The sequence below is a fragment of the Hibiscus syriacus genome, unplaced genomic scaffold (genome assembly GCF_006381635.1).
Source record: "Hibiscus syriacus cultivar Baekdansim isolate YM2019G1 unplaced genomic scaffold, ASM638163v2 tig00001674_pilon, whole genome shotgun sequence".
Lineage (NCBI taxonomy): Eukaryota > Viridiplantae > Streptophyta > Magnoliopsida > Malvales > Malvaceae > Hibiscus > Hibiscus syriacus.
Genome location: NW_024061880.1, coordinates 376,520 through 433,257, shown reverse-complemented (window position 1 = coordinate 433,257; position 56,738 = coordinate 376,520). Strand labels below are relative to the sequence as shown.

The window sequence follows — 56,738 nt, the reverse complement described above, 5'->3', positions numbered from 1 at the left end:
ATGGAAGAAATAATGTTCCCGGGTTCAGGTTTCATCCAACGGATGAACAACTTGTAGGGTTTTATCTGAAAAGAAAGGTTCAAGTTCAACGGCATCCTCTCTCAATGAAGCTCATTAAGCAACTCGACATGTAAAAGTATGATCCACGCGAGAAAGAGTGGTATTTCTACTGCAGGACCTTGGAGATCATGTCAAATGGACACCTCATTAGCGTTATTACATCTATTGACCATGCTTCATCTACTTTCATGTCTTCCATGCTCCAGATCATTACTGTAAGGCCTTGGATAGCTTACATTCTGGTGGCAGATTATCGGGGATGATGTTGCCGCCCAAAATGCAAGGGAGCATCATGATGAGTAATGTGAGCCATGGTGATCAGTGGGATCATGCTGTTCCATCCATTGGGTTTCCGTTTAGTTTGCCTTTGCCTATGATTCTATGAATATTATGGGAGATGCTTGGAACCCTAGCCTGACTTGGGAGAATTACTTTAATTGATGCTTTTGTTAACGGTAAAGATTTAATTAGACTAAAAAAATTAATTGATTTCTTTTTTACACTTTTTCTTTAGCTTTCTTGCAATTATGGGATTTACTATTAATAAATTCGATCGGAGCCTACAATTAATAACCTAATAAATTCTATCGAAATTAGTCCTCCTAACAAATCAAGTTCCCTATTTGTTAAACCGCCATTGTTTCTTCTTATAAATAGCCATAGAGGATTAGGAGAGTTGGAAAATCCAAAAATCGAGTCAGACTTAGTTACTTGCCTCTCAAGTTTGGCTTCCGAGTTTAGTATCTTTTACCGCAGTGTCTTGGGATCATCCCAGAATCTCAACTTGTTTCAATGGCGTATGATTTGGTGGAACTAACCATCGAGCTCCGTCTGTCGTACTCGTACCATGATTGTCCCACAAACATTTATTACCGTACCAACCGTTGCCTGGATCCAGTAACTTTTACTTTTGATTTCAACACTCTGAGAAACGAGAGTCAACTCGGCCGAGCTCTCCATCCCTTCTTTTACCGTCTCCGATTCAACACAGACACTGATGCTTATCGTTGGCTGATCCGTGATATCAGTGAAGGCGGATTAAGAATGTCGCAAAGGGCGTTTGACCTAGGATATAATTCCCAAGTCTTGCCTCTGATATCAAAGGTACAAGCACTCGTTGTTGAACACAGTTTTGATTTGCTGTATTGGAATGACAATGAGTACATGATTCCAGCTGCAGAATCATCAATTAACGAGATGTTAAACAAGGTTAGGATAGAAGCCGCAGAAAAAGATTGCGTTATATGTTTGGAGCAACTCAAGGTTGGATCCGACGCTTCTTCGATGCCTTGTGAGCATGTTTTTCATGGTGATTGCATCCAAGAGTGGCTGCGTACCAGCCATTATTGTCCTATCTGCCGCTTCGAGATGCCGACATCTTAGATACAGATATCAACTCCGAGTATTTTTTTCCCCGTTTGATTTGTTTCTTGTTGAAGCTAAACCCTATTGAAGTAACTGGATTGCTTTAATGAATGGATTTAAAAGAGTTTAGTTATATTATCTAGAGAGATTGGTGGTAACATTAATTGGTGATGCAAAGATCATGAATCAGTTGTCTGAATGTGGATCGTGAATTACAGGGTTGATGCATATGATGTTAAACATATTGTAAACTATGAACAGAGTTCTTGGTTAGCATATAACACCGTGAGTACTTGGGATAATCTTCATGAACCAAAAAGAAATTTATAGATAGTTGAGCAATCCCTTACTTTTAAGGTATGTGTGCCCTTGTACTGTATTTGCATAGTACGAGTGTCCTTATCAAAATAAAAATAAAAATAAAAACAGTCCGAGTGTCTTAATTTAATGATAGAGATTTTTAGAAGTGAAAAATTAAGTTATTTTGAATTAAAATTAAATTGATAAATATATAAATGTAAAGGCTAAAACTTATATCATGTGATAAATAAATTGTTGTTATTCTTTGAGATTTCAGTTTAAACATAAAAAATGTCAGGAGTACAAGAGTTTAATGCGAAATGGTTGAGAATATTCTTTAAATAAATTTCTTAGATTAATAAAAAAATATAGAGAGAGACTTGTTTGTACTTTTTTTTTTTGGGAAAAAAAGTGATGTTTATATCAAACTTATAATTGACTTTGGTGTAGTTCACCCAATTTGTTTAAAGCCAAAATTTTGATTCAGTGCGCCTGTTGTGCGTTTGTTCATCATCTTTTCCCAAGTTCTCTACGCCGCTTCTTCTCTCCTTCGCTTCAGATTAGAATGGTTTTACAAGTGCATGTTTCCTTTAACAGACACTAGAAAACGTCTCTCCTCCGTGTTAGCGTTAGTTCTTCTCTTGCTCCCTCCCTCTCTCTCTCTCTCTCTGTGTATTTTCTTTCAAAGATAAGGGGATTCAAAGTTTCAGTTTTGGTCCCAGCCGGTACCTCAAATAACCGGCGAAACAAGCGGAATTCTCCGGAGCAAGACGGTACAACGGGTTTGCACTTTCTATAACATGAAAGCTCACAAACTTCTGGCTCCTCAAATCCTCAAACAACAGAAACTGAAACCACTTATTATTTCCCCCCATCGACACCCTGTGCCGTCTGCTCTTTTCTCTTCACCAATCACAATCTCCATCACCAGAAATAACCCCTGAGCTACTTGTCGAGGCATCCCGCTCTTCTCAGTGGCATTTCATCAAACACTACTCACCTAACCTCGACCCATCTATTATATCATCCGTCATCTTTAATCTCCACAAAACCCCTGAATTAGCTCTCCAATTTACTTCCCATGTTGAACTCCACCGACTCGATATCAAAGGCCGTTGCCTTGCCATTGCCGTTGTCTCAGGGCTCCCATCTCCCAATCCCCCACTCTACGACTCTTAAAACAAACTATTTCTAGTGACATTGCCTGTGTTTCCGCTATCTTCAATGAGCTGGAACTTGCTCGTGAAAAGTTAGGCATTTCAACAACTATTCTTTTTGATTTGTTAATATAAGCTTGTCGTGAAAATTTATACATACAAATAGAGGTGCACAAAAAATCCGAATATCCGATTTTATCTAAAAAATATCCGAAACCGGATTTTGAAAAAACCGGTTTTTTTTAAACCGAATCGGATATTTAAAAACCGGATAGTATAACCGATTTGGGAAAAAATTGAACGACCGGTTTTTTTACAGGATTAAAAACCGATTTTTTTCAAACCGGATAAAAAACCGGTTTTTTCAAACCGGATAAAAAACTGGTTTTTTATCCGGAAAAAAATCCGGTTTTTAAAAAAACTGGATTTTTATCCGAAAAAATCCGGTTTTTTTAAAAAAACCGGTTTTTTTGCAAAACGAAACCGGTTACACCAGTTACACCATCCAACCCTCCAAACCGGTTAAAATCCGATCCGGTTTTTTTAAAATCCGGTTTTTGGATTGGGAGAAAAAACCGGATCGGTTTTTATCCGATCCGGATTGGATTGAAATCCGGCTTCTGTGCATCTCTACATACAAACACAAAAGGACCAAAATAAACCAAATAACCAACAATATCATAAAAAAATATTTACCCATCTACACTCCTGGAAGTGCCGAGGACATTGAAACATACACCAAGCACACTATATCCCCAATACAAAGTTCAAATTGAATATGAGAACTTCAACAAAACAACTCTTTCCGCAAAAACAATTACTATCTAGTTGCATCTATGCCTGAACTCCATGAGAACTTCAGCAAAACAACTCTTTGCGCAAAAATTACCTCTTCCACTCAGCTCTGACCACCTTATCTGAAATTTCCATGTCAACAATTACGGATAGTCATCGTGCAGAAGCAGCATACAGGGAGAGAACCTTACTTTAATTGAATATGAGAAAAGAATATTGATAAAGATTCATAAAGCAAAGACAATTACTATCTGGTTCGGATGCCATCCTCAAACTGAAACTTGCATGCTAATTAACTACATAGAACAACCACAAGAGCATGTTTAACTACACATGTAGACATGAATTTGTGTACAATTGTGAGAATCAATTTCCATATACTACTTAAAGAATGGATAACAACTAAGCAGCATATTCATACGTTAAACTGATATAGCAAAACAAATGCACAACATAAGGCCATAAAGCATCCAATGTTAAGTTGTGTTTAGCGCTTACCATTAGCATCTTTAGAGGATGATTGAGATTTTTCACTGGAGATAGCACCTTTTCCAGCTACTCGAACCCGTGTTTGAGCACTTGAGGACAGTGAACTTGCATTACTATTGGTTGAAGATGGCAGAGAATATCGCCTGTTTAACTCATTTTTCTCAACAACCTCATGGGTAAACTTTGGGGAACCTTGATCCTTAAGTCTAGCTTTCACAGATTCAGTTGCTGCCATATAACTGGGCACTTTTGGATTGTTATTAAACCCATTTGTATGATTACTAACTTTTGCAGGGAAAGAAGCTCTTCTTTGGTTTGCTTTTGAGCCCTCATCAGTGACCTGTTCATCCTTAGAGTTTGACTCCCCTGTCACTGACATGTGCTCAATTTTACCATTGTTTTCTGCAGGTGCCAAATCAACTGCACGACAGACGTTAGGTTCATTAAGAGAAGCATCTTCTGAAGACAATTTCAGATCTGCTTCAAGATTTGATGGTTTTGATAGTGTTGCAGTCACATTGCTCATCTTCTTAGCAGATTCCTGTTCTGAAACATCAGGGTTATTAGAACTGAAAGCTTTTTTTAGAGGCTTCTTTGTTTTCTCATTAATAACCTCAAACTTATTAGCAACCTCCTTTGAAGGGTCAGAAAGCTTTCTTAAATTGCACTTAACCCTCCCAAGCTCATTTTGTGGATGCTGCCGAACTGAATCAGCAGCTGAGTTGCCAGAAACTCTCCTCAGTCCTCGTTTGTTTTTCTCGTGCTCCAAGGTAGAATGACTAGATCCATTGGCAACTTTGGCACTGGACACTTTCCGAACACTACGCTTTGTCTTTCCACTCCTAATTGGTTTTGATGTGGATTCCCAGAAAAGTGACTTTGTCCATCGTTGAAGCCACCGCCAGGACGAGTTAGGTTCCTCTCGACCATACCGAAGTCGTAGAGGTAATACAGCAGGTGACGACGCAAGAAGCTTAAAGTGATGGAAATGCATAGTCACATACAGTTTGGAGAAGAAGAAAAATCATCACTAAGTTTTGCCCACCTCAAAGAAAAAGGAACCAAGAGAAGACCTAAATCTTCCATGCAAAAATGTTTGACTAATGATGCTAGAGTTCTAAAGTTTAAGCACTTGGAATAACAGGATACTTTTTTTTTATCATTTCATGATGTTCAACCGAAAGTCCCACATGTGAAGACCCAAAATAATTGAAGGCATTTTCTAAGATTTAAGTCCTCTGAGAAGAATAAATCAAGCATTATCAAGAACTAAGAGTAGGAAAAAGGCAGATGGATAAACAAGCCAGAAAAGAAGAAGAAGATGTACAGTGGGGCACCCAAAATAATAGGCATGATTCTCAAAAGGTGAGATACAAGACTCATGCATGGAGGCTCTCAAGATAAAGATGGGGCATAGAGATATTTAGATATGACTTGTAGTGGTAAGTTTAAAAAGGAAAGATGCCTCTATTGTACTGACATCATATACATTAAGCACCACAGAGGAAAATAAAAGAAAAACACTAAAGACAACAAAGAATAAGAATGTTTGCAATACAACTGCAATGATATGTTCTCAATATATGCATCAAACAACTACTGTGGTAACAAAAGCAGGAATTTTAGGAGCATGAAATGTCCTCTAAAGGCGAAACATCATGGACTTTCTATCAGCAAAGTTCTCGTTTATATGGTAAGCAGAATCCAATAGTAGTATGAGAAATTAAACCATACCTTTTGAACAAACACATTATTTGATAAGTTCTTCACCTTAGAAAAAGTGCTCACTCTGACAGAGTCCAGGCTTTTAAAGCCCTGCTTAAATAAAAAAAAATAGCTAGCTTAGAAGCATGCTGTGTAATTAGCTACTCAAAATGCCACATAATGGAACAAGAGGGAGGTCTAGTTTGATTTTCAGATGAGAATCCTTAAACAAAATAACCCTTTATTATTATTGCATTGTTACCATATCAGTTCCCATGTTAATACATATATAATCAAACATAAAAAATACCTTTATTCTCATAGACCCTTTACAGAAACAAAAATATAACTAGGGCGTACAGCTGGTGTTTTCAGTTTTGTCAGGGTAGCTAAAAGGGACAAGCCATTATCCATTGGTCAGTTAGAAAAGTCACCTGAAGCAGTCTTTGATGTTTTTCCTGTACTTCAATGGCAATATCTGAACATCTGACCTTTTGACCACGAGCTAGTGCTTGCAACTTAACAATTCCCCATGTACAGCATAAAGTAGCAACAGCTTGTCTTCTAACAAAGTGACCACGAATAAGTGCCTGCAGCCTTATGATGCCCTTGAGAGTTCGAAATGCCCGACGAGCCTTCCAACATAATATTGTCATCAACAAAGCTATACAAATTTAGGGAGGATAATAACCCTAATAGGACATGCTTACCTGACTGCAAATTCTATACTTCTATCACATTTTATAAAAAGCTATACTTTTCAAATTTTGCATTTAAAAGTCATAAAAAACTATAAATCGGTAGGTGGTCAATTATTTACAGATTGAAAAATCTCTAAACTTTAATATACATCCTAAATTGTACATAAAACATAGAAGAAGAAGCCAATTGTACAGTTAGGAATCAATAACATCTCACTCAATCCTCGCATAGCCTTAACTTTAAATAAAAACAATATCATCCACAACGTAAGGCTTGATGCATGGTGATAAGGTTCCAGTATTACCACCCAAATGCCAACTCAAGCAAAATAAGCAGAACAATGACAATGCATAATGCAATCAAGTTAAGTTGCTGCCAAAAGTAATTAGCTTTCACACAGCTAAATACTATAGTAGTGAAAGGCTTACAAATTTCATTACCCTGCAAGACCTTTAAGTATAACAGTAACTCTTAAAGGGAGAGTAGGTACCAGATAACCTCTGAAAGCAGCCTGTGCTGTCGCAGCAGCTTGGTTAAGCCTAATCCTATCAGGATCTTCTGGGTTACCAGAATCACCAATCGTGGCATCATTTCCATCCGTTACTGGAGATGGAATATTTACCCCATTATTTGGAAATCGGGCAGGTATACCCTTCTCAGAGTCCACCGCATTCCAAGAGCTGCTCACTGGAATAGGTGCTGAAACTGATGGAGGATCCGCTGATATGTCAGATACAGTTACCTTGGAAGAAACCAAAACCTCGCCTTTATTTGCAGAACTCTGCACATAACGACAATTAGAATACACAACATTTCTGATCTTAAAGAGCTAATTACTTTTTGAAGATAGTCAGTTCTATCTTACCAGCTTCTTTCTTCCTTTTGAGAAATTGGACTTTGAAGATTTCTTCCCTAGAAGCAAGGTCTTGATCCATTTTGCAGGAGATTTTCCCATCTCAGTTAAGCCCAGAAATAAATAAAAATCCCAAGTTTCAAAATCCGGAAGTCTGAAAAAGTCAAGCCCAACTAAAACCTCAGAATTTAGCATGTTAGTATATGAAAGTTCTCTAAAAAAAATAGAGCATTTTAAAACAACCAAATGTTCTCAATGTCTTGACCAGTTTGCAATTAATGGCGGTCAAAATGTTACTACACTACATAATCAATAGCTCGTAAGTTACCATAAAAGACGAAAAAAATAATTCAATCATAGCAACAGAAACCTGTAGAATCTACATAAGCAAAATAAAACAAAGAAAGTTGGAAACTTTGCAGTAATTTTCAGATTTTCTTCGCAATCTTAACAGTACAAAGAAAAAGACTAATGACAGAAGTCCACATCTACTAAGGTGAAGGAAAATAATATAGCTAAAGCCAGTAAATAAAATTAAGAGAGTGAGAGAGAGCGTGTCGGTGGAACTGCAAATCAAAAGCTTTTACCTGAAAAATGCAGCAAACTTTAAGCTTTAGTTGGCTAGTAAGCTGCCATTCCTGGGGGAGAGATGTAAACCGTAATCATTCAGAGATCTGAAGAACGAATCTCATGTTCATATTTAAAACTATTTTTGCAAGCTTTAAAAAAGGAAAGAAAGTGTAATAGCGAGAACAAAAGGAAAAAAAATAATTGAAGCATTGAAGATCGTACCGCGATGGATTCCTCGAACAACAAGGTTCTCCAGCTAAATCTTTTAGTTTTTTCGGCGACGGGGGACTGAATTTCAAATTAAATTGATGCCAAGCCTAAAAAGGGATGAAATGGCCTGCAAAAACCAAAAAGTTAATTGCACTTGACATCCCAAATTTATCTCTAAATTTTAAATTAGTTCATAAAATTTAAAAACATATTCTAATAGGAATCTCAAATTATTAATGTTGCTTTAATTAATTTTTTATCGGTCTAATAATCTGGTCGAACATTAAATACAAGTACAAACCTGACATAAAATATATTTATTTTTTAGGAAACTTAAAATATATTGATTAAAGTCAGATACTTATGGATAACTTAAATCTAATACCTAAAAAGACTATAAAAAAGAATGAACTAATATTTAAATCAATTATTATAATGACCCGATTGAATAATATTAATCATTTCAAAATTGAATTAAAACATTTAAGAATGTAAATGCTAATTTATAATATGAATGTACAGCTGGCGAAATTAACTAAAAAATAAATGGGTAAAATAAACCACGAGAAGGTGGTGTAAACTATAAATATTTGGGCAATGTGGTCCGTGGAATGCCGCCGTTTTCGGGTTTAAATGGGTTAAAAGGTGGGCCCCTTTTAAATAATATTAATTCTACAAGAATCTTCTAGTTGAGGATTATTCATTCTTCTTTGTATTTTTTTAAATAATTATAATGATATTAAATATATATTATTGTGTATATATAAGGTAAGTTTACTTTTGAAAAATATAGAGCACAAGTCTCTTAATTTTGTGGTCGTGAGATCGAGTTCTACGGGGGTAATTTATAATTTGGAGGTCTCACACGGAAGCTGATCTCAACCTGGTGTTGGGACAACTTACTATCCTACATCCCCTTACCCCATTACATATGGGAATAAGGGTCAGCTAATTTTTTTACTTTTGAAAAATGTATTAAACTTATATAGAATCAAATATTTTATAATGATGATATTATTTAGGGTAAAGTATAGTAATGGTCACTGAATTTTTCTAAAGCTTTCATTTAGGTCCCCTAACTTTTAAAACTTGCAATACAGCCCCCCAACATTTAGTCTGTTTGCAATATGGTCCCCGACCGTTTGACGTCGTTACACTACCGTTAGTATGTTTGCAATATGGTCACTGAACTTTTCAGGCACTTGCATTTAGGTCCCCCAACTTTAAAAACTTACAACACAATCCTAAATCATTCTAAATTCCTTTTCGATCTCGAATTTCCTTTTTCGCTTCTCTCTTCTCATTTCTAACGTAACTTTTCAGTTGGGGATGCATGGGAAATTATAATCTAACTTTGAATTATGTGGAGGTGTTGACTTGAATAAGGGTCCATTGAAAAAAGACCCGACCAAGGGACTATCGGGACCAGCAACAATTCAAGGTGTAATGTTAGATACAGGTCATCTTAGGTGAAGCATAGATGTTCGATGAAATGTTTGTGAGAAAAAATGGGGTTAGAAATCCAAAGTTGACAAATACTACTAAGATGAAGTAAGTATCATTGTTGAAAGTCACCAACAAAGCTGGAATTATTTTGTATAAATGGCATATAATAATTTATTCGTTTAATCCTTGTGCTTAAAGATTTTCCAACAGATGATCAAATATAATGAAATCCCAAACAGAACATTCACCTTTCAGTCTCTTCCGCAACTCGAAAGGCATCATGACAGGATCAAGTAGCTGCTCCAAATATACTAAGATGTCATGATGGCTTTCGAGTTGCATACATGCAGAATTGTATTCTAAAGCTATAATTCAATACAATTCAACTGTAAAATTTCCAAAACATGTAAAAAAATTAATTCGTTCACGATATATCAATCCCATAATCATCATGAACATATTAAAAAGAATACGAGCTCACAGGACGCCGAAAACCACAGGTTGGATCAATACAATTCCCAGTAAACTAGTACCATCAGTCTCTCAGATTGAGCTTGGCGATTTCACTATGTCGATACTCACAACCAATTCCTTGATTTAAAGAAAAACCAAACAAGAAGATCAAAAAAATTTAGCCTAGGATCCTATTTCACTTCTATTCTGATGGACTGAATATCTTTCATAAGGAGTACTAAAGTTTTGATTAAGAAGAAATAAAGAAAATTAGATGGTTTTGGTTCAAAACTAACACTGAATATCAGATCATTAACATGCAGTTCTAGAAACATAAAAATTTCAACAAAAATCACACAATACGAGCTGGAAATGGGAAAGTGCGAAAGAGTAAAAGCTTACTTCCGGATAGCCCAAAAGAGAAAATAAATACCTTCTTGTAAGTGAGGGGAGAGGCTAAGAAATAAACGCAATCGGTGTTGCGTTCAAGCAATTCTTCCTCCATTTTTTCTTTGTAAATAAAAAGCTGAAAGACAGAGCACTACTTGGGTTTACAATTTTACATGGCAGAAAATTGAAGAACAAAAACCAAACGAGAGGTGAATGTGATGTTTGGGATTTCATTATATTTGATCATATGTTGGAAAATCTTTAAGTACAAGGATTAAACGAATAAATTATTATATGCCATTTATACAAAATAATTCCAGCTTTGTTGGTGACTTTCAACAATGATACTTAGTTCATCTTAGTAGTATTTGTCAACTATGCATTCTAACCCCATTTTTTCTCACAAGCATTTCATCGAACATCCATGCTTCACCTGAGATGACATGTATCTAACATTACACTTTGAATCATTGATGGTCCCGATAGTCCCTTGGTCGGGTCTTCTCTCAATGGACCCTTATTCAAGTCAACACCTCCACATAATTCAAAGTTAGATTAGAATTTCTCATGCATTCTCGACTGAAACGTTACGCTGGAAATGAGAGAGAGAAGCGAAAAAAGAAATTTAAGATCGAAAAGGAATTTGGGGTTTATAATTAAATGTAGGACTGTGTTGCAAGTTTTAAAAGTTGGGGGACCTAAATGCAAGCACCTAAAAAGTTCAGTGACCATATTGCAAATGTACTAACGATAATGTAACGTCGTCAAATGGTCGGGGACCATATTGCAAACATAATAAATGTTGGGGGACCATTTTGCAAATGGACTAAATGTTGGGGGATTTTATTACAAATTTTAAAAGCTAGGGACCTAAATGAAAGATTTAAAAAATTTCAATGACCATTACTATACTTTACCCTATTATTTATTCATATGTCAAGTAGAAATCAGAATTTTTTTTAATTTATTCTACGATTTTCGAGATACCTTAAATTGATCTCGTTGTTTTCTACCATTTTATCATTCAAAATCTATTTAAAAAGCACAAAACTTAACCCAAAACCTATAAAAAAAATGACTATAATATATATAATTTTCATCGTTCAATTAACGTGAAATCAAGATGTATAGTTTATTTTCTCCTCCTGTATCTTCCTATCTTTGGAATTTAAAAGAATATTTTTCTGATATTAGAAAATCACGGAGAGTTCATAAAATTAAGTTTTAAGAAAACTTTAGGGGTTTAAAAAAATGAAGAATGTTTTTGATCTTTTATATATATATATTTAAAATAGATGCCCCATCACAAGTTTCTTAACGATGAAGTGATTAAAATGTGAATACTTCAAGAATTGAGTGATCAAATTAAAGTTTATAAAAGCTAAATGATCAAAATAAAATAAGGATACAAATAAAGGTGAATGATGGAAAAACGCAATTTCACCCTTGTTGTGAATAATACTTTAGCCAATCCTTTCAACAATTGCTTAAGATTTTATTTTCTAGTAATAATATTAGAAAGAATATAAAGACTGAATTGATCGATGCTAAATAAGGGTGGTTACTACCCGATGGGAATTACTTTGTTCATGGGACTAAAATAATTACCTCCACTAACGGTGGTTATTAAACTTTGATTTGATTGATTGATGATTGGTATCGAAATAGCAACAACTTAGCAAATTGATTACACATCTGGGGAGATGTGAACAATTTTGGCCTCCCAATGCGCCTTAGTATACAAACATTGGATTCTCCGAGCTGTTGCTGATTCGTCCACAAGCTGCACCACCTTTAGACCATAAGCTTCTATCTGTAGGATCTTAAACATGATTATGACATGTAAAAAGTATACAAACATGGTAGAAATACACAGCTTGCTAGGTTTTCCTTGATTGGGACAGTTAATCCGCTTTGCCAATGCCATTAATTTGTATGTGTAATAGAGATAGATTATGGCTTGATTATAGCTCCTGGTCATGGTTGCTTCATGTGGTAGCATCTTCTGATTAACCTCAATTGTGTTTAGTTTCATCTAACCACGAAGAAGAAATGGATAGTCAGTTGTCGTATGGAGTTCCCTTGATCACTTCACTGGGGATTATGGGGTCTGGTCTTGTTGGACCTTGATAAAAACGGAGGTCCCTGAGACCTGCTGAAGTGTTTGGGGGAACTCTGGGTGGCACCTCCCACTCATAATTACAAAGATGAACATTAAGCCTTAAGCTATAAAGGCAAGTTTGGTGGATATAATTTATACATTGGATTCCAAGTTTTCAACTTTGAGCCCACCCAATATGCAAATATATGTGTTTTTGCTTCAATAAACCATGGCATTTCTCAAACAGTACAAGGCCTTGAGATCCATCATTTAACACATTACATTATAGCTGAAGACCAACTTGTAAGAGATCTGTTTTTTCTCTCGTTTCAGAATGCCAATATCTATGTACTGCGTCATCTGCCATAAATACAGACACATATATATTTACTACGGTGTGGCAGTGATAGCCGTTGTTAACATGGGAACAGTGTAAATGAGGGCTCTATCTCTATCTTCCTGCCTCTAATGAAGTTAATCCTTCGTAATTTCTCATGGCACCAAACTAACTGATCCGGGTTTATTTTCAACATGTTTATTACTCTCGAAACCATTTTCAGTTCAACGTGAGCGATGAACAATGCATGATCTAATGGATTCGCTTGATGTTGTTGCCTTTGGAACTTCTTTATTATACAGTTGGTGCCTCTCTGAATTTCCTTAAGCCTTTTCTCTTTCTCCTATATGGGAATGAAAATTTAAAACACAAAAAGGAAATGTATTCAAAGAGGTTAGAGAAGCAATTAACCAGACCTTCTCAAGATCTGTTCTAACATCCATCAAGAGATCGAAATCGATAGGCTCATGCTGAGCAACCTGCGATTGAAACCGAGCCTTGGAGGTCAATTACGGTTCGTCTTTATCGGCTCTGAGGAATTCCCAGAAAACATGCATTGATTTCTCAATGATGTCTTTTAGCATCTCACCTGAGACTGCATCTCCCTTATACTTTGAGCAATCATCTGCAAGAGCATTTCCAATATTTGTTTTAGAGGTTAAACTTAAAACACATGTTGGAGATTAGATAGATTACCTTTGATGGCCGGAACCTGAAGAAGATGTGGGACCAAATATCGGTAGTTGACGTAATTTTCAACTCTGAATCCGGCTCGAAATGGATCGTCCTCTAAGAATCTTTGCAAAAGGACTTGAAAACGTTGGAATTCACCAGCAACTTGGTTATACCGATGAACACCGAGGGTGTTGCATTCCAACTTCTTCACTTGTCCAAATTCCCGATGGAGTATTGCCCATGAAAGACATATTTGTCCAAAATAGACCGTCTCAAAGTCCTTGTGCAATCCTCTAATCACCTTCATTGTTGGGTCAGCTCCAGCCTTCCTTAGTCTGAATGACAATGCTTTATGAAGTGACTTAATTGCTAGTGCTGAAGATTTTGCAGGTGTGCTTAGTTGAATTGGTACATCTTTTAGTTGAAGTAAACCTAAGTAATCACATCCAACAAGAGGGATTTAGAATCTTAAAGACATGTTTTTGTGGGGTACTTTAGAATCTTAATACATGGGTTGATAGATATCATCAGATGTCATTAAAAGAGCACAATCTGATAATGGATATGCACCTATAATGGCATCATGGATTTGTGGAAAGAAATTGGATGCACGTTTGTTGGTGAAATAATATGTGGGGTAAAGAGGGGATAGAGACCCACCAAGCAATTGAGTTCTTTCAAAATCTCTCTTTCTGAAAAGGAGAAAGAAGACAATATCCCCCATAGGTAATAAATATGGGAAGTTAGGTGGCATCTTCTGCTATTTGAAGTCCTTAGATTATATGAGACAACATGGACCCAAAATTAGTTGATTAATGGTCTAGAACGATTGCAATTGTTAAAAGGTTAACCTTTAATTTTGGTCCCTCTGTTATACACAAATTTGAATTTAGTCTTTCTATTTTAATTTGATACAATTCTAGATAGAAGACTATTGCAAGTGTTTTTTCCCTTAAACACCTATTCTATCTTGTTATGTTTATACGCATTTTTCAAGGTAAAGCACATTAGAGGTCACTGTGCTATTCTCAAATAATAGTTTTGACCACTGAACTTTTAAAAGTTACAAAATGATCATTAAATTTTATCTATTTGCTATAAAATAATCATTAAATTATATCAAACTTTTATAAAATGGTCACTAAAATTGTCAAATTTTTACACTCATTATAATATTACAGTGACCATTTTATAATAAATCGATAAATTTAATGATCATTTTGTAAGTTTTGAAAGTTAAATGATCAAAATGATTGTTCGAGTATAGTTTAATGACCTTATATGTAGTTTACCTTTTTTCAAGATGGAAGCAATTTTGAAAAATATGTGATCATTTTAAACCAAAAGTGTTAATGATGTTGTATGCTTGAATTATATTATTAAAAATAGCACATCAAATTATGTTAGATTGAATATTATGATTAAATATCAATTTTAAGCATATTAGAAGGACCAAACCATAATTTGACCTTAAAAGTTTTGCTCTATCCGATAACCGTCTTCCGCAACAATTGGTATTTGAACCAGATTGGAGTGTGTAATATCTACTTATTGTCTTTGTGGTTGCCACCAAAAGGTGGATCCTCCAACATAAGAAAGTAAGAAGGTATTACCCATTCATTGAAGGTTCAAGAGAACTATTCACGATAGTGAAATAGTGGGAGTTATCCGTAATAGAAACTATGGCAACGAAATTTGATATTGAAAAATTCAATGGGAGAAATTTCTCTTTGTGTAAATTGAAGATGAAGACCATCCTGAGGAAAGACGGTTGTCTAGCAGTTATCAGTGAAATGCCGATAGATTTCACAGATGACAACAAATAGATCGAAATGGACGGGAATGCTATGGCAAACTTTCATCTAGCATTAGCATATGAAGTATTGTCAAGCATCGAGGAGAATAAGACAGCTAAGGAGATATGGGATCAACTCACAAAATTGTACGATGCCACATCGTTGCATAATAAAATTTTTCTTAAGAGGAAATTGTACACTCTCCGTATGCCAGAATCTACTTCAGTGACGGAGCACTTAAACACGCTGAACACTTTATTTTCTCAGCTTACATCCTTAAGATGTACAATAGGAGAACAAGAACGTGCTGAACTTCTACTTCAAAGTCTACCTGATTCGTATGATCAACTTATCATAAACTTGACAAACAGTAATGTCATCAGTCTAGTCTTCGATGACGTTGCAGCTGCTGTTCTACGAGAAGAAAATTGGCGCAATAACAAGGAACACAAACAAGTAAATATGCAACAAGCAGAAGCGTTGACAACGATGAGAAAGAGATCAAAAGAACGTAGCCAAAGTAGCGGTCACAAACATGGTAGATCGAAGTTGAGAAGCAAAAAGAATTTAAAGTGCTACAGCTGTGGAAAGAAGGGTCACTTGAAGAAGGATTGTTGAAGTTTAAATAAAAACTCAAATCCACAAGGCAATACCGTAAACACTTCAGATGATGGAGATGATCTATGTTGTGAAGCGTCAACCACAGTGGAATGCAGAAAACGTTTTACAGATATATGGCTCATTGATTCAGGAGCAACATATCACATGACCTTAAGAAGAGAATGGTTCCATCATTATGAACCTGTCTCAGGAGGATCTGTGTATAGTTGCAATGATCATGCTGTAACACCCCCAACCCGTATCCAACCCGGATACAAGTCAGAGATATTACATTGACTTTTAAAACACAACTCTTACAAATAATAGCAAAATACTTGAACTTATATTAAGAAAATACGATAATATACATATGGTAATATAAATTTACCAAAATATTCAGAGCATACACAACTTAACTCTTTAGTTACATCCCAACATCCATTTTCATAACAAAATGACCTACTGATTAAGTTGCTTCTGATCTGATAGTTGCAGGAGTAATGTTGTCCAGCTGCTTAACCTCGATCGTCTACTTTATCAGATCCTACGTGTGAAACACTCACACGCTAAGTCATCGACTTAGTGAGGCAATATAATAATAATATTGATAAATATAAAGTAATTGCCAAAATAAGATGGGTTGTAATGATAAGATGTATGTAAACAATGCAATAACCAGAACCATGTTTCTTACACATATACTTATCAAATTCACATTCATAAGTTCGCCTTAGTAAGTTCATTAGCCCATGGTACCATACAGAGAACCTAAGGTATGTGAGTATTGTGAGGTTGTGCACTATATTGTCACCACAGCTCATATAATTGCACCTAAGTGCCATGTAGAATTGCACCGGAGTGCCGCGTAGAATTGCACCGTAGTGCCATATAATAATGTCCATAAGGACCACATATCATTCCTTAAGAATCATATACATATGCCAAGGATCAAGTATGTGTCTCACCAGACCTCACACATGTTCCAAAGAATACATATATGTCCTGAAGGACCACATATCATTCCTTAAGAATCATATACATATGCCAAGGATCAAGTATATGTCTCACCAGACCTCACACATGTTCCAAAGAATACATATATGTCCTGAAGGACCACATAGACCCTCTACCCTTGGCATGCCAACTATACCTATAGTTCTCATTTACATAACATGGGCTTTCACAATTTATCTTATTTGTATCACGTAGACATATTATTTTCATACCTTTATCACATAACTCATATAACTTTTTCTTGCATATTCATGTCCCATAATGCATATGGTATGAATTCATATCATATATCACAATATGAAATACTATCATGTATTAAAATATTGAATCTAGACTTATCACAAGTCTAGAACTGAATAAAATACATATTCATGCTATGCATATGCACACACCTAGATTTCTTTGTCTTTCCCTCGATTGATCCTACTTGTTGATGGTTCCGGAACTCGTTTAGGCTCGATATCTACATAGTAATTCATTGATACTTATCAATATACTAATTAATATATTCTAAACTATCATTTCTTAGGCTAAAAGAAAAGCCATTTTCATCTTTTAATGGAGGTATGCATCGATGCACTACACCATGTATCGATGTATAAATCCTATTCGATGTTTGTATTTAATGGGGATGCATCGATGCACTCCTTATGCATCGATGCATTAATCCTATTCGATGTTTTCTTTTTAAATTAATGCATCGATGCACTGCATGTGCATCGATGCACCTTAAACAATTTCTGGGATTTATCATCGATGCATCGGTGCACAATGAATGTGCATCGATGCACATTGCCCAGAATTGTCATTTTAGCATGAAAATCTCTTCTTAGTATACTTAACACTTTATATTTCCCCTCTTTATATATCCTTAACTTGCATACTCTTACTTAAACTAATTATTATCCATTCCATACTTTTGAAACTTAAAAATCCAATTCTCCATGTAGAATTTAAGAATCTAACCCAAATTCCAACATGTTCTAATTTGAATTCTAACACCTCATACTTCTTAGTTAGCTTTATGACAAGTCAAATTCCACTTCTAATTCTTATTAGGAACTCTAATCCAAGATTTCACTTTTCTACTTCCTTTCTTTGATTCTTCATATTCTCCTCATCTTATGGTTTTAAGATAATCTAAGTTTTCCTTAAGCTTAGTTATCAACTAAGGATCAATAAGAAACCTTAAATTTATCAAGAATTTAATCAACAAGAAAACTCACCTTTAGCTTGGTCTCTCGATGGAGAAGAAGAAGTGAAGAAGAAGATAAATCTGGAAACTTTTGTTCTCTTCATTTGCCTTCCACGTGGATTTAAATATCCTCATCTAATATTTAATTATTTCCCCTATTAAAAGACTCATTTACCCCTTTAGTTCATCATTCTTTGTTAATTGATCCTACACAAAACATTCCCATTAAATCTTTTAACTATTCAATTTATCTACTTTGGTCACTGAATTTTTATAATTTCATAATTTGATCACTAACCCGGTATGGAGGATGTTACAAATCTCCCTCTCTTAAAAAAAATCGTCCTCGAATTTTCATTGTACGAACAGATGGGGATATTGAAGTCGCATATCTTCTTCAAGTTCCCACGTAGATTCTTCTACTTTGTGATTTCTCCAAAGAACCTTGACCAACGGAACTATCTTACTTCTTAACTGTTTGACTTCAAAAGCCAATATTCTCACTGGTTCTTATTCATATGTCAGATCCGATTGGACTTCTACTTGTTCTGGTGCAATGATGTGAGAGGGATCGGACCTATATCTTCGTAACATGGACACATGGAAGACGTTATGGATCTTCTCCATTTCTGGTGGCAAGGATAACTGATATGCCACGGGTCCTATTCTCTTAACAACTTCATATGGCCCAATGAATCTATGACTTAACTTTCCTTTCTGACCAAAACGTAATACTTTCTTCTAAGGAGATACTTTCAGAAATACTTTATCTCCAACCTCAAATTCAATCTCTTTTCTTTTAAGATCATAATAGGACTTTTGCCGATCAAATGCCACTTTGAGGTTATGTTGAATTTCACGCACTTTGTCTTCCACATCTTGAATTAAATCTGGACCAAGTACACTTCGATCTTTGAGCCCATACCAGTTTAATGGAGTACGACATTTCCTCTCATATAATGCCTCATATGGGGCCATCTTTATACTAGACTGATAACTATTGTTGTAAGTGAACTCTGCCAGCGGCAAATGCTTTTCCCATGATCCTTTGAATTCCATTACGCATGCTCTCAACATATCTTCCAATATCAGAATAGTTATCTCTGATTGCCCGTCAGTTTGAGGATGAAAAGCCGTACTAAAGTTTAAACGAGTCCCCAATTCTCCATGCAAAGATTTCCAGAATCTAGAAGTAAATCGAGGGTCTCGATCAGAGACTATGGAAACAGGCACTCCATGCAATCTAATAACTTCTCTAATATACAGCTCTGCATATTTTTTCATAGAGAAATATGTTCTAATCAGGAGAAAATGCGCTGACTTAGTTAATCGATCAACAATTACCCAGATTGATTCTCTTTTGTTCGGAGTCAAAGGTAACCCTAAAACAAAATCCATCGTAACATTTTCCCATTTCCAATGAGGAATGACAAGCGGTTGCAATAATCCTGACGGAACTTGATGCTCAGCTTTGACTTGTTGACATATCAAACACTTAGACACAAATTCGGTGATGTTTCGTTTCATCCTTGGCCACCAAAATCGATCCTTCAAATCCATATACATCTTGGTTCCACCCTGGTGCATCGTTAATGGACTGCAATGAGCCTCTGTCAATATTTCTTCCTTCAAGTCTTCATTGTCGGGTATCACCATTCTTCCTTTACAATATAGATTTCAATCTGACTTAACCTCAAAATCCTTAATCTCTTTATTCTTTACTTGCTCTATTCTTTCCAAACACATTTCATCTTTACTTTGCAATTATCCTATTCATTCCAACCATGCTGGTTTAAGTGTTAACTCTGCACAAAGACCACCGTCTCCCGTTAAAGATAATCTTGCGTCCATAGCTCGTAAAGCTACAAACGTCTTTCTACTCAAAGCATCTGCTACCACGTTAGCCTTTCCAGGATGATAGTCAATTATCACATCATAATCTTTTAAGAACTCTACCCATCTACGTTGCCTCAAATTCAACTCTTTTTGAGTCATCAGGTACTTCAGACTTTTATGGTCTGTATACAAGTAACATCTTTCTCCATACAGATAATGACGCCAAATATTGAGAGCGAACACCAAAGCAGCCATTTCTAAATCATGGATGGGGTAATTCTTTTCATGTGGTTTCAACTGCCTCGATGCATACGCTACCACCTTCCCTTCTTGCATTAATACACACCCCAACCCATTATGGGATACGTTACTGTATACTACAAAATTCTTACCAGATTCCGGTTGAACCAATATCAGAGTTTCTGTCAGAATTCTCTTTAAATCTTCAAAAATTTCTTGACATTCAGAAGTCCAAACAAACGGTACATTCTTTCTCATCATCTTTGTTAAAGGCAACACTATCATCGAAAAATTCTTAACGAATCTTCGATAATAACCGGCAAGTCCAAGGAAACTCCGAACTTCAGATACATTCTTTGGAACTTCCCAGTCCATTATAGCTTTAACCTTCTGAGGGTCCACTCTAATCCCAACTGCCGAGATCACATGCCCCAAGAAAATTACTTCGTTTAGCCAGAATTCACATTTGGACAATTTCACATAGAAATTTTTATCCCTGAGAATTTGCAAAACTAGCCTCAGATGTGTGATGTGCTCTTCAATGGACTTCGAGTAAACCAGTATGTCATCAATAAAGACAACAACAAATTGGTCCAAATAGAGCTGAAAAATCCTGTTCATGAGATCCATGAAAGCAGCTGGTGCATTCGTTACTCCGAATGGCATTACGATGAATTCATAATGACCATATCTCATTCTGAAAGCCGTCTTCGAAATATCTTTCTCCTGAATCTTCAATTGATGATAACCCGAACGTAGATCAATCTTCGAAAATACCGAAGCTCATTTTAGTTGATCAAACAAGTCATCAATGCACGGAAGGGGATACTTGTTCTTGATGGTCACCTTATTAAGCTGTCGATAATCAATACAGAGACGCATTGATCCATCCTTATTCTTAACAAATAACACTGGAGCTCTCCAAGGTGATACACTTGGTCGAATAAATCACTTTCCTAACAACTCTTGCAATTGATTTTTTAACTCTTGGAATTCTTTCGGAGCCATCCGATAAGGTGTCATTGCAATTGGAGCGGTTCCTGGTATTACTTCAATTTGAAATTCTACCTCTCTATCTGGAGGTAATCCTGACAACTCAGCCGGGAAAACTTCAGGGAATTCTTGAACTATTGGAATCTCCTCTAGCCCTTTCTCTATCGCTCTTAAATCTATCACATTTGCAAGAAATCCTTGACATCCTTGTAGCAATAGCTTCTTAGCTGACATTACTGACATTACATTTGCTAAGGGATTAAACTTTTCACTGCTTACACTTATCTCTGTTCTTTCTGGACTTTTTAGGGTTACATTTTTCAATCTGCAATTAACATCTCCATAGTAACGGAACAACCAATCCATTCCCAGAATCACTTCAAACTCGTCAAAGGGTAATTCCATCAGATTAACAGGTAATTCAATTCCCTGAACCTTTATGGGACACCCCTTACAGACTTTATTCACCCGAGCATTGTGGCCTAAAGGAGTTGTTACTATAATCTCATTACTCGTAGCTTTTAAGGGAATCCTCAATTCATTTACTAACTTACTTGTAATATAAGAATAATTAGAACCCGGATCAATCAGTACCAATACTAATTTATCGTACAGATGAAAAGTATCTGCTATAATATCAGGGTCATCACGGTCTTCACTTGTCTTTAGATGGTACACCCGTGCGGCTGACCGAACTTCAGGTTGAGTAGAGAATTCAGACGGGTTCCTTCCTCTGCCTCTTCCTCGTCCTCTTTGTGAGGAAGAACCAACTCTTTCAGATGGTGCAGGCTCACCAACCATCAATGGACAATCCCGGATAAAATGTCTGGCATCTCCGCATCGAAAACAAGTCCCAGCAGCCATCCGACAAGCCCCAGAATGGTTTTTTCCCACAGTGCTGACACTGCCTCGCTTGACTCGGAGTAGATCTCCCAACACCAGATCCCACTGACTGCTTATGTCTAGGTCTTGCCTGACTTGCTCCCCTAGCAGACGATGCAACTGATTCTGATCTAGCTTGTGATCGAAATACTGAGTCTCTTCCCCTTTTTAATGGTGTTAAGCTAAAAGAAGCACCCATTCTCTTTGATGTCTGAACTCTAAAATCCCCAAATCTCTCATTCTAAGCTCTTTCAAGAGCCTTGACACAATTGATCACCTCTTGGAATGAGGACAAATTCAATACTATCAGCATATCTTTCAATATAGGGCGCAAACCCTCGACAAACCATTCACAAACCTCTTTTTCAGTAGGCACAAGCTCGGATGCAAACCTACTCAACTTGTTGAACTCACATTCATACCCATATACAGAGCAGTTCATCTGTTTCAAATTCAAAAACTCCTGCTTCATCTGTCGAATAAATTGTTCTCCAATGTACTTGTTTTTAAATTCATCTAAGAATAAAGACCAAGTCAATTGGTCACTGGGCATCCTCATGGTGACGTCCGTCCACCAAATTCTCGCCTGACCCCTCAACAACGAGACATCTCCATCTAACTTCTCCACTTTAGAAAAGTGGAGACCATCCAACATGATTTTTAAATCATTTAACCAAAGATCTGCAGCAACCGGACCTTCTTCGGTTTCTCCTTTAAATTCGGGAGCTCCTAAACCTCTCAACTCTTTTGCTACATTCATCCTTTGAGTTGATGGAGCAGGAGGTTGAAGACGCGTTAGAATAGCGTCTAACGTTCTGAAGAACATATCTTGATCTTGCACATGCACTCCTTGAGATGCCTGTTCTTCACCTTGCCTGGCCAGGGCAGGTGAATTACTGCTTTCAGCAGGCCTATCTTCTCCCGCTTCACTTCGAGAGCTATTATGTCCAGACATCTAATAAGAATAAACACATTGTTCTATTAGCAAAACAACATACTCATACTATACCAGATCAGAAGTTCTCACTATTTGTTGGCATGTATTCCATTTAAAGACTCTATAGACTCTGGTTTATGCTTAGAATCGGCTAAACCATAGTAAAATACTTGAATTTATATTAAGAAAATACGATAATATACATATGGTTATACAAGTTTACCAAAATATTCAGAGCATACACAACTTAACTCTTTAGTTACATGTCAACATCCATTTTCATAACAAAATGACCTACTGATTAAGTTGTTTCTGATCTGATAGTTGCAGGAGTAATGTTGTCCAGCTGTTTAACCTCGATCGTCTACTTTATCGGATCCTACGTGTGAAACACTCACACGCTAAGTCATCGACTTAGTGAGACAATATAATAATAATATCGATAAATATAAAGTAATTACCAAAATAAGATGGGTTGCAATGATAAGATGTATGTAAACAATGCAATAACCAGAACCATGTTTCTTACACATATACTTATCAAATTCACATTCATAAGTTTGCCTTAGTAAGTTCATTAGCCCATGGTACCATACAGAGAACCTAAGGTATGTGAGTATTGTGAGGTTGTGCACTATGCTGTCACCACAGCTCATATAATTGCACCTAAGTGCCACGTAGAATTGCACCGGAGTGCCGCGTAGAATTGCACTGTAGTGCCATATAATAATGTCCATAAGGACCACATATCATTCCTTAAGAATCATATACATATGCCAAGGATCAAGTATATGTCTCACCAGGCCTCACACATGTTCCAAAGAATACATATATGTCCCAAAGAACCACATATCATTCCTTAAGAATCATATACATATGCCAAGGATCAAGTATGTGTCTCACCAGACCTCACACATGTTCCAAAGAATACATATATATCCCGAAGGACCACATAGACCCTCTACCCTTGGCATGCCAACTATACCTATAGTTCTCATTTACATAACATGGGCTTTCACAATTTATCTTATTTGTATCACGTAGACATATTATTTTCATACCTTTATCACATAACTCATATAACGTTTTCTTGCATATTCATTTCCCATAATGCATATGGTATGGATTCATATCATATATCATAATATGAAATACTATCATGTATCAAAATATTGAATCTAGACTTATCACAAGTCTAGAACTGAATAAAATACATATTCATGCTATGCATATGCATATGCACTCACCTAGATTTCTTTGTCTTTCCCTCGATTGATCATACTTGTTGATGGTTCCGGAACTCGTTTAGGCTCGATATCTACATAGTAATTCATTGATACTTATCAATATACTAATTAATATATTCTAAACTATCATTTCTTAGGCTAAAAGAAAAGCCATTTTCATCTTTTAATGGAGGTATGCATCGATGCACTACATCATGCATCGATGCATAAATCCTATTCGATGTTTGTATTTAATGGGGATGCATCGATGCACTCCTTATGCATCGATGCATAAATCCTATTCGATGTTTTCTTTTTAAATTAATGCATCGATGCACTTCATGTGCATCGATGCACCTTAAACAATTTCTGGGATTTATCATCGATGCATCGGTGCACAATGAATGTGCATCGATGCACATTGCCCAGAATTGTCATTTTAGCACGAAAATCTCTTCTTAGTCTACTTAACACTTTATATTTCCCCTCTTTATATATCCTTAACTTGCATACTCTTACTTAAACTAATTATTATCCATTTCATACTTTTGAAACTTAAAAATCCAATTCTCCATGTAGAATTTAAGAATCTAACCCAAATTCCAACATGTTCTAATTTGAATTCTAACACCTCATACTTCTTAGTTAGCTTTATGACAAGTCAAATTCCACTTCTAATTCTTATTAGGAACTCTAATCCAAGATTTCACTTTTCTACTTCCTTTCTTTGATTCTTCATATTCTCCTCATCTTATGGTTTTAAGATAATCTAAGCTTTCCTTAAGCTTAGTTATCAACTAAGGATCAATAAAAAACCTTAAATTCATCAAGAATTTAATCAACAAGAAAACTCACCTTTAGCTTGGTCTCTCGATGGAGAAGAAGAAGTGAAGAAGAAGAGAAATCTGGAAACTTTTGTTCTCTTCATTTGCCTTCCACGTGGATTTAAATATCCTCATCTAATATTTAATTATTTCCCCTATTAAAATACTCCTTTACCCCTTTAGTTCATCATTCTTTGTTAATTGATCCTACACAAAACATTCCCATTAAATCTTTCAACTATTCAATTTATCTACTTTGTCACTGAATTTTTATAATTTCACAATTTGATTACTAACCCGGTATGGAGGATGTTACACATGCCTTTGAGATCGTTGGCGTGGGAACCATCAAATTGAAGATGTATGATAGAACAATTAAAGTTATTCGAGATGTGTGGCATGTGAAAGGCCTGAAGAAAAATTTATTATCCTATGGATTATTTGATAATAATGCAAGAAAGATTGAAACACGGAAATGAATCATGAAAGTGTTCTGTGGAGCGCTTGTGGTGATGAAAGGCGAAAAGATAGCTGTAAACTTGTACATGCTAAAGGGAGATACTTTGGTAGAAGTAGAAGCCTCTGTTGCCTCATGTAGTTCAGATTCTGCAATGTTATGGCATCAGAAACTTGGACACATGTCTGAACAAGGAATGAAAGTCCTTGTGGAGCAAAAGCTACTTCTAGGCTTAACAAATGTATTACTTACTTTGTGTGAGCATTGCATAACAAGTAAGCAGTACCTGTTGAAATTCAACAAATCAAATTCTAGAGGCAAAAGTGTTCTAGAATTTGCATCCCTGCTGATGATCACTTTGCGGGCAGTGGGATTCTGGCTAAGCAGGGGATTTGGATAAAATCAAATCTACTATAGGATATGTGTTCAAAATTACTGGTGGAGTATAAGCTGAGTTTCAAAGTTGTAGTCAGTTGTGGCTACGTCAACAATAGAAGCATAATATGTCGCAGCTACACAAGCCAGTAAAGAAGCAATCTGGTTGAAGATGCTATTGGAGGAGCTTGGGAATAATCAAGAGTATATATATCTGTTATCACGTACATTATACTTCCAAATACATGGAGGTTTAAATAATCAGCTGGTTTACCAGTCCACATCTCCATTGGTGTCTTCAGCTCTATTGCAGTTGATGGAGCTTGATTCACCAAATAACATGCGGTATTGAATGCTTCTGCCCAGAATGATTTTTCTAGGCCTGCATCCCTCAACATTGTTCTTGTTATTTCTAACAAGGTTTTGTTCATCCGCTCTGCCACTCCATTTTATTGAGGAGTGTTTGCCACTGTGAACTGTCTTTTGATGCCTTCTTTCATGCAAAAGTCATCAAATTCTTCACTTGTGTATTCTTCTCCATTATCTGTTCTGAAACACTTGATCTTATTTCCATAATCAAGTTCCACCCGCGTTTTAAAGTTTTTGAAAGTTAAAAACACATCTGACTTCTTCTTAATAGGGTATACCCAACATCTCCTGGAGTAGTCATCAATAAATGAGACAAAGTATTTTGCTCCACCTAGGGATGTAACTGGTGCTTGATATACGTCAAAGTGAACCAATTCTAGAACACTTTTACCTCTAGAATTTGATGTTGAATTTCAACCGGTGCTGCTTACTTGTTATGCAATGCTCACACAAAGTAAATGATACCTTTGTTAAGCCTGGAAGTAGCTTTTGCCACTGTTTGGGTGGTTGGAATTCAGAAAATGTCACCAAATCGACCCTTTTTCTCTCATGAATCCAAATCTAATGTCTCTTTAACCTAAAAATCCTTCTATTAGCCTAGATTTACATATTTACCTTCAAAAATCTAGAGCCACTGCGATGTTTGGATTCTTCGGTGAACAGGGTAAGTTTCTCTCGGTCTCTTCTCTTTGTTTTTCTTTTATATTCAAATAGTTACTGCTTCGTTGTGGTTGTTCTCTGTTGTTGTGTTCTATTTGTATGTAATTATTTTTGTTTATGGTTTCTCTCTTCCTCCTCGTCTGTTGTTCTCCTTTTTCTTTACAGATTCAGGGTTCTTTCTATAGGACCCATGAGGGCTCCATTCGAACCGATTAAAGGAATGATTATTGGTGAGTCATCGGGGCTATGGCGATGACTTACCATAGGGCGGCTACAACTAGCTGGGTGCATTAAATGCACCCAGATCTTCTGGATTTGACCGTTGACATCGATAGTGACGGTGGCTTGAGGAGTTGGGTGCGTGCCTCTCACGCATGACAGGTGGACGGTTCTTGTGTACTGGCAGCGGCGGCGAGCTGATAACCCTAGGGTTTCATCTGGACCATCCATCTCCATCTTGATCGGATGACTGAGGAGGCTGGCGGTATTGGGACCTTAAGTATAAACCCTATACGGGTTTTAGACTTACTGGGTTGTCTAGGCCTCCAGGTTTTGTTGCTAATTTGGACCCCAGAATATGCTTTGTAACTTGGCCTCTGATTTATTTGGGCCTATAATAAAATTATTTTTTAATAATAATAATAATAATATGACAACTGGGATAAAAACTATTGTCAACACTTCTAAAATATTTGCAAGTCCATCTGTTCTCACAATCTTCACTTCCATCTTCAGCCGCTCCATCAAATCATCACCATGCTCTCAACCAAACCCTGAATCTTCATCATCTTGCATATTTCATCCTCTGCTCTTTTCAGGGGAAACCATTGACTCCGATTATTTATCATCTTCTTCAAAGATTGTTGCTCTGTCACATGAAGTCCTCATGTTCTGTTCATAGTTTTCGTGTTCCACGTTTTCCAAATACTTGTCAATTACGTCACTCTAAAAAAGGTTACTAGTTTTCTCTGCAGCATGTTGGTTATCTTCTGTTTCAACCTCAGCAATGAAATTCACAACTGATTCCTCTGTTTTTTCTCTAACAACATCTTTGATGTCTTGTTCTGGCTGCTCCAGAGTTCTTTCAACAACAGAATTCCTCATATAATCCTCAACCGCTTCTTATGCTTTGATATGTTCCTCAAAGTCAAAACTCTTTTGAAAGGAAAACCTCATAGCACATTCCTCTATTTTTCTGTCAACCCTACCTCCACGTTCCCAAAATCAGCACCGACAAAGTCTGATGAATCAAGGATTTCAACATTGTAATTGGCTGAGTCATTTGAACCCATATAGAGCCCATGCATGGTAAATCTCTTTGTCGTTGGTTCTTCAACGAATCCGCTAATGTTTTTCCTATTAAGAAACTCATACTTGCTAGTGCTTGTCGCCATGGCAGAACTCTCTTCTCCTACGTTTCCTTGATCAACGAATCCGCTATGTCTTCCGTTTTGCTCATAAAAGTTTGAGCCCAAATCCTCGAGGTATGCATTGATCGGCCACTGGAAAAGACCCAAACAAACAGATAAAAACATTAACTTAAAAGGAAATATAACACTTCAAAAACATAAAACAATGTTAATACCTGAAGAATGATCCAATGAATTTGAAGAATGATCCAAGTTTTTAAGAGTGGTGTAATAAAACAAAACAAAAACTAAATATAAGGTTGATTTTGAAAAGTAAAAAGTTTAAATACTAAAACTGATCAAAACTATAGGTTAATTTATGAGGTTAGTCCCTCTATTATATTTTATCAAAATTCAACCTGTAGTTTTTAAAAGTTAAAGTGGTTAGTTTTGTTGTTGGTAAGCATGAACGGTTTATTCTTATTACTTTCTATATATAAATTATTAAAATAGTAATCTTAAGTCAATAATTTAATAAAAAAAAAGCTTAGCAATGTTACTTAATTAGGAAAAAATATTTTTCGTAAAAAAACTAAATTCTAAAAGTCGAAATAAAAAATGAATTTCTTAAATTTATGTAAACTAGAAGTGGCAATCGGGTGGGGAAAATTGAAAACCTTGGGGATCCAAGCCGGCAGGGATGGAGAATAATCGAAATATTCACCCACGGGGATGGGGATGGGGGGAAGTTTTATCCTCAAAGCTCAAATGGGGATGGGGACGGGGATTGCTATATTCGAATCATAGGGATAGCCGAACTGTACCCATGTGAATAACCGTAGAGATCCCAAAAAATATCTGTAAGGATCCTCGAAATTTTACAAAATTTTAAAAATATATTTATAATCATTTACCTATACACCCTTAATACATATTTTAATAAAAATTATATATGATAAAAAACAAAAAAACCCTAACTATATATTTAATACCGTAATGGTTAAGATTGTACACATACATTGGGTGTTAGATGAATATTGATGTTTGAAAGTTTCATATTATAGATAGAGACCAATTTGACACAATCTGATATATTTTATAAGTTTTAGGTTATGTATGGATTTCAAAAGTGTTTGTTTAATTGTTGGAGATGAAGATTAACCGAAACCCGCATGGTTCCTTAAGGAATGAGTATAAAGAAAAAAATTATCGAAACATATAATGGGATTCTCCAAAACCATACTCACAAGTGTTGGGCCTCCCCTAATGTAAACTAGACATGTAAGATGTTTTGCAAATGCAGGGAACTATAGAATAGAGTAGGTAAAAATGAATATGTTGGGCCTAAACAATGCCTTTTTCTGCTTAATTTAGGGCTAACCAGATTTGAAAACATTTAATGAATGTTGGGCCTATTCTCACACCACTGTCCCAATTCCTCTCTCTTCATCCTTTGATGGTTTATTTGTTTGATATTGTTTAAGTAAGATTTTGAGTTCAATTTTTTGTGTATACAAAAAATCTCGTTGAGAAACTCGTCCACCAAAGTCAGGTGTACGAGACGAGTCGATCCGGATTAATCAGAGTGAAGCCTTGAAACTGAAAGAGCAAAAAAAAAAAAAACTCTTAACAAAAAAACTAAATTTGTTTAATGCATAATCACCCATTTTAGAACCTTGAATACCATTCTATATAACATTCCAAAAAAAAAACCTCTCTATAAGGTTTTTAATATCATATTGACAACCAATAAATTTAGTGAAATAAAGTATTAAATTTGTAAGTAAGATATGATATTCTAAATATATCAAAATGAATTAAAAAGATTTTTTCATAATAAATCTTATATAATAAAATCGAAAGAGAAAAATCTTTTATTTTATTAGGACAAGTAAAAGCTAATCAGTATGTGTACACATGGTATTTAGTACCAAGAGCCGACGCTTGCTTGAAGTAGCGATTGGATTCTCCGGTTGGCACTAAGGGAGAGCAGTTGTAGGTTGGTCCATATTTGATGGAAATTTAAGGCCGACATGCCCTCCAAGACAACGTTGAAAAAGAGAAAAAGAAATGTAAGAAAATCGGGTGGAGGAGAAGTACTATTTTTAATACAGAATTATCTGTGACCAAATAAGCAACTTCGTTTTGTTGCTTATCATCATTAGGCAAAAGGATCGAAGTATTATTTTATATTACCTTAACTAATCAAACACTCCTCGCCTTCAGGGAGGTAGATTAAGTAATGGATTCCAGACATGAATAGAAATGTTCAAATCTATATCATCCATCAAATTAGTAAATAAAATCATGGAAAACGACGAACTAAAACAATAAAAACAATGAAGGATTGGGGTTTAAGTCATTCAAGGTATACCAAACTCAAAAGCAGAGATTACTGTTTGCATATTCAGGACATCACCTACTAATCTGAACAAAACCAGCAGCTTTTGGACAAATTAAGACAGATTATATAAAACTAAAGGAAACTATCACCTGATCACCTCTAAGATACAAACAAAGAATCATGTTATAATATGTCTGAAGAACAATGACAGAAGTAAACTCCCTTCAATTGTTATCCTCACAGGTCATATCCTCTTCCATTAATATCAGATCGAGGGATAAGATGCAGAAGAAGAAGAAGAAGAAGAAGAAGAAGAAGAAGAAGAAATGAAGGCCAACTAAAAAGCTTGTTGAATTCTATCAATTTATTCGGTTAAATTAAGATGCAGAAGAAGAGCCATTGTTAGTAACATGAAGCTGAATACACAACTCATCGTTGTTGTGGTTGACATTATTGGAATCAAAATTACTATTTCCAACATTGGCATTTCCGTTGTTGTCTCCACTAGTAGTACTGTTGTTGTTGCAATCAAGATTGAGGTTACCGACAGCTAACATGCCTTTCTTACCGAAAGTGTTCTTGTTGTTGTGCATCCAGACCTTGAGAACCTCTCTGTCCACTCCCACTTCATTGCAGAACTCTTTTACCAGCCTTTCCTCTCCTCTTGGCATCCTCCAACCAACCCTCTCTGCAAAACCATGCATCTTTTCTTTCTGTTCTTTGCTGAACTTTGTCCTTGCCCTCTTTCGTGTGGTGTTGGTGCGGTTGTTTTTGTCAGTGACTTCAGCCCTCTGATGGTGATACTCATCCAAGGGCTGCCCTGAGTAGCCGGTGCTCAAGGCCAGCAGCATGTGGGGTGCAGAAGTGTAGTAAGAGTAAGGGACAGGTGAGGGTGGACTGTTCGTTGGGCTTGGACCTGATCTAGGAGGGTTAGGCGCCAGCGGTGGCGGTGGCAGGTGGGGGAGGAAAGCGGGACCGTCGTAAGGGTCACGGCGGTGGAAGTTACGGTGGCAACCACAGGCTGCACATTTGAAGGAGGCAGGGTCTGTTTGGGTTGGCAGGAACTCGCCACAACCATCAAGGGCATGTCCACCCAAGCTAGCAGCATGGTTTTTGAGGCACTCTTTGTAGGAAACCACCATCGGCTGCTGATGGGCGAGGAGCGATAAAGCCTTGTCGTTGTTGTCGGGGCGTGTCTCTGATGAAGACTCGGATTGCGCGTACGGGGTGACTTTAGTGTTGTTGATTACCTCCATTTCTCAAAAAAAAAAATAAAGGTGAAATCTTGATGGGGGGTTAAAGGGTGGACATTTTCAGTGGGGTTAGGGTTTTGCTAAAAAGCTCAAGAGAATTTCTTTTTTCTTGGTCTAAAACTAAAAGTGGTGAATGTAGGAAGAGAAGGGTTGATCTGATTTTGATGATGGATTGTTACAATGACAAGTTGTTGCACTCTCACCCACTTAATCTTTCAGTAACTTAATCATCCTGTTTTATGAACAAGCTACAAACACCACCACTCCGATGGGAAGAATAAAGATTCTATCTTAAATATTAAACCTTATATTTATGTTATAATTTTAAAAAAAGTTAAAAAGGATCAAGGGTAGGGGCCACCTCCAATGACAAATCAATCTCCTCTGCGTCCACGTGTTAATCGAAAAGCAAATGCAAGACACCCCATGTTTTGTTTATTATAATAAATTTTCTTTTCCAATAATAAACCTATTCCAAATCTTTCGTGTTTTTCTAGCGAGAAATTAGTGATCGACGGAACTTGCATGTGTCGTGTAATATTTTTTTTTTATCTTTTTCCCTGTAATAGGCGGTGCTCTTTGGTTTTCTTAATATTTTTTCCCAGTTTGTTGCTTTTATTCTCCAAGAATAAAATCAAGCTGATCAGTGAAATAATGTTTCTAAGATCACATTAAAATTACGTTAATGAATTTTAAGATAACGTCTCTTAATTTTTTTTTTCAGTTTGTTGTTTTAAGAGACTTATACTAGTTGAACCTGTAATTACCAGTTCATAAATAGAGTAGAATACAATAAATTCATGAACCAAAGACTAGAGTAGCACATAGATTAAAGATGAGGACAATAGAGTTAAAAAATCGGCAAGAGATCTAGGATGGTTTGGTCGGCTCCTTTCCTAATGAAAATATGGTCTGGTTTTGTCTTTTATGTTTTGCAAACTCACCCCAATTCCCGTTCTTCAATCATGCTTTTTTTTTTTAGAATCTAAGAAACAAATCTAATAGCCACGATCAGATTAGTGGAGTAGAGAGGCATCAAAAATCAAATCTCTTATTGATACAACTTGGTATAATCACATTAATGGCTTTAGAGAGGAGGATGAGTCTTGATCACTTCCAGGACACGAAAAATGACAAGACACGAGCTCTAAATCAGGCTATAAAAGAATACAATGTTCAAAGACTCTAGGATTAAGCTATGAAAACATTGTCTTAATCACAATCATGTCATAATTCATCAAATAAGCACGCGCACTAGTATACTGTTGAAACAAAGACTACCATTCCGGCTTTGGTTTTCGTTGGTTTCTACAGTTAGGGATGCGTATCGATAAGGTTGATCGATCTCTTATCACTTTATTCTACACTCGAAAAATAATCTATAAAATTAAATCGAATCAGAATTCATTGTGTTCAAACAATTTTATCTTCTTTAGTTGGAAAAAAATATTACTTTAGATTAAATTACTCAATAAATATCTTTTAATTAATTTTTTTACACAATTTTGATAATCAAAGTAAAATTTATAAATAGTTCAATTAGACTTATAACATGTTTAAACTTGGCTAACTCATTGACTACAAATGGAATTGAATTCGTTTTTTTTTATCAGATTAAATCGTTACAGATGAGTAAGAATAAAGCAGCCGTAAATTATTGCTATTTTTTTTCTCCGTGAAACAGACCCTGCAACTGGTGTTTATCAGAACAACCAACAAGAGGATTATTGTCCTGATAATGGGGCATTTGTTACCATGTCCTAATTGAGGGGGTTGGTTTTAAGGACTCAAAGTGCCCAAATTCAATGCCTGTGACAGCTAGTAGGACTAGAAGTGGCCCTTAATTTCCCTGCCTTTAATTTCCCTGCTGAAACACCTCGTGTTGTATCGATCTTCCCCTCTCTTTTTTAATCTATAGAACCAGATTCCATGGTCCACTGCCACTAATACTTTAAATGATTTGGACCCACAAAAAGACCCCTGCTTTTTATTATATTTAACATATGTTAGAGATTATTGAATTATACTAAATAATTTTTTTAGTCAATAAAACTCTAAATACTATAAAATGATTATTACATTTATCCAATCATCTTTGTAAATTATAAAAAGAACAATAAGTTTTGATAAATTTGAGATAATTTTATGATAGTTTAATAATTTTAATGATCATTTTATAATAGATCAATAAGTTTTTATGATTACCTTACCATTGTTTAAAAATTTAATAACTATTCTATAACTTTAAAAAAATTCGTTGATTAAAAAAAATCATTTTAACAAATTTAATGATATCTAATATACTTTACCCATATATTATCACAATTTACAAAGTCCTTTTATTTTGGGAGTTAGGGGTGGATCATCAGCATTCACCTAATTGAATTTATGTGCTTCTATCAAATATTACTCAAGAAGATAAGATTTCCTAAAAGATAAAAAGGGAACAAAATATTGAATATCTTGAGAGCCTGCCATAGGGTAAAATGAAGATCAAGATCAGATTTGGATTTATCCGAATAGGTTTCGGGTTTCAGACTTAGGTACGTAATTACCACTACTGCACATCAGCACATCAGCACACCAGCAGATGCAAATTCCACTCCAACTCACGTTCGTGGCTCAATCTGAAGGACTAAGGGAATACACATAATAACAATCTATCTGGGAGTCAGTGCAGGACTTCATCGTGCCTCCTATAAGTTAAACGTTTTCCTGGTGGGGAGTCACCGCAGGTCCGGATGCTATCGCAAAATGCATGCCCCTACTTTGCCCAGATTGTACTACAAAAGCAACCTGGGTGGCAGTTGCTTCCTGATACAGATAATGTACACGTTTTGATAACGAGGTCCGGAGAAAAGCAAGAAGGATCGGTAAAATGAAAAAGGGGAAGTCTTTGTCAAGTAATGAAATAATAATAACCTGTCTTTGCCTTCGTTGTTGTAATATACTGATGGCCCAAGCCATGATGTAGCACGGCAAGAGAAACGCAGTGGCTCGGAGTAAGAAAAACTGCAAGAAACCAAACAGTTTTAAGAACCATGGCTCCATGGTATGGTAATTGTAATGCATAATGTTTAAGAAGCGCATAGGTGAAAATACAGGAATGCAACTATACAAGTAAAAAGTAAAAACTTACAGAGAAAAATGAAGATACATCATCATCTGAATCGGCATCTGGAACAGTTACTGCATGTCGCAACAGCAGAAGTGCCATTAACTGGAACAATGGGGGAAATCATCCATCTTAAAAAAAAAGAGAAATACTTTCCTATTTCCTAAGAACGTAAAGATCTTCCAGTTAAAAAGCTCATACACCTTAGCCGAGCTCTTTTCTCCATATTAATTTATCAAAACAATTCCTTGAACATGGCTATATGTATTTATAAATTGAATTGATGATTCTCCAACTTCAAGGCAAAATGTTAAGTTCGCTTAAATGAGGTGTTTTGCAGTCCTTGCTAAACATGTCTTGTATGAAATTCAACAAGTCCAGAGGATTTATTCATAGCTAAATGCTTACAATTACAGCAGCTGAACGGCAAAATGCAGCTCCAGTGGCACTTGATGCAGCATATTCATCATATCCAGTTTCCAAAAATTGTCGCTCTGCCTCGGCAATGGCCAAAATGCGAGGATCACGCAAATGCACAGGGGTGCCAGAGATTGTCCAGCCTCCACTACAAGATAGATATGTAATCATTATGATGGAATCTCCCGAACAGGTCATACAATTGCTTTCTAGCAAGTTTAGATCAAAGTTTCTAGTGGACATCATGCTTTGTAAATTATACGGCGTATACTCGATTTTACCAATACAAAAAGTCCACTTAGCATCATTTCCTAAGAAACTGATACAAGAGACAATAGAAAACTTACTCAATATCAATAGTTGTTTCTTCCGTTCGGGGGCGAGGTGGAGCAGTGTAATCAGGTTGATATGGCTGCAGAGTAAATTAAAGACGGACTATGTCAACAAGGAGCCAAAACAACCAAATATCTATTATACTATTGGTAAATCAAGTTAAAAGGGAAAATTTTAAAAAAGAGATAATCTTGTAAGTACGCATGCCTAACATCTCTTACATTTCACCCCCTCTATCATTCAAATTCGGAATGATTCATTTATGCATTAGGAGGAAAATAATAATCTTTACTACTAAACACACTCCAAAATTCATTTCCTTTCCTTTTTTTTCACTCCACTGAGCTCTTCGTAAAAGCAAATTATTCACCTTCTTAGAGAATTATTCACCACAACTTGCTCAAAATCCTGAACTTTGAATTCTTTGAAGAAACTAAAGGCCTAAACGTTGAGTTCAAAATATTTTAACAACATAAAATGTTATCCAGTAGCAAGTATATCTCCTTTTTGAAGGATTAACAGAAGTAGATACCTGATGACATATCTCGCAAGTTATATCTCCTTTTTCGTTGCACCAATGCTGCACGCAATTCCTATGAGCATACTGCAATTCAGAACACATTAAACTCAACAATTTCTACCATAGGAATATTTCATATATCATTAAATATACCAAAACAAGTAGCACTGATTGAGAAATTAACATTTTTTATGAGGTCAATTTAAGTGAAAGCCAAATCGCTGAAACGCAGTTTTTATTCCTTAAAAAGAATCTTGATCAATTCAACAACAAATAAAAGAAATGAATTACCTTGAGGCTGCCATTGCAGGCACAAGGAGTCTCAAGATTGTTAATGGAATCTTCCTCCTGACAAATGCGGCACTCCGCCTCCTGAATAAGCGGGTCCTCCTCCTCGTTGCCTTCTTGGACAAACTGCTTATCTTTCTTCTCCTTCTCCTCCGCTGAAATCTCAGTCGAGGGACCAGCCTCCAATCCAACTGGATGCACGTGCACCGGCCTCGCCAGACGATCCACATACAACACCAGGTGATCACTCATAATTTCTACAAATTTAACAAATATAGATATATAGTTTCAATTTCTTTCAGTTAATTCAACGACTCAACCAAAAAAAAACCATCAACATGATAGCGAAAGCATAACTTAAAAAAAAAGACCCGGGATCGCACTGAGCAAGAGCGACGGATCGGAGGTTTCCGAACAAATGAGAGAATGAAAAACAAATAAATAAAGGAATCTGATAAGAGACTAAGAGAGCAACGAAAAATTGACTCAAACCATAAGAATTTTTTTTACCTGTTTAGCCAAAAAGCTGGGGGAATTTCTGCTTGCTAAATAAACCACCAAAAATACGACGCACAATTGCTATTTAGCTTCTTCTTTTTCACTACAAACGCGTTTTTGCTTGAATTCTTTCGATGATAGCAGATTTTGTTGGATTCTTTTAAAAAGGAAGAGTTTTGTGAGATATTCGACGACGACAATGAGGCATGTGCTGACGTCTGTCGAAAACGGCTCCCATGGTGATTTGAAATTCACACGCTTTAACTTTTAGTGTCAAAATGTAGGGTAAACTACACCTCAAATAGATATAATTTAATTTTCAATTTTATATAGGATTTATCACTTAACACTAAATTATTATGATTTTAACCTTAAATTTTAATTTTGAATACAATTATACTATTGAATCGTTGCCTAATAAATTAAGCATAGATACCAACAATAATTTCAATTAATTTGATGATTTGACTAAAATGATTTCATCTAAGTGAATTTATTTTTGTTTCCCTCTCAGTTTCAAGACTTTTGTTTTGACTAATCATGACCGACCCGTCGCACTTGGTTTTGGTGGGTGAATTTCCCAACAAGAATTTTTTGTATACACAATTATTCGAACTCAAAACTTTGCTTAAGCAATATCAAACTGCTTACTACTTGAACCAATCTCTATTGGTCATCTCAAGTGAATATGTTAATGTTTAAACGGTGTTCTCTAAGGCCATATAAATTCTTTAATTTGTGTATTGATTTTACCATTACTTAAAAATGATATAATTTTAGACACTGAACTATTATGTCATTATTGATAATCAATTATCACCCTTCTTCGATCATCATTCATAACAAAATTAATACTATAGTGTTTGCATTTTATTCTATTTTTTTTCTCTTCAAATTGATTTTTCATGAAACTCACTCAAGAATATTAAAATTTAATTTGAAGATTTTGTGAGCTCTTTCTCCTCTGAAAATCATCTGATGTGGTTAACTTTGAGGCATGCTATAAATCTTCTCGAAATAATACTTCTCATCATTCTATTTTTGAACAAACATCTTCAACCCCTCAAGTACAAGAAAGCCCACAAATTAAAAAAATTCTAGAAAAATAATTATAAAACGAATTCATCGATGTACAAAATGATCACGAAGAAATCAATGGGTGATAACTTTTTAACAAAATTTAAAATTTAATACTAAAATTGTATCGATTTATAATTCAATGATGGACTTAAAACAAAAAAGCCAAAGTTAAGTGACATTTAATAAATGCCACATCAGTTGTTGTTAACGGTTGTAGCCAAAGTAGAAATGATCTTAAAGTTCGCTGACTTCGATACAAATTCTAAAAGTTTAATGATCAAATGAAAATATCGTAAAAGCTTAATAACCACAAGTAAATTTGTCCTAAATGTATGCACCATAGAGAGACCCATTTTTAAAATCCAATAAATAAATATTAACATGTCGTTAACTCATATATATATATATATATATATATAATTTCATTTTAGAAGTAACACTAGGGCTTGGGGATGGTACATTTTAAATCTAAATTAATTGGGGAAGGGCTCAGCATCTATTTGTGAAATTGATTTTACAAAAATGAATGAGAATAATATATATTAAAAAGGAAACATGATCACTTTGGCGTATTCATCACTCACCCTAAGTCGAGTTTAACTCCCCCGCCAACCCATCCATCTATGTTCCTTTCGTATAGGCTCAGGATTTTGGTACAATCTACGATAATACTTTTATCCTATTTCCCCGCCCATGAAAATGTTACAATTTGGATATCAATCTTACATTTCCCACTGCGCCATGATGATGCCCTTTAGGTGGGGCACCAGAAGCCAAGGAAGCATCAAAACTAATACCCTCTCCTCTTTCTCGAGATCATACATGGTCTTCAGCTGGGGTTTCCTCCATTTCGATATAGACCAAGCTGTTAACATCAATATCACGGAAAAGCCGATAACGGAAAGTAGTGTTGAATCGGTGTCGATGATATGAGCTATCCAGTCGGCGTGATGCACAGCTGTGTTGGTTGTGCTTTGCAATATGAAAGCTCCCAAGGCCCAATCTAATGGTATATCATTGACCTGATTAGCAAAGCTGATCCTGTTCAAGATTGAATCTCAGATCAGAGAACGAATACAACTATTGACCAACTCTCAGTTTAATATTTTCGTATGGTGGAATGCCACGGTACCCTAAGCATCATTGAACTTAAATGGTCCGTTTTATTTTGAGGACACTTAACCAGCAGAGTAGGAAAGATACCTTTCATCATCCAAAGCAATTTCAAGGCTATCGTGAAGTAAAGCCACGATATATGCTGAAGAAAAACTGTAGCACAAAAGATCTTCCTCATCGAATGATTGGGTTCTTCTTCAATTTTGACCAATCCTCTTCACAGAAATATTGGCCAGTCATGATTAGATCGGAAAGAGCCCCTTTGGCGCAACCTAAAGAACTAATCCACCAGGATAATAGAAAGAAAGAAATTTCAAAACACAAACTAAGTGCACCCAAGCCTACATTACATAGGTTCAGGATGTGCACTAAAATGATCCATGTAAGGTGCAAAAAAATTAGGAGAATGGGAAAGAGGGAGAGTGATCAAGCAAGCATAAGCCTGTAAGAAAAGGACTGATTATAATTATACCCTTGAGGTATAGAAGAAATTTTCTGTAGCCAAAAAATTGCCTTGAAGCTTAGGCATGAAAACTGACCCCAAGTAACAGCGATCATAGGAACATTTCTCTGCATGTCACAATATATAGTGATTATTATCCTGTGGCATAAGGTAACATAATCAGTGTGGCGGTTCTAAGATAGTTCCAAACCTTTTCCTTTTTGTAATAGCATTAGTGCAGCAGATCTGCACTCGGAGAAGTTACCCATAGCTTGAAATTCAGAAATATTTTTACTTTTTTCAGCCATGGAACCTAACGAAAGTTTTGATGACCCGGGCAAGTATCCTTTAGGTTTACAAGGATCTGTATACATTTCCTCATGAATAGATTCAGCCGCTGCATTGAGGTAAGAGAATAAATAATTAACAATAAACACATAATAACTAGTAACTCCAAACCTCTATCACAATCAGCATGAGAAGTCATAACGAGCAAAGAGAATACAAAAGAACAGTTAGAATTAAACATTTAACCCCGACCTAAATACTCAAAACTGTAATATAAAAACAGTGTCCATACTCAAATATATCTCTTCCTCAAACTTTAACATTGCAAGACTCGAGAGATGATTTAAGCACAACTCAATAAGACTAGAATTCCTACTTTGAGTTCAAAGCACAAATAAAAAATTCCAAGACTTCTTCAAGCACTTCAAAGCCCGTGAATTCTAACAGAAAGAAAATGTCTTGAAACATACCTGGACTGAAATCTCCTTTGATAAGTGATTCCCTCAACAACTGTGCAACATTCTGGAAAATGACAAAAAAAACTTAAGTTTTGATTTTTTGACAGAATCTGTAATGACATACTGCAAAAATCAAATGCAAAACCATATTGAAACAATACCAATATTAATTAGATATTAGATGGCCAGCAATTATTATTATTACTACTATCTTTTAAGGCATGAAGAAAAACACTTGGCAAAAGGATAGTCAGTCAGTACTATTTACTTTCAGAAATATATGTATTCTCAATCTAAGCCGTTTTTCTTGAACATGATGCCAACATTTGGAACACATATGCACAGCAACCATAACCGGAAAAATAAATAAAAGAAGCTAATGCATGCTAAGGTTACCTGCCCAAAGTGAAGAAAGATGTGGCTATAGAGACTGTAAGTGAAATTCCCGAACTTGATGGAGTGTGAGAATTCAGAAGGCATAGTCTCACTTGGGAAAGAGGTTACCTGAATATAAGTCAAGCAACTAATTTAATGGCGATCTTAAGCAATGGACATATATGTCCTTCAATGCATTTGCAATTAATTGAAAAGTATTGCTTCTAGAATCTTTTAAATTCTGAATATGCAGATAATTTTGTTGTTTGAAGTATAAACAAGAAATAACTTCAAGGAACTCTAGTTAGTGATGTCACTAATTAGAAGATCGAGGACTTGCAAATTATGGCGTCTAAGAATCCAATTTAACTGTCTCCAAAACACTAAAGAAAAGATTTCAACTAAAGAATCTTGAATCAAGGAAGTTTAAAGATTAAAAAACGAACCTGAGCAGATGCCCCACCAAGTTCAATAATTCCAGTAGTGCGTAGAGGATTACCTCCAAGAGTACCGAGGACATAGTTTGCAACAACCCAAGCATATACTCCCTCATCAGAGCCTAGGTCATAGCATCCAAAACTTAGCTAGCTTCAAAATATGGATCAGGGACCAGAAACTATAATACAATAGCAAGAACTATAAGACTTCCAACATCGATAGTCAATACAACAAGAGTTGATTTTATTTAAGCCCTGAATATGTAACAAATAACATACGAATATAGACATCATGAAAAGAGACTAACTCCTAAGAAATTATCCTTATCCATACCTATCGTTACTACCTCGCTACATGACTTAAGCCAGAAGAGAAACAGGACAAACAAAACTATCATCCTAGTTCAGGGATCAAATACTCAAGCCACTGATTCACTTCCATTCAAGACATAATTGCTAGCTTTTTCCCATTGCTCATTTAAAGAGCAATTATACTACTACCTAAGTCCAATTAGCATTTCAAGGCCTGTCCATGAAACATATCGACTTCCAATTATACTACCTTTTACTACTTATTGATGTCCCATTCTTAATACATCAAAATTTCCCGCACAAAGCAAAGCACATTATGTTACCTGTAATAACGGAAGCCCAGACGTCGGGGAACTTAAAACCACCCTAAGCACCATCCTGCACTGCTCCATAATCCTCTCCTGAACCTCATCATCCAACAATCTCAACCCCGCCGTCGCCATTAACCTGATCTCAGTCTCTCCCCACTGGTTTTTCGGGACTTTCCTTCTCCCAAACTCCAAAAGCTCTTCCAACGAATCTGCAACTCCTTCCAGATCCTCAGCGTACGCCGACAATCCCGGATTAACCTTCAAGCTCTCCAATCCTTCTTTAAAATCGAAAATAGAGTTTCTGTGCCCGTCAACTCTGTACCTAAACACGTGAATCCTCGTCCTTCCCCCGTCAATTATGATGCTGTACTTGACGCAATCTTTGGAGGAGAAAAAGAATATGTAAACAAAAGCAAACAAAGCGAGGGAAATGGCCATTGAAACTGCGATGAAAGAAGGGAATGGCCTGGTTTGACGGGGGTTTCGAGGGAAAAGAGCAGTGGATCGGGAATTGGATCGGATTTGGAGCTTTATTGTATCCATTTTTCGTGGGGTTGGTGGTCGATTTCGATTTGGATTCAATCCGGTTTCGGGCATGCGATCGTCGCATCAAAAGATCAAACTTTGGTGGAGGAGGAGCATATGATTGTTAACCACTGGAGAAACTTTGTTTCCTTGCAATTAAAAAAAATCAAATTCTAACCGAAATTGAATAAAATAAAAGGTTATAATGGAAAGAAATAAGATATATTATAGGGCTCTTTCCCTTTCGAATTGGGATTAACCTGGAAAGGGAGTGACCAGGTTTGTTTGAGCCCTCTCTCTCCTATCTGCATTTTTTTTAAGTTTTTTCTGGTTTTGTTTTTGAGTCTGTGTTCCAACCTCCGACACCTTTTACGCGGAAGGGAAACATCTTCGGTTGGGTCCGAAGAATGCGCCAAACATAGAGTACGTTCAAAATGAACTTAGTCTTGTTTCATAGCCCAAATTTTAAGTTTTTTATTAAATATAGAGAACTTGGAGAGCCAAAATGAGGTTGAACAACAACCAAGTAAAGGCGGCAGCTTCCTTGGAGCTTGTTTCAGATGCCTCGATGCCTTTGCTCTTGTGTGTTTTAGGGGTTATTAAGAAACTAAAGTAATTGCATAACCAATCTCTCAGGTATTGAGATTCTGTCAATTCCATGTGCACTTGCTTAAGGTGGACGCTTTCGGTTTCGGATACACGCAAATCAACATTCCAGATCTTTCTACAAGGCTACAACCCTCACCAATCTCAAATCTGTGGGCTCCCCCAGTTCTTCATTTCCACTAATTTCACTAATATAATATCTCCCAAAAGTCTGTTCTTTTCATTCATTAATTTCTTTAAAAAGTTCATACATTTGTTCATCAAGTTGTCTTCTTTCCTCCTAAGTCTCTCATTTCGCCCTCAAATCACAAGTTCCTATGGCTTCTGAAACAGAAGCACCTGAAGTTTCTTCTATGTTTGAATGGTTGTTGAGACAAAGAGACCTCTATTTCTTTCTACCTTTCATCTTGTGTGTCTCCAACAACAGCAGTAATAATAACAGTGTTTCAAGAGAAAACCGTGAAGACCCAGATCAAGAAGCATCCCAACGTGAAAGAATAGTCCTCATCAATCCATTTACTCAAGGCATGGTGGTGATCCAAGGGGATTCAAATTTGGAAGCCTTGTTACGTGGCCAGGCTAACAAAGATGGTCATCCGCCTGCTTCGAAGGCATCCATAGAAGCCATGCCGAATGTGGGAATCTGTGAGAGTTGATTCTTACTTGAATAATCTTTGTATCTTCTTTCTTGCATAAGAATATTCCAGGAAAATTTATGATTCAAGGTGATTCTGTGAAGAAAGAAGCACCCTCAAGAACATGCCAATTAATTATTCATACTTCTGTTCTTTTCCATTAGCTTGATTGCTTGAACCACTAATCAAAGGCTTCTTTTCTCGGTGAAAGTCCATTAAGAAAAGTTTCAACATTTTGGGTACAAATATTTTCATTTTTTAGTGTTACTCGTCCTCTTTCGCTCTCCACGGAGCATATAGTGCCTCAGCCTCTCATAGGTTTTCTTTCTCTTTCCATTATGCTCGAACCTCCTTCCTTGGTTAGTTCCGAAAACGAAGAACTTCTGCAACCGTTGTCAACAATTGAGACTATAAAGACTTCAGCTTTGGCAAGTTCTACACCAACAGAAGAGGAGCTATATCCAGCAAGTGTTTCTTGTGCTTCCTTTAAAACTGATTGCAAGTACTTCCCTTAGCTTCAATTCTTAATCTTAGCTGTAAATATCTCTGAACCTGAAGATGGAGAAACAGCTTAATCTATATGCATTGATGCATCAGCATAAAATCAGCTATTTAAACTGAAATTGGTATATAACATGGTATATATAACTAAAAAATGGATGTCCTTGTTCTCATATATAATCTCATATATAATGAGGTAAGGTAAGGATAGTCATCTCATGGTATATATAACTACAATGTTCTAAAACTCAATATATGAATATAGATACGACAAACAATGAATTCTTAAAGTCCACCATCTTGTTTATCATTGCCAAGTCAGATTCTGTCTGTCGGGTCTTTCCCAGCCCGCATCTCTCTGCAAGAAAAATACAGAGCTTTGTTTTTTCTTTTTCTTTTTACATTGAATTTAACTGTACTGATATGATTATATGATGAAAGATTGAATTGCCTGTAAATGGCTTTTAAGATTATACAAAGTGAGTCCAGAAATCCCCATGATCCTCATCACACTCTTTGGTGTTGCATCTGTCAACAAAAGAACACAAAGGAAAACACGAGTAAACAATATTCTTATAAATCAACATTATGATTAGACGACATGAATAAATGGTCATGGTATTAATGTTATTCAAAAGTGTCTTAACAGTTTCCTCGGGGGCAAGCTCATAGTTCATACGCAAAAGAGGGAACAAAAATGATGGACAAGCTCAGTGGTAAGCTCAGTTCAGCTGAAATAGTGTCAAGCACGGTAACCCCAACAGTGAATGACGTTATCAGTATGACATAAATCAAACTTCTTGATTCTAGTAAGGAAATAACATGCATGAAACATCTCATGTCATGCGCATCAGTAGTACAAGGGGGTAAAAGAATCTACAAAACACAAGCATACACAAAAATCAAGGATAGACCTAGAGGGGGACGGATAGGAGCCATTGTCCTCCAAAAAATTTAAATTTCTATATATCTTAGATATATTTTTATATTTTCTATTAAAAATATGTTTTTGTATCCTTAAAATTTTATAAGTTTTTTTCTACTTAAAATTTTATGAATTTATCCCTCCAATATAAAGCGTCCGAATGTTCTATCGACGATAATAGCAACATGGCAAAATGAAAGATGAAAATACGGGGGTCAAATTCAGGAAAATGATAACAAAGGAGACGAGCTGAAATTTTGGATAAAATATTGGCAAAAATATATAGCTGATGAAGATGTACATGTAGCCCAATAATATGCCGAAGACCAAGGAAAAATAGAAAAGGATATTGGGCTTGCCAGAAAACAGCCGAGTCTGCTCATCAGTGAAATCCCTTCCTGCTTCTCTTCTATTTATTTTGGTAAATAATGCTGTTATTGTTCATCGTCAACTTAGAATTTTTTTAAATTGAAACTCCAAATTTTAACCGTTTTGTAAAGTTTCATTTTTCAAGGGAATAACAAGATTAGCAGAGCAATTGAAGGTCAAGATTAGCAACAAGACAATGCATCTTCCCATGTTTATAGCATGAACCCTAGTAAGGAAACGGAAGACGGCAATGGAGGAACAAAGGCTGGTGAAATTTTGTTCTGGTTTGCATCATTTGTGCCTAAACACTGCAGTCCCATGACAAAATGATGCGTCTTTATTTGATATTTCAGTTTCTTGTTTTGTCTCTCTTTTACCTCATCATCATAAGTTGTTGTTTCACCATCATACAGAAAGAAAAACATAAATTTTATGCCACTCGTATGTTCCTTTTATCTTAGAAAGTATTCCTTCATACTTTTGTAATGATTTTATCCACTAAGAAAATATTAAGAAAACCTTAAATTAAGGAACGAACATAGTTGATAAATAATATAATGCTTTCTCCATTACAGCAATGACTTTTACCCCCTGGTTCATAGCTGTGATTAAAACTTAAAACCCCATAGACAATGGAGTTTTCTTATAGGGAAAACGATAAAGAAACCGGCAATCGGCATAATTATAATTTTACTGCTTTGTTTTCAACTTATGGAAAGACCGAGGATAACAAGAAAAAGGATGCAGGGGGGATACGATTTATGGGACAGACTGATGCACAGATTCATCAACCCGTCACCTTTCTCTTCTACCTCTAAATGGCCCTCTCAGTTTTCTTGGAGCGCTTCCACATTAAGCTGGAAGCCCTTTTCTTCATTTTAAAATTCTGGGTTGTTTTTCTATAACTTTTTCATATGGCTCCTACTCCAAGGAAGTCAATGAATGGGGGTGGAACGGTCTCACAGTGGTTGCTGCCTGTTGCTGCCATTGACGATGAAGGTTCACAGCCTGAAATTTGAGCTGTTGGTGCTGAGGTACCCTGGTGGTGGTGAGGATAAAAACCATAGAATTGGAGTTCATCAATGGGCTTGTCCCAAGATCTGGTCTGGTTGAACATACCCGTCATGTCATTGCTCGTGAGATTTGCTGCAAATGTAATTCCAAACACCAGTTACAATGTAGAGAAACAAAGACAAAACGTGACTGTAATGTGAGAAGGCAAGCAAAGGAGAAAGGTAAAGGAAAACGGTTACATCAGTCAATGTCAGAAAGTAAAAGAACAATTTAAAACACAAAAATCATCAAAGGAGTTGTTGTAAAGAATTCGAGGTAGGTTTCCAGAAGGAAACCAACGAGAAGCAGCACAAAAACCCAAATACCACATATAACTGTGCATAGTATAACAAAGAAAGCTTGGAAGTAAAACACAAAGAAAGACCCACCAGGGAAGAAATCAAAAGGATTTTGTTGTGGAGAAAAGCCATAGTGAGGGACCTCGCTGCTTGAGATTGCTTCTCGCCCACTGGTCATGTGGGGTGAAACATCATCATTGAAGGTTCCAAACTTGTATTGGGAGATGGTTCCAAGTCTTCTATTGGGGATGTTGAGACAGTATGGGGCTGGTGGTGGTAGTGATGGTGGTTCAGCTTTAGTGGTTGCATCTCTGCAGACAAAGTTTGGAGTTTCTTCCATTCTCTTGTAAGCAGATTGGCTCAGCTTCCTTTTCCTGTACGCACTCGATTGTTCTCTATACTTCCTAGCAATAATCACATGCCAATGGTTCTTCACTGCATTATCAGTTCTTCCAGGGAATAGCCTCGCTATCATTGCCCACTTGTTACCATAAAGTCTATGAGCTTGCATTAGCCTCTCCTCTTCTTCTTCAGTAAGAGCTCTTCTATTGATCCTAGGGTCCAATTGATTAAACCATCTTAGCCTGCAGCTCTTACCTTCAACCACAATGAAACAAAAAAAAAATCAGATTAGTCTTTACATAAGTAAAGAAGAAGACTTTTTTTGGTCACTATCTTACCTGATCTTCCTTCCAACTTCTCAGCTATAAGGTTCCAGTTCTGAGGGCCATAAAGAGCTACGAGTTCCTTAAGCTTAGTATCTTCTGCAGGCCTCCAGTGGCCTCTGGCACAAAGCTTTGACTGCCCACTATCAGTTTCCTTGCCACTTACAGCATTCTCATTGGGGTTCCCTTCATTTAAGTTGGTGTTTAGATTAATAATGGTCTTACTGTTCTCACCAAACGCATCACTGCAATCAGAACCTTGACCTTCCACAACATCAGAGCTATGGTTTTCCTCAAAGCCCCTTGCTTTACAGTCCCCCAAGAAGCTAAAACCCCTAGGAGCCATTTGGTCAACGTATTTTGGACAGAGAGAGAGCGAATCCATGTCTGGATAACCCATCCCCATTGAAGAACCAGAGGAAGAAGAAGAAGAAGAAGAAGAAGAAGAAGGAATAGTGGAAGAGCAACACCTTAGTCCATTATTCATGTTGTCTTGTGGTGGTGCATATATAACAACACACTTGTTAACCATGCCTTCATTTACTCTCCCTGACAAATGCTGTTATACAACTGTTACAAAGTCACACACATGCATCAGATACATTTCAAACAAACAAAAGAAAAACCGAGAACCAAGTTTGACAAACAGTGAAACACTGGGAAAAAGTGGAAAAGATAAAAAGAGAAAACCAGTGGTGATCTCTGTGTGTAAGAAAAACCTACAAAGGAAATGAACTAAAAACAGTATTTTAAGCCTTAAAGTAGTTAACTAGTTCCCCCATATATCATTAAATTTCCATGTCCCCTTCCATCATTCACACGTGTGTAAGTTCCCTCACTCCCTCACTGATGGGCATGAGGGTTCTAAGGCTGTCCCTCTCTACATTGACAAGAAAGACTCATAATGTGATGTGTGTAAGCTTGGGGTTGTGCAGGTCTAAGACACCTTTCTTTTCAAAGCCAAAAGATTTTAGAGAAACTTGACAAAACAGGCCCCCCTACTATCAAATTATATTCAGTCCCTATACGATTTTTTAACTTGAGGATTGGGTTTTTAACGTAGAGTTCAGTTAACCACCTGAAATTGAGCCAAGAATTTACCATATGCATGTCTCTCGTATCTAGCTTCATTTTCTGAATTCTGATCTCCATTATTAGAAACAAATATTCTGTATAATTGTTTACAAACAAATGTAAAAAGGGTATTCACTCTTTTTCCCTTAATCTCACAATCCTGAACAGTAAAAACAAATAATCCTGATGTATGATATATGTATATAATCACGTACATACATATCACTGTATGTGTCAGAAATGGGATGCATCAGAGAAAAAATTAATTTCTTCTTCGGCTTCTTTTACCATTCATAATTTAAAGAAGGACGCCTCTAATGGAACCTAAATAGGCAACAAACTTTCTTTTTTGTGTGATGGGTCAGATCAGTGAAAGAAATAACTTCTGAAATAGTAAAAGTTATTGGGCATATTCAAACAAAACCTCAATTAAACCAGTTAAAAGCATAAACATATTTCCATGCAAGGAATGTCATCTACCTTTTCACAAGACAAAATGAGAGAGAAACTGGTGAATAATATTGTAATGAACAAAATTCCAGATTTTATTATATTTTTTACTTGGTTTTTGCTAACTGGAAACCAAAATGACAATCTTTCCATTTAATGCGGTTCGCAGAGGCTGACAGGAATGTACTATCATCATTGCTGCTGATGTGATGAGTTTGGAGAAAGTCTCTGTTCCAAAACCTTCTTCCAGAGATTTCTACGTATAATACTATTCTATTAAATTTAGAGTCAAACTTTTTTAATATGACTGAAATCTGAAATATTGAAAACAAAACGTATTAAATCCTAGAGTAAAGACACCACTAAACGTTATTCACTAACTTTGATATAATTGAAATTTTAATTTTATCAATTATGAAATTAAATTTTAATTTTACATTAATTTATGTTATTTCATCATTAAGATTGTGATGACATGACTAATAGTTGTTAATGTGATTAATAACATCGAAGCGATATTGTTTTGGCTACGTCGATTGATGTCTAAAATGAAATTATTTTAGACACTAAATTTTAGTAATGTATCGGTTTGCCACTTAAAATTTTAAACATGTTATTTTTTTGATGTTGTATTTTTTATTGTCATCAATAGTCAATCATTGTCTATCACCGATTATATTTCGCGGTAAAATTAATATCAAATTTTTGCATTTTATTCATCCTTATTCTAAAATTGAATTTCCATAAAATACGCTCAAAATCGATGAAGTTTCATTTCAAAGCTTGATATATTAATACTTCATTCTCTTTTAATGTACGTCTTTAGTTATTTGATAGCAAAGTGATCGAAACAGAATATTTCAATAATTTAGTTACTAAAACAGAAACTTCATCATAGCAGTTTACTCATAAATAAGATTGGTTATAATTGTCAGCTCTGTGTGTTTCACCGGAGAGCGTGTACAGTAATAATGGTGGGGACTTGGATCTTGTTTGCTTCTGCCGTAAGGTTACAGTATTGTCTTGATGTCATCATGACATGGGGAACTGGTAAAAACAGTTGATTTTACTTGTGTCATGTTTATGGAACTAATTAACCTTATATTAGTTAAACTGAATGGATGATCCCATTACAGATCTGGACTTTTACACTGTTGTACAAGCTCTATACGTATATGAGATACGAAATTAGGTGTAATGTTAATTAGGGGAGAGAAATAAGTGGTCCAGTTTGCAGACAATGGAAAGGGGAAGTTAGTTTGGTAAGTTGTGACATAAGATATTGAGGCATGACAAAAGATTGTTTGTGTGTTAGAACCCAACCAAACCGAAGAAGGCCAAGGCAATGAAACAACCAAATTGAAAATTCAAAGGACGTATTGTTATTATATTTTCGGGTAAAAGACAAAGAGGTACAATTAATGTATCGCCTCGGTCTCCAACTTTTCAGACACCCACCATCACATATTTGTTGTAAAATAATAGCACTAGTGGCAGGTAAACTTTTTTGCACTACATTTGGACCGTATGTACACATGTATATTGCCACCACCATCATCATGCATGCATATCTTTTGGTGTTCTGTAGTTGTTAGTGTACAGGAATATGAAGGCTAATAGTGTTAATGGAGTGAATTCACGAGATAATGTTCTCGAACTTTTTTATTCACGATATAATGCACATTCCAGATTAATTGCTGGGATGGGGTGAATTCTACAGTGATCTCGTAGGATGCCATGCAATCCAGGCGATCTTGTAGGACGCCATGCAATCCAGGCGACATACGGGAGACATACGAGCCATACGGGTGACATACGAGCCATACAAGCCATATACGAGCCACGAGCCAATGGAGAGGTCGCCATGCAGTATTATACGAGGAGAGGTCGCCATGCAGACGAGCCAGCCAATGGAGAGGTCGCCATGCAGACGAGCCAGCCAATGGAGAGGTCGCCATGCAGTCTGGGCGACCTTGTAGGTCGCCATGTAGTCCCGGCGACCTTGTAGGTCGCCCCGGCGTCACCTAGCTCACGAGACCATGCATGCACATGCAACCAAGATTACTTCACGTGCTCCTGCTCCCCGCTGCATGCCTACAGCTATTGATGCCATGTGATCCTAGCTCACGAGACCATGCATGCACAATAATTGAACCATTGCTGTGGGTGAAATAATTGAGGCAGCCAGTTATATATGGGGTGTGCAAATCGCAAGAACATAAAAGAAAGATCTCACATAAAAGAAATAAAGAAAGGGAGAAGAGATTGCAGCCGAGAAAGAAAGAAAGGGAGAAAGAAAGGAAAGTAAGAAGAAGAAAGTGAGATAAGGTAAATTTGTTTATATTTAAATTAGTTTATTATTATAAATGTTAATTAGTTTATTAGTTTAGGGTTATATGATTGTTAGTTTAAGTTATAGTATACATAAATTAAAAATTATTTAATTAGTATATGTTTGATAGTTATATAGTTAAAAAATAATTAATTAGTTTGTTTTGTTAATAGTTAGTTATATAAAAAAATTATTTAATTAGTTTTTGTTAGTTAAATAGTTAAGTTATATTTGTTTGTTGAATATATATTATATAAAAAATTAGTTAGTAAGTTTATTAGTAGTATATTATAATGAAAAAATAGTTTATTAGTTAGTTTTAGTTATATAAAAAATATTTTATTAGTTGTTTAAGGGTTTGGTGTTTACGTTTAACTTATATTTTAAAAAGTTTAGTTTGTTAGTTTATTAGTTTATTATATTATAAGTTATTATATTAAAGTTTTGTGTTGAAAATTAGTTAGTTAGTTTATATTAGATTATATTAAATGATTTTTTAAATATTGTTGAATAATTTTTTTTACAGATTCATTCCAATGGCTGACCAAATTCCACTGTTGAGGCTTGACAATGAACATATTTCAAGTCATTTGGGAATAATGGTGAAAAAAATATTTGTTTAATGAATTATAATTAATAAATATTTGAATATTATTTTATGATTGTGATAATTTTTTTGAAATATTTAATTGTAGGAGGACGAGCAACGAGTCCTTCGTCTTCGACTACATAAAGTGCCCAAGCCACACCCACTGATAGAAGAAAATTTGCAAGAGGCTGGATTTTGGTATATAACATTTGTGCGAGATTACAAGTTGGTCCCAGGTTTGATCAGTGCGTTGATTGAACGTTGGAGACCAGAAACGCACACGTTTCATTTGCGTGTGGCGAATGCACTATAACTTTGGAGGATGTGGCAATGCAACTCGGGGTCCAAACTAATGGGATGCCGGTGGTAATGTCACATGAGTTTAATAAGGTGGAACAACTTTGCAACTTGTTTCTTGGGAAAGCGCCCGTACCACCAGAGTGTAAAGGGTGGCGGGTGAGGTTGTCATGGTTGAAGAATGAATTTCAACTTCAATCAAATAGTACGGAGCACGAAATTATATATGCAACACGAGCATATATATTACAATTGATTGGGGGAATTTTGATGCCTGATAAATCCGGTAGTTATGTTCACACTCAGTATCTTCTTTTTTTAACAAATTTTGAGAATTGTAGGCAATATAGCTGGGGTTCGGCGATATTGGCATTCTTGTATAGTGAGATGTGCAAGGCGTCATTGGTCGTGAATGATAATAATACAGTAGAAATCGGTGGATGTCTGTTGCTGCTACAATCATGGGCTTGGCATAGACTTCCGTTTTTGACACCGATTAGTCGGACTGCGGTTGACTTTCCACTTGCCGGAAAGTAATATGAATCCTCTATTTTAATATAAAATATTAATTAAAAATATTTATTTTGATTAAAATTATTGAACAAAATGTCTCTATTTTTGTTTTGATTGATATACAGATGGAGGCATAAAATTGAAGGCACATGGTTGGTGCACAATAACATTAAAGAGTTCAGGTTGAAGATCGACATTAAGGCCAAAAAGGAGGTATGCATAATCTGTATTTTTTAATTATTATTTAAATTAACATTAAGATCGACATTAAATTGTTTTTGTAATTTTACAGTTTAATTGGAGACCATACATGAATGAAGAATTATTTGCGTTGATACCGCACGATATTTTAGATGGGTTTCAATATTGGTGTGCTGTTACACCATTGATCAATTTTGCTTTTGTTGAGATCCAATTTGGGGATAGAGTGCTGAGGCAATTCCACTTCCACCAACCTATTCCGCGAAGTCCATGGGATCATGACCTCCTCCAAAACTTAGATGGTCGTCGTCCAGTGAATTGGGTTGAGACGCATGACGACCTACACAGATTTGGTGGTCGTCGTAAAGAAAGCATTAATTGGGTTGAGAAGCATGCAACCTACATTAATGCTTGGAACAATAGGGCTTCATTCATGCCAACTCTTGACGCCATTCAAGACGACGACTTTAATTTTGATACTTCGGCTTACCTTGCTTATTTTTTGGATAATGGAAAGCCGTTCCTCACAACAATAGTAGAGAGGCGACAATTTTTGAGGTTTAAGAAAAGATTTGGTAAAGCTGAATACTCTCTACCGAGTGGGAGTGGGAGTGGGAGTTCATCTCTACAACCTGAAGCGGAAATGACCGATGTGGATAATAGCGCACCACAATCGTTGCATCACGCAGTTGATGATTCTACTGTCCCGGCATACATACCAGAGTTTGTACAGCCTGAGGCACCCATCTATTCTCCTACGTTTTCGTCGACGTATGACTTTGAACACATGACAGTTCAAATACCCCCAATGAATGAGGGGGATGGGTATAATACTCCTGAGCCACAACGGCCACAACGTATCAGACGTCCGTCCCGACATTATCATTCAACAACACCCCGGCATCGACAACAATTGTAAACTCGTTTGCTATTTATTACAAATTATTTATTGAAATTAGACTAGTTTTTTTAACCTTAACAATGATTTTTAGTATCAAATCATTATTATTAGTATTAAATCATTAAATATTTAAATCATTATTAAATCATTATTATTAAATTATTAGTATTAAATCATTACTATAAATAATTACTAAATAATAACTAAATAATTATTATAAAATCATTATTATAATAATTATTAACAAATCATTACTAAATCATCAAATCATTAAATATTTAAATCATTATTAAATCATTTTTATAATGATTATTACTAAATCATTTTTATAATGATTATTATCAAATCATTACTATAATGATTATTATCAAATTATTACTAAATCATCAAATCATTAAATATTTAAATCATTATTAAATCATTAGTATTAAATCATTATTAAATCATTAGTATTAAATCATCACTAAATTATTAAATCATTAGTATTAAATCATTAGTATTAAATCATTATTATAAATAATTACTAAATAATAACTAAATAATTATTATAAAATCATTATTATAATGATTATTATTATAATGATTATTATCAAATCATTACTAAATCATCAAATCATTAAATATTTAAATCATTATTAAATCATTAGTATTAAATCATTATTAAATCATTAGTATTAAATCATCACTAAATTATTAAATCATTAGTATTAAATCATTACTAAATTATTAAATCATTAGTATTAAATCATTATTATAAATAATTACTAAATAATAACTAAATAATTATTATAAAATCATTATTATAATGATTATTATCAAATCATTACTAAATCATCAAATCATTAAATATTTAAATCATTATTAAATCATTAGTATTAAATCATTATTAAATCATTAGTATTAAATCATCACTAAATTATTAAATCATTAGTATTAAATCATTACTAAATTATTAAATCATTAGTATTAAATCATTATTATAAATAATTCCTAAATAATAACTAAATAATTATTATAAAATCATTATTATAATGATTATTATCAAATCATTACTAAATCATCAAATCATTACTTATTTAAATCATTATTAAATCATTTTTATAATGATTAATAAATACATAGAAATATATATGATTACTAATGATGAGGCCTATATCTTGGTAAATTAGGACAATTGTTTTTTGAATGGCCTTCACCCCTACATAATCCGCATCTCTTTGTTTGACCTCTCTCTCTAGCATGGAAATCCATACTGGTATGAATACGAGTGGACTCAGGTCGACCCTTTGGACTTATGCGAAGCATTGGATTTGGCAGCCATTCGTCATGATCTTTTCTGAGCCAATATGATTCATTTGGTATCTGTCTGAACTCATAGCTGTAGACATTTAATATCCTACGTAAGTGAAAGCACTCATCAACATAAGTGTATGCGCTTACACCAGCATACATACATGCTGCGACTGCATGAGCACATGGATATTTCCATGCCTGAAAACGACCACAATCACACCATTTATGTCATAAATCAACTCTAAATGTTTGGTCTTCTCCTCCGACGTTACGGCGTATGCACGACACGACAAAAGTATGACCAACTCGGTCGAAATTATGAACAACCATTGATGTTGCCAATCGCTCATTTGCTTCCATTGATTCCACCACTGTAGGAGCCCAAGTTTTACCTCTATTTATAAGACTCTCTATTTCTTTGCCTTTGTCCGACCAAACTTTACCCAATCTAAAGTACGTCTCTTTCATCACACTCGCAATTGGGAGATGGCGTGTACCTTTTAGTACCGAATTAATGGCCTCAGCAAGGTTTGTGGTCATATGTCCGTATCTCCGACCTTCATCATATGCTTGTGACCATTTTCCCGCGGTATTTTTGAAGCCCACTTCCAAACACGCTGATCATCGTAAAATACCTTCAAATTCTCCAATCTCTTATCAAAATTTGGTCGACGTAGTTCGTATCCTGTTTCATAATATACTGTGTTAAACCGCAATTAAAAAAACCATGTAAAAATGCACAAATATTGAAAATAAAACTTACCCATGCTGACTATCTCGCTACGAATGTGTGCGTTATGAAATTGGTCGATACTATTCTTGCCAATATGACGGATACAATATGTCGGATATGCATACGGAGGTATCCAACGACTTCCTGGTCGTTCAATTGCCGCCAAAATACCAGTTCCTCTATCGGATATCAAGCAAACTCCATCTTCACGAACGACATATTGACGTAGATTGGTCAGAAAGAAATCCCAAGCCTCTGTTGTCTCTCCCTCAACAATGGCGAATGCAATTGGGAAGATATTTCGCTCACCATCTTGAGCAACTGCCATCAAAAGTACATGCCTATATTGACCATACAGCCACGTACCATCTACTTGGATCATACGTTTACAAAATGGAAATCCTTCAATACATGCCTTGAATGCCCAAAATAGTCTATGAAATATTTTCTTCCCTGGCAGAAGTTGACATTCTTCGTCATATGCGGGCATGGTTGAGACTTCACTATGGTTCCTGGGATAAATCGCTTCATTGCTTGTAGCAAATGTGGTAGCTCATTGTACGATGTATCCCAATCTCCATACGTCAGCTTCATTGCCTTCATCTTCGCATTCCACACCTTGCCATATTTTACTTGATATCCAAATTGGCTTCGAATAGATGCAGCTAACACTGAACAAGATATCCTTGGATCATTTTCAACCATCGCCTTCACGTATTCACATATTACATCGGAGTCCAATAGTCGGTGGTCTTGTTCGATGAAGTTTCGCAAACACGTGTGCGGACCATTGTACCTCGTGATGACCCAAACATCGTGCCTTTGATTTT

General features: G+C 35.8%; 5 protein-coding genes and 1 pseudogene across 8 annotated transcripts; 1 reads left to right on the top strand and 5 right to left on the bottom strand.

Moving 5' to 3' along the window:
- The first annotated feature begins 852 nt into the window (after window positions 1-852).
- On the top strand, window positions 853-1,443 carry LOC120130580 (E3 ubiquitin-protein ligase RDUF1-like). The gene has a single exon (XM_039147795.1). It carries the CDS (start codon window positions 853-855, stop codon window positions 1,441-1,443), a length of 591 nt encoding a protein of 196 aa, XP_039003726.1.
- A 2,264-nt stretch (window positions 1,444-3,707) lies between these two features.
- Window positions 3,708-8,268, bottom strand: LOC120131139 (protein IQ-DOMAIN 31-like). 3 transcript variants are annotated; one of them, XM_039148210.1, is made up of 8 exons: window positions 8,218-8,268; window positions 8,013-8,063; window positions 7,438-7,579; window positions 7,063-7,353; window positions 6,305-6,505; window positions 5,901-5,984; window positions 4,176-5,139; window positions 3,708-3,799 (listed from the first exon to the last, which is right to left on the bottom strand). In XM_039148210.1, the coding sequence occupies exons 3-8, from the start codon at window positions 7,525-7,527 to the stop codon at window positions 3,768-3,770; spliced, it is 1,662 nt and encodes a 553-aa protein (XP_039004141.1). In that variant the 5' UTR covers window positions 7,528-7,579; window positions 8,013-8,063; window positions 8,218-8,268; the 3' UTR covers window positions 3,708-3,767. The 3 variants fall into 3 exon arrangements, with proteins under 3 accessions (XP_039004141.1, XP_039004147.1, XP_039004143.1); XM_039148216.1 differs by lacking the exon at window positions 8,218-8,268 and having other exon boundaries at window positions 5,901-5,981; window positions 8,013-8,132; XM_039148212.1 differs by lacking the exons at window positions 8,013-8,063; window positions 8,218-8,268 and adding an exon at window positions 7,796-7,912.
- Window positions 8,269-17,558: 9,290 nt separating this feature from the next.
- On the bottom strand, window positions 17,559-32,141 carry LOC120131109 (zinc-finger homeodomain protein 11-like). 2 transcript variants are annotated; one of them, XM_039148199.1, is made up of 4 exons: window positions 31,219-32,139; window positions 27,070-27,089; window positions 24,472-24,479; window positions 17,559-17,569 (listed from the first exon to the last, which is right to left on the bottom strand). In XM_039148199.1, the coding sequence occupies exons 1-3, from the start codon at window positions 31,958-31,960 to the stop codon at window positions 24,474-24,476; spliced, it is 768 nt and encodes a 255-aa protein (XP_039004130.1). In that variant the 5' UTR covers window positions 31,961-32,139; the 3' UTR covers window positions 17,559-17,569; window positions 24,472-24,473. The 2 variants fall into 2 exon arrangements, with proteins under 2 accessions (XP_039004130.1, XP_039004125.1); XM_039148194.1 differs by lacking the exons at window positions 17,559-17,569; window positions 24,472-24,479; window positions 27,070-27,089 and having other exon boundaries at window positions 31,082-32,141.
- A 2,295-nt stretch (window positions 32,142-34,436) lies between these two features.
- Window positions 34,437-37,243, bottom strand: LOC120131128. Its single transcript, XM_039148206.1, has 8 exons — window positions 37,141-37,243; window positions 36,634-36,887; window positions 36,355-36,426; window positions 35,837-35,901; window positions 35,481-35,637; window positions 35,097-35,177; window positions 34,880-34,969; window positions 34,437-34,771 (listed from the first exon to the last, which is right to left on the bottom strand). The coding sequence occupies exons 2-8, from the start codon at window positions 36,880-36,882 to the stop codon at window positions 34,661-34,663; spliced, it is 825 nt and encodes a 274-aa protein (XP_039004137.1). The 5' UTR covers window positions 36,883-36,887; window positions 37,141-37,243; the 3' UTR covers window positions 34,437-34,660.
- Window positions 37,244-38,805: 1,562 nt separating this feature from the next.
- Window positions 38,806-42,705, bottom strand: LOC120131093 (annotated as a pseudogene).
- Window positions 42,706-46,402: 3,697 nt separating this feature from the next.
- On the bottom strand, window positions 46,403-48,075 carry LOC120130687 (transcription factor MYB105-like). Its single transcript, XM_039147874.1, has 3 exons — window positions 47,541-48,075; window positions 46,951-47,457; window positions 46,403-46,654 (listed from the first exon to the last, which is right to left on the bottom strand). The coding sequence occupies exons 1-3, from the start codon at window positions 48,055-48,057 to the stop codon at window positions 46,419-46,421; spliced, it is 1,260 nt and encodes a 419-aa protein (XP_039003805.1). The 5' UTR covers window positions 48,058-48,075; the 3' UTR covers window positions 46,403-46,418.
- Between the last annotated feature and the right edge of the window lie 8,663 nt (window positions 48,076-56,738).

What these genes read in the sequence shown, in the direction of transcription:
- LOC120130580 (XM_039147795.1), top strand. Translation starts at nt 853, where the DNA reads ATGGCGTATGATTTGGTGGAACTAACCATCGAGCTCCGTCTGTCGTAC.
- LOC120131109 (XM_039148194.1), bottom strand. Translation starts at nt 31,960, where the DNA reads ATGGAGGTAATCAACAACACTAAAGTCACCCCGTACGCGCAATCCGAG.
- LOC120131139 (XM_039148210.1), bottom strand. Translation starts at nt 7,527, where the DNA reads ATGGGAAAATCTCCTGCAAAATGGATCAAGACCTTGCTTCTAGGGAAG. An exon ending in CAAAAGGAAGAAAGAAGCTG is followed by an intron (nt 7,354 to 7,437) that starts GTAAGATAGAAC and finishes CGTTATGTGCAG; the next exon opens with AGTTCTGCAAATAAAGGCGA. An exon ending in ATAATGTGTTTGTTCAAAAG is followed by an intron (nt 5,140 to 5,900) that starts GTATGGTTTAAT and finishes CATCACTTTAAG; the next exon opens with CTTCTTGCGTCGTCACCTGC.
- LOC120131128 (XM_039148206.1), bottom strand. Translation starts at nt 36,882, where the DNA reads ATGAGTGATCACCTGGTGTTGTATGTGGATCGTCTGGCGAGGCCGGTG. An exon ending in GAAACAACTATTGATATTGA is followed by an intron (nt 35,638 to 35,836) that starts GTAAGTTTTCTA and finishes TCTATCTTGTAG; the next exon opens with TGGAGGCTGGACAATCTCTG. An exon ending in ATGTATCTTCATTTTTCTCT is followed by an intron (nt 34,970 to 35,096) that starts GTAAGTTTTTAC and finishes GGTTTCTTGCAG; the next exon opens with TTTTTCTTACTCCGAGCCAC.
- LOC120130687 (XM_039147874.1), bottom strand. Translation starts at nt 48,057, where the DNA reads ATGGTTAACAAGTGTGTTGTTATATATGCACCACCACAAGACAACATG. An exon ending in GAAGTTGGAAGGAAGATCAG is followed by an intron (nt 47,458 to 47,540) that starts GTAAGATAGTGA and finishes TTGTGGTTGAAG; the next exon opens with GTAAGAGCTGCAGGCTAAGA. An exon ending in TCCTTTTGATTTCTTCCCTG is followed by an intron (nt 46,655 to 46,950) that starts GTGGGTCTTTCT and finishes TTACATTTGCAG; the next exon opens with CAAATCTCACGAGCAATGAC.